At 40.7% G+C, this 63711-nt stretch overlaps 2 protein-coding genes across 4 annotated transcripts; both read right to left on the bottom strand.

Moving 5' to 3' along the window:
* Positions 1–14953: 14953 nt before the first annotated feature.
* Positions 14954–34279, bottom strand: kif7 (kinesin family member 7). 3 transcript variants are annotated; one of them, XM_061766108.1, is made up of 20 exons: positions 34204–34279; positions 29844–30234; positions 29514–29711; positions 27919–28318; positions 27475–27822; positions 27166–27358; positions 25854–26021; positions 25452–25631; positions 24939–25051; positions 24674–24795; positions 24006–24161; positions 23710–23915; positions 23150–23347; positions 22935–23060; positions 22656–22832; positions 22365–22580; positions 21621–21827; positions 18008–18206; positions 15769–15921; positions 14954–15677 (listed from the first exon to the last, which is right to left on the bottom strand). In XM_061766108.1, exons 2-20 carry the CDS (start codon positions 30172–30174, stop codon positions 15316–15318), a joined length of 4053 nt encoding a protein of 1350 aa, XP_061622092.1. In that variant the 5' UTR covers positions 30175–30234; positions 34204–34279; the 3' UTR covers positions 14954–15315. The 3 variants fall into 3 exon arrangements, with proteins under 3 accessions (XP_061622092.1, XP_061622091.1, XP_061622093.1); XM_061766107.1 differs by lacking the exon at positions 34204–34279 and adding an exon at positions 31713–31832; XM_061766109.1 differs by lacking the exon at positions 34204–34279 and adding an exon at positions 31713–31832 and having other exon boundaries at positions 25479–25631.
* Positions 34280–34349: 70 nt separating this feature from the next.
* LOC133474411 (fibulin-7-like) lies at positions 34350–44825 on the bottom strand. The gene is made up of 8 exons (XM_061766110.1): positions 44681–44825; positions 41511–41670; positions 41242–41412; positions 40774–40899; positions 37784–37972; positions 37566–37703; positions 36002–36137; positions 34350–35674 (listed from the first exon to the last, which is right to left on the bottom strand). The coding sequence occupies exons 1-8, from the start codon at positions 44747–44749 to the stop codon at positions 35311–35313; spliced, it is 1353 nt and encodes a 450-aa protein (XP_061622094.1). The 5' UTR covers positions 44750–44825; the 3' UTR covers positions 34350–35310.
* Positions 44826–63711: the final 18886 nt, after the last annotated feature.

Raw genomic sequence — 63711 nt, 5'->3', positions numbered from 1 at the left:
ACCGTCCTACTGAAAAAAAAAAAAGACAGTGTTCTAGACTACCCTAGGTAGTATTACACTGAACCAAATTCTTTCAAATGGGGAAAGGAAGTAGTAAAATAAAAAACAGGAATACACTGCAGTGTAAAGGTTGGAGGTTCATTAAATTAAATTTAAAAGAAAAAAAAAACAGGATCCTGATAAAATTTAATATTTAGAGACAGGGATAACCGAACACGGCTTTAATGGTTGGTTAAATACACAAAAAATAGCCGCGTTGCAGGAATCAAATTATATAAAAAATAAAAGACAAACCACCGTTAAACACCGGTTGTCTGCAGCCTTGCAGCTTATCACAAAAATAGAAGATAAAAAAGAATGTGATGAGCTGCAGTAATACAGAGAGCAGCATTCACATTTGAGAAAAAAAAAATATATATATATACATTTACTAGATTACCGCAAGGTTACTGTGAAAGTCCAACTATTTATTCACAAGTTATGACAACACGCATGTCTTCTGGCATCTACAGATGGAGAGACATGCAAAGATTCATTGACCTTACTGCATCATCTAACAGAAGAGGGACATAAAGTTAACAAAAATAAATTGCAATGATGTAAAAGACAAGTTAAATATCTAGGCCATAATTTAAGTATAGGAGGAAAGACTAATTAGAAGACAGGAGAGCTATAGTCTTAAAAAATCCTAAACCACAGACGAAGAAACATATAATAATCATTTTTAGGTCTGACAAATTATTGTAGAGCATGGATTCCAAACTATGCAGAAATTGTTGCACCATTGTCAAAATTAATGTATGAAAACAACCTTAAAATGACATCACCTGTTTAATGGAGTACAGAGGCAGAAAAGGCCTTCTGTGACATTAAACAACATTTGGTGTCCAGTGCTGCGCTAGGCCTTCCAAATTTAATGATAAAACATTCATTCAAATGGTAGATTGTAAAAGCTATTGCATGACCTCCGTACTTACACAACAATACGGTGATAAGCTAAGACCAATAGCTTATTTTTCAACTAGAGAGCAGTTCACCCTAAAGGTCCCACATACAGTGTCTGCTCTCCTATTGCAAACCAATATGGCGTTTTTATCACCTGCAAGACATTTATCTTGCATTGCCATCTTGCTATCACAACCACATTTGACTGTTGAGCGATTCACAACCTTAAATCCAGCCACACTAATACCCTTACTTGATGAAGGCACGCAGCATGATTATAGGGAATTGGCTGAACAAACTGCTGAATTAGTAGCATTAACCGAGGCATGCAAACTCATGATAAATAAAGATGGTACAATCTATACTGATAGCCAATATGAGTATTCCACAACAAGAACGCAATTATTGGGAAAAACAAAGTGAAAAACTACAAAATGAAATTTACATTGGCACAGGAAAAAAAAAAAAAAAAAAAAAACCTATTCAAATGAGCTGCTATATTGAGCCATGCTGTGTCACATGTCTCAACCGGAGGGATGGTGGCACAGATAGATTGACACTTTACAGCCCTAAAAAATAGCAGAAAGAAACAAGTGGGTTCATTTAACACACTGTAAAAGAGTCATTTCAGATGAGTACTCAAATAGGGAAGGTGAGCAAAAGTCTGATAACGGAGCGGGAGCAGATGTGTAGATTCTGAAAACGCTTGCTGGTCAGTGAAGAAAAAAGACACCAACCCTTTTAGTGAGAACTCAGCAGAAAGGCACACCCACGTTGGTTATGAGATTCGATAAGTTGTTACGTAGCAACTTTGGCTACTATGGTGTTGGTTTTGTTTTTGTGGTACATGGGACGTCCCACCCTCAATGATAAAACCCATTTTTTAGATAGAAAATCACCTACCAACTGGACCAATATGACAAACCCAATAATAAAAAAATTTGAATCATTAACTCGTGTCAAAAGGAGTACAGTTGATGATCAGAACTGTGGGCATGGCGGTTTCATATTTTGTGCCCCCCAAAATCAAGCTGCTTTAATCATAATTCCATATGCGGCTCTCACCAATGATGCTCAAGAGAATGGGCAGAATTGGGGATTTCGATATGACTGGTATGCAACTATAGGTTTTGAATGGGAACACCTTATTGGTGAAACAGGTTATGATTGGTCCAGTTGGTCAAAACAAAACAGCAAAAGAACATAGAAAGAAGTTTAACCTAAGCAAAACGGCCCATAGTTTAATATTGAAATACAAATCAAGTCACCCAATGTGTTTGATAGTGAGCTTGTGGGCCTATTCTGGTGGAAAAGATCCCCACTTCCAAGTAGTATTGTGTTATAGGAACCGTGTTAAACCAAAAATGCCATTGAAAACTTCAAAGAAAGGTGGACAAATTTGAATGGTTAACAACATAACTACTGATGATTGGTTCCTTGTTGTCACAGGAGTTTCAGGACAAAATAACAATTGGTTACTATTGATGGAACAAGCAGCAAATGTAGCGAGAAAAGATTGTGTTGTTTGCATGGGTCCCAGGCCTTTGTTGCGCATAGTTCCGGCATAATTATCACAAGATTGTATTATTCCATTTGCTCACTGATTGAGGAGCATCTGCAACATTTGCACAACCATTGTCCCAGATTATCGCACTACTCGTCACTTTAAACCACATACACTCCTTGAAGTCTCAGCGCCCTTTGCACAACGGTCATTGCACCGGACTATTGCAATATTAGTCATTCGAACTGCTCTAAGTGCTAGAGGACTCTGCATCTTTTTGCACAATTTTTTTTTGTCCATGTCTTTATGTCTCCAAAGTGTTCTGTAAATTGACTGTCTGTTGTACTAGAGCGGCTCCAACTACCGGAGACAAATTCCTTGTGTGTTTTGGACATACTTGACAAAAAAGAGATTTATCCTGGCAGAGGCAAAATTATCCAACATAAAACATACATCGACGCCATAGGTGTTCCTCGTGGGGTTCCTAATCAATACAAATTAGCTGACCAAGTTGCAGGAGGATTTGAATACTTCATATCCTGTTGGTGTACGATTAATAAAAATGTTGATGGGATAAACTATATCCACTTCAATGTACAGAGATTAGGAAATTGCACTCAGAGTGGGTTGGAAGCTGTGCACGAGCAGCTCAAGGACGTTCCAAAGACCGCATAGCTGTCGACATGCTCCTCGCAAGAGAGGGAGGTGTTTGCGGTATGTTTGGAGAACAAACAATACTGCTTCAGATGGCAGCTTGACCAGAGCCATCGATGGTCTACGGACCCTCAATCAACACTCCTTGTGGAACAGCTGAATGGACGTTTTTGGTAAATATAAAACCCTAATTTCACCAATATTGATATCAATTGCTGTTTTTGCAGCCATTCTGACATTGTGTGGATGTTGTTGTATCCCATGCATTCGGGCATTAATCAGTAAATTAATCACCACAGCCATAACCCACATGGAACCGTATGGAGCAGATTTATCCTTTATTGGAGGTTGATAATAATGACGATGATGATGATGATGATGTTGTTTTACCTGATTTGTTTCCTGATCCAGGTGATTACGATGTTTAAACTACAACATTCATGTATGACAAGTTTACTCTGAGTGTAAATGTATTTGTTTCATAAAAATGATTCTACAGTTAAAAATCGAAATGAAGTGACTGTAAGATGATATGAGAATTTGTGCAAATACATGATAAACAGGAGGGAAATGTTAAATATATTCTAGAAGTTATCATTTATTTGCTTAGCTTGCATTAGTATTATGGACGATTTTAGATGTCTCGCCTTCAAAAAGATGACTCAGCATCATCCGATGGAAGGGCGCCTGGACCAAGGACGTGATCGGATGTGGTCGGGGACGTGACAGGTGTTGGGCCAATGTTTTGTGTTGTGTCTTATTGTTTAGAACATTATGTCTGGGAAAAACCCTCCTATTTTCAAATAAATGCAGGAGCGACGGGAGAGATTGTTTAGAGCGTGTTGAGAGCCTGTGATCTGAACAATCTCCCATACGCCCTCCTCATGAGAAAAAGAAACCAGTGTCTTCATTCCTTTTGTGTCTATTTTTTATAATGTTGGGTAAGATAAATCCAACAGGGTGCCACATTCATCATTATCATTAGTAGTCCACAGTTACAATAATTTGTTTTGCTTTTTTAAATAGAAGTGCAGAACTGAGTGTGAATACATTTCAATTAAAAAAAAAATCTGTAGAAATTATTATTATTATATCAGTTAATTTAACTACCAATAAAATATGGTATAAATAATGAAACTCAATCAATAATTTAAAATATAAGAGTATTTAGTTATTTTCTTATCTTCTCATATATTGACATGAAATTAACATGAATGTTCAAACATGATTCAGTTCAAAATTATAGTCTTTGGCTTGGTTCATACTTGGTTTCCAAATTTGCAGGGATGTAAACTTGGATGATGATCTGCAACATGATGACATCGCTAACATTACAAAAAGTAAGAAATGTAATGGCTTCTGCGCAAAACTCGCTCATGCATCTTCTTGAGCCCCGACCTAATTCACCGAAATCACACCAGACCTGCTGCACCAAAAGTTAGACGTGGTCTGGGCAGGCTTAAACTTTAGACCGACATTCTGCAAGCAAAACAGTACGCCTTTGCTGGCGGTGGCAGGTGTGCCAAATTGGCAAACATACGCAGCGATCCTTGCAATTGCGCGACAATCAAGAAACATGGCCGTAGTTGGTAAGGATGGAAGTACGTATATGTCCATGAGTTTGAATTTCTAACCGATTTTTTAAACATCAAATGTCTAACTAAATTCTTAATTCAGCATCTTAAATTCAAATTTGAATTTTTTGATAGTAAAAAAAATCTGTTAGAAATTAAACGTGGAATTATTATTATTTTTAATTCAATGACTTAAATTCAAATTCAGGTGACACACAAACACCACACCAAAACTGTGCCACTTGAATTAGAAAATGTTTAATATATTTTTGTATTTTTTAGGGTAAAAACTTTCTGTTAGATCTTGTGGTATTTTTGAGTTTGAATTTGAATTGAAGATGTTGAATTAGAATTTTTTTTTAATCAGAGTTAGAAATTATATAGTAAAAAAAAAAATCAATGTATAAAATTCAACATCTTAGATTCAAATTCAAACTCAGATGGCACAGATATATTTCCATAACTGAAAGGTTTGGGGGCAATTTCATCCAACTGGAAGATGATCGATAAAACCTTTTTCTCCTTTGTCGCACCGTCTGGTATTCTCTTGCCACCACTCCTCGACGCAGCATCATGCGTTCTTCTCAGAGCGGCGACATGTCCCCCAACCTTCCCACCTCTCACCCCAACCCCTCAGACAGCCTGCAGTTTATGCAAATGAATTGCTTTTCATGTGCCACTTGAATGTAAACTCCAAAAAAAAAGAGAGGAAAAAAAAAACTCTCTCACCCACATACGCAGACTTGTCATTACCGTTTTTGGTTTTCAATCCCAAATCATTTTAACCCTAGCTAGTCATCATGACATGCTTTGCTCTGTGTGTGTGTGTGTGTGTGTGTTTGTGTGTGTACTGTCGTGATGAAAGAAGCAAGGAAGCAATCATTGGTGAGAAAGGGCCGTGCGAGGATGATGTATGTGACATTCCCGGTGTTCCCAGGGTCCTGGTGCTATTTGAAAGGCCTGATGGGTGGGAGGGGCTGAGTGAACTGGCAGGTTGGTGGCTGCTTTTGGGCTGCTAGTGGGTCGGTGGGGGGGCATTTGTGCCCAGCTGTTGGGGGACCCTACGTCTTCCTTCTCTCTCTCTCTCGCTCTCTCTCTCTCTCTCTGTATGTGTGTGACAGGCAGTCTTTTTCACCAACACAGAGCCGAGTCGTCCAGGCTGCTGCCATAACAACGCCACGGCCCCTGTGCCATCTTAACATCAAGATGGGGGGGGGGTTGAAAAGGGGGAGGAGAAACAGTGAATGAAGAGTTCAGACATTTCTATCCTGTGAACTTGAACTTGACTGGTAGTCTGAGTCACTGGCGGGAGGGAATGTAAATGCAGCCCCAGATGCTTGTTTGCACTGAGTAATATATATGTGTAGTATTTTTGAATTGGAATACAAACAAAATATGGCCAAACGTGACTGTGGCTTTATTAAAACAAACTTTCTCAGATGTTTGAATGGCCAAAGCAGACTTGCAACGAGATGAATTAAAACACTAATGTGCAAATATTAATTATAGGATCTGTATACGTAAATTTGTTAACAGAGAATAATGTCGCTGAAATTGTACCCTCAATATCATCTACATAAACACTCAATGACATGTTGCAGTTGAAGGCAATAAATGGTGAGCACACGTCCCCACTGGGGGTCTTAACAGCTCCGACACACTCGACCATGGTAAAAAAAAAAAAAAAGAGGTGTGAAAGGTCCCCGTCAGTGTTACAAAGCCAAGAACAAGCCGGAGTGGGATAATCCTGTTTATCCCCAGATTAAGACAGGATTGGCAGCTGCGGCATCCTGGTGGGCGGACTGAGCGATCCCGTTCAGGTGGGCTACCTCCGATTTGGACCAGACATGGCAAACATAACCATACCCTTTTTCTGTCAACTGATGCCTTCAAATAAGTATGTTTAAAACTATTTTAGTTTTTATATAGGATTTATAGTCTTTGCTGACCATTTTGAGTGTTCAAAGCACAGATTAAAAGGTTTTGCTCACAACATGTTCGAATGTTGTGTTTAAGATATCATCAATGGGCAAAACATTTTATTTCATTATTCAGTTTTGACAAAGGCCTGATGAAACTAAAACTTAAAAGTAACTCCCAAAAGTGGGTAGGGAAGTCAAATATAGTGCTATTACTTTAGAATAAAATGACTCAAAAAAGCAGTCAATTTTATCATTACGTACTAGGACTCAGTGCAAAGAAAAACCCTATTCAAGTACTGAACAGGGTGAGTAACTTCCGATTTATTATTTTCAATCAGAGCATGAACATCAAATCGAAAAAAAATATCAAATAAGTATGTGCAAAAAAAAAAAAAAAAAAGGAGAAGAGAGGAGGCATTAAGCTCTAACACACAAGAACAAAGTTTGGAAAACAAAAGTGGCAATCTCAATCCATAAATCTATGCTACTATGCTATTAAGTACATACATTCTCTGTTTGAAATTGACTGAAGCTGCCCACTGTTCTGTCACCTCCTTCAAATTTAACAGATTTGTGTTTGCTGTCGCTCGGGGCAAAGTATATTGCGAGGAAACCTTCTACTTTGTACTCGTCGTTAGATCATTTCTATCCCCAAAAAGTTTGCAAAAACAACTCAGTCCCTTTTAAAAATATTGACCAAAAATATGTTTCTTTAACTACAAAAATAATGAATTCAATCTTTAAAAAAAAAATAGAAAAATTGACACAGCGCCCCCCCCTAAATTTCAATTCAACTGCATTACACTGTACTTGAAGTTTAAATACAACTGAACTGTACATTAAAAAATATACTGTGCCTGAAAAGCAAAACATGTACCGTACTAGATAACAAAAACAGGTTAAATAGCCTGTATGTATAACTACAAGCTTCATTCTAGAACATATTTGATTTTATTTGGTGTTTTAAACATTGTAAATTGTATTCATATTTAATTCAGTGATTCAATCGCATACCACTAGAGAGAGCCCGCGTACCACCCCTTGAGAGTCACTGCTCCAAATGATGTGCAATGCATACAGTGCATAACTACATAAACACGCACACGCGGTGAGAAAGTGTCACGCGGACATAAAGAGGCAGTAAGACAAAAGACGACTTTACAGGAGACGTCTGCTGCTGTCTGGATTGCGGTTCCCACCTCTTTACCCAGGCACCCCCCTCTCTCTCTCTCTCTCTCTCTCTCTCGTTCGCTCTCTCACAGTCACACACTCGCGCACACGCTCGCACCCACACAGACACAACGCAGGGCGGCCTTTGTCGAGTGGCCCGCGCACAAAGCCGCCATTGTGGAGCGAGGCCTCGTTCAGAATGATAATGTGCGCGACGGAGGCGAGTGTTTACCAACAGGTCTCTTGCAGCAACTATTGCAAGTGTGCGCGTTAGATGAGGAGTTGTAAAGTGGCAAACTTTGATCACCCGATGAAGGTCGCGTATGCTGCTGTGTCTTGTCGAGGTCAGGTTCCGAGGTCACCCACCGTTTTGAAAGTGAGAACTACTGCCTGAGTAGTGATTCATGCGAAGGCCTATAACCACTTATGGAATAACAAAATTGCTCCAATTACATTTAGTTATGTGATTTTAATTAATGACACTCATCTTTGTAAAGACACTGACTCACGATAATTATCAACAATGATTAAACAAGGGAGGAAACAGATAAATATCAATATGCAACACTTTATTTCAATAGATATTTGCATTTGTTTACATTTTCAAATGATGGGCTATTACAACATTCCTAGGAAATCCCAATGTCCCGCCATGGATGAGCTATTTTTGAAACAGGCCGGGGGGGGGGGGGGTCTACGCATGTTGGTGACCTCTCCCATAAAGGCTATTACGACCCGATGAAGGTCATCGTACGCTAATTTAGAGGAACAGTCTATATTCCATTCAACATTCCACTGGACTCTTCCACAAAACAAAACACAAAATAATTTCAATTCAAGACATTCCAAATAGGTCCCGATTTATTATTCATTGTATCAAATACAGGTGGTGTATTAACACAATTCTGACAGCGTTAATTGTTAAAAACAAAACCAAAAAAATGAATGGTGACATTTCATTAATTGTACTTGTTTTGCTGTGTTTGCGCTTTTGCGTGTGGTACAGTATCTAAATGCGCACAGTTGAGTTCTCTTTTATTTTCAAGTTTTAGATATAAATGCAGGGGAGAATCAATATTCAACCTAAGAGTGTGCAAGCAAGTTTAGGTACATCATATGTACCCAATAATGCAGGAAAAGCGCTACATCAAAATTGTGCCTTGACATAGTGTTTGCTGTAGTGTAAAACGGCGCTGAATCATACAACTAATGACGCCATCACCATATCTCTTATGTATGCTGCAGTACTGTGCAAACTACAAACACAAACAAAATAGGCAAAGCATATAGTTCAATCTATTATAAGTGAGCATTGTGATTTCACCACAGTGTAGTTTTGCTGCAAAATGGTGTCGCTGTGCCTTTAAATAGTCAGCCTCCCTCGTTTCAATGCAATTATGTTCAGGAGCTGCGCGTTCATCTGGCGTATTTCTTTTTCCTTCAAGCACGAAAGAGCAAATCTTTATTATTATTATGATTTATTTCTTTATTTTCATTTTAAAGCGCTTTTCTACAATAGAATTTATGCTCGCATAGATTCAACGCGAAGGCACCCGCCCACGTGAGTATACAAGTCTGTAATCTTTGCATTGTTCTGCGTTTTATCTACGTTCCAATAATGATTTCGTTTTAATCCACGTTTGCAAGTGTGACAGACAAACAAGGAGAAACACTAAACCGTTTTTATTTTATTTTATTTTATTGTGTGTGTGTGTGCGTGTTGTACCCATATAATAACATTCTGATTCTGTCATTTCTCCTCGCAGTTTTGCTTGAAGACACAACAGAGGCCTGCTGCCTTTGGATTGGATCTGCTCATATATGTTTTTGATCCTCCCCCATCTGACACGTCACATGTAAAAGTTAGGCACTCCCAAAAAATTCAAAAGCTACATCCAAACCAATTTGCTCATACGGTCAGAAATACGTCATTTTGCGTGCAGATTTTGCACAGAAGTAAATCTGTTTCTCTACAAAATGGTTCCCCAACAAACACGGATTAACATTGAAGAAAACTTATAGTATGTGTTCTAAAGTTATAGTTATAGTGTCATTTTAAAATGCATTTATTGGGGAATAATAATAATAATTATTATTATTACCTCATTTACCTAATTATTATTATTATGATTAGTTCTGTAAAAGTGCATTATTTCTGTAAAAGGGAGAAACAACTAGCTTTATTTAATTAGATTTCTTTTTGTGAAATGAAATGGATATGAATGGAAAAAGAGGTGAAAACAACACAAAAATCTAAATGAAAATAAAATCATGGTTGAAGGTATAAAATCAGTGGTATTATTTATCTAGTTGTATTCAAAACAAAAGCATGGATTCAATGAATAATATATAGCCTATGAATGTTATTTAGGGATAAATATAGTGATAATATAATTGATTGAAATATTATTAATAATTTGGCCAACCAGAGCGATTCATTTATTTTATTTCCAATTCAGTTGGCAGTTTTGTAAGATCACAGTCATCTTTTTGTACACTCTGTCATGGCTACAGTATTTTTGCTCAATGTGTGGTGTGATTCTTGTCATGTTCAAATATGACTCAACAAGTCAAGTGAACGCTTCAGAGGATCTACAAATAATGAAGTTTTTGAACTCCCGAACATGATTTCATTTTTCAACATTTTAACCATTACCATCCGTATTCCACGGTTTTAGTCATTAGCATTACATTTATGATCAAGATTTATTAGCCTGATACATGTTCTTTACGTTGCACTTTATTGTAGCTTTTTCATAATCATTACAGGTACAGTATTATCACTTCCTTTCTTCGCTGACAAGATCTGAGGATTCTAATTGCATTATAATGAGGTGTGTGGCCCAACTTTAGTATTAGCGAATATGATTCATTATCCCATAAAGGGTTAAAGGAGAGTGTGACCTCATCACGAAATCTCCGCTCAGTGAGCTCACACTCGGCCTTGAAGATGTGAACAGTGCCAGTGCTGCATTTTGGGATGCAGGCAGAAGGTCACCTCAAGATGGCTCCCATGCAGGGAGACAACATGATGGTCATGATGGTCATATCAGCAGCGAGCGTGCATGTGGTGCCCCAACAAGGCCACGAGGCCTTCATTTGTGTGCCTCATTTCTTTTGTTTGCTTCAAGTAGAAAAGAATGACAATAAGCTTGTGTCTCAACACGTTTTCTTCTATCCACGGTGGGTGAAAGGGCGGCATTAGAAATTTCTTATTGGGGGGTTGGGGGGCAGACAACACTAAAGGGATATTTCATATCGTCACATTTCTTATTTTCCAGATGGCCGGTCACTTAAATATGAGGATTGACTTTCATTTTCTTCTTTGTTTTGATACATTTGTATTGCGAACATGGATTTCAATTCCTGGTTACTTTTCCCTTTAGCAGAAAAAATATATATATTAGTTTGAGCCTTTACGAATGTGTCCTTTTTTATAAAAGGTTGGTAAAGGTGTTTTTATACTTAAGTGCCTACTGTAAGGTGTTCACTTAAAAAAAAAAAAAAAGTAAAAAAAGCGCTTTATTGTTGTACTTGAAACCAAGTTGGATTTAACTTAAATAAAATCATTTTGTAAACTTTTTAGTCTTTTTGTACGACTTAATGTAAAGTCAGTTGAAACAATGCACAAATTGCACAGTTTAGTCATTTCAAATGACAGAAATACAAGTGAATAGGACTCATTCAGGCAGCAGAAAATGCTTCAACGAATAACAGAAGAGAAGAAAAAGTCTTAATTATTCTAAATCTTAGGAGGAGCCATATTAAAGTGATTCGCCAAAGGATGGGGCGTAAGTGGTGAAGGAAGTTGTGATCATGCCCTCAAATGATTTCATTTATCTTCACGTTTAAAACAAAAACAACAACAACAAAAACAGTATTTAGACACAAAGCAAACCCACCTGAAGAGCCAGCACATCCTCTTGTGTGTTTTTTTTCCTGCCTTCTTTTTGTCCCTCGAAGGTTTGAAGGTCATTCCTACTTTCGGTTATCTAGCTTTATGATGGACGATTAACACTCATACAGCTAGATAACCAAAGACAGGAACAGGCTCTGTTCTTTGCCATAACAACACACAAGTGTGTGCGTGTGTGTGCCTGTGTGTGTTTATGCTCCTTCCTGCATGGGGACAGAGCACAGGAACAATATGAATTCAAGGTGAATTTTATTACGAGCAAATTTGACAGGCCAGAAACTCCCTTGATCTGCATTCACATAGTTGTTGCGTTGCACTTTACTTTACAAAGTTGTTCCAAATGCAATCCAATTGTCTTTAAAATCATCGCATGTGGCCTCTTCCAAGCATTTGATACGCACGATGATTTAAAGTGTCGCTTGTTGGCTGTCAAAAATAACAGTTTTTGTTATATTGTGTCCACTTGTTTTGCTTGCATCCGCAGGCCCCAAAATGGGAAACGACATTTTAATCATCTCAGCGTATTGAGGCGACGCTTCATTTATTAACTCCGACCAAAATATATTTGAATTACTCACGCCTGAGTGCCTTTAAAATATTTCATTCACTTAAAAACTGTACAAGACTTTGCATTGATTGCATGACTTCCTATTTTTTATTGTAATAAGGTGATAATAATATTTTTAAAATGCAATTCATTACATTAAACTAATGCATTAATGCACAATAATCATGCCTGACTGATTAATTTGGGAAACAGGCCAAGGACAGAATTCAGGATATTATCAAGACATTACAGTAATAATGCATTAAAAATATATTTTCCAGACATAATTATCTTGAAGCAGAAATGGTAAGCCTTAAAGTGTTTTTTTTTTTTTTTTTTTCTGCCTGTCATGGCGAGGAGCATGACTACATGTGATGGAAACGACCACAGATGCACAAAAAAGACCACAGAAGATGTCACTTACACATATAAGCCCAAGAGGTCCATCTGCTGCATGCGTGGAGCCCACCCACATCCCCCCACATGTGCTCGTGGACATATAGAGCATTCCAGGTGTGACAAACAGGTGATCGGATCGATATGTGGGACCACATGCCCCTGATGGCCCGCGGAGAGAAGCTCCAGGTCGCTCCCGCTCTTTGTATCCGTCATGTGGACTCTTGCAGGCGCGGAAGAGGGAGGCCGAGGAGGACGTGTTCAGTGGCCGACAATGCGTGCTCACTCCCGGGGTGCGGAGGCTGCGCAGTGTCTCCCTGATGATGGAGCCTCCAATGCCGCCTCTCGCCTCCTCTCGTCCTCTCCTCCCACTGGTCCTTATGACGTCACAGAGGGAAGTCAAAGACGAGCCTATCAGAAAATGCTCCGTTTCTTTTTCGCACTGTTTTATTCTACACTCTGGAAGAGTTTTCATGATTACAACTTCATCTGAGCATTTAGGTCTCTTCGGAAGCAATAATCGACGTTGTGACGTTGATGTAGTCCTCAGCAGTTGATGAAGAGGTTTGAAAATGCTCATTAATTTAAATTAAACAAAAGCCCAGCAAAGTGCAGTGGTTCACTCTTGAAATCAGGTTTATAAATATTGGCGTTTCAGACCTTTAAACGGGGCTGGGAAAATCAGTTTGCTGCCCCCCAGTGTCAGCATGCAGAAGGACTGCTTTGGAAATTTGGAAGAAAAAAAAAAAGATGGCCTATTCGAGCATTTATTCCATATTCTTCATATCCAGTTTCTAAGGTCCGTGTATTAGTAAGCATTTTTTTCCTCACTAGTAAGACAATTCAGCGCACTAGTAGAAGGACGAGGACATACTAGTAATGTTTTTTCCATTACTAGTGCCACTTTTGACCTACTAGCACACAATTAATCCTTACCTAAAAACTGAAGAAAAACAACAAACAAACAAACAAAACTAGACAACTGTGTTGTGCTAGCAGCACTATCCCCAATTAGTAGACATGTGTCACGCACCTTAATTCCCACTGAGTTTAGCCTCCCTAGTAACATGTAGTAGTCCAACTTGTATGCCAAATTGTTCCTACTATAGTGTGCAGAAATGTTATACAGTAGTAGGACATTTTTTTTTTACTACTCTGACACAATCGTTCCACCAGTGCACTGAATTGTCTTACGAGTGACAACAAAGAGTACTTGGACCTTAAACTGGATATCAAGGATATTGAATAAATGCTCGAAAGACTTTCCATACTGGCCTTGAAGATACTAACCAGAATTTCACAAGGTTACTATACAAAATCTAATGAGATAAAATGAATTAGCTGCATAAACAAATATGTGGATCTTCTGGTATACTGGAGTCATTTTCAGCATAGACATTTACAGTTTGAATGTGATTAGCTATGGTTATTTTTGTATCTCTCTTCTACCCAAAATTATGAATTCGCCCTAAAATCCTGCATTAGTCCAAATAGAAGTCACACGACTCCGTTGTTTGGACGTAGGCCACATTAGACCTGCAACTACAAATCCCAAAGACTTCAATACAAATATTGCAAACATAGAAGCAGTTAATTACAGTTGTTAACATTTTTGGCCATTGGTTCATTTGTTTGCACGTTGTTGTAGCCTACATGCACTGAGGTTACACTCCCCTCTGCTGTTCAGATAGGGGTACTGCCACTATATATGGAATTCTGTACAGGCAGTCAGCCGTTTACATGTAATGCGCCAGTCTATCACTACCCTACACTAATGCAGTAGTAGTCACAATTACACTACATACTTACATACAAAAAACCCAAAAACATTTAAGCCATAAATACAAAAAAATACAACAGTTGCAACTGGGAAATTACATTTATCAAACTATAATAAACGGCCATTTATTTCTAGCAAATGAAATATTTTTAATAAAATACTGACAACCAGTGGTGGGAAGTCAGTAACAACGTATACTTTGTTACTGCACTTTGATTTTTCTGGCATATGTACCTTTTCTGACGACTTGCATTTATTCCCTACCTTTAAAAACATATATGTACTTACTTTGCCAAAATAGGCTCATTACTTTTTTTCAACCTCCATGGATGACAGTAGAAGGTAAGGTAGGTTAGGCATCCTTATGTCCATGGCGGATCGCTCTTGGTTCTTGTTATTTTTGCTGGAAACTGCATCTTGAGTGGCTCAGCAGTCCAATCCTGGCACGAGTCTTAGCCCCAATGAGGGCACACAAAGTCTAACTACAGTTACGACATGACGTAAAAAAAAAAAAAAAAAGACATAAATAGAGAGGTAAGGTCAACCATGGTTGAAATCTTTTAAGTACAGGACTTAAATCAGTACTTCTACTTCCACCAGTCTTGATTTTACACAAGTATCTGTACTTTTACTTAAGTACAGGGTGTGAGCACTTTTGCCACCTCTGACATCAACTATGATAAGATCAATACAATTAATTTTTAACCCTTTCAATAAGGCCATACCCTCATACATCTCAATGACACAGAAACTACCATAGTCAAAGTGCTTTGTATAAAAATCTGTCCATTAAACAATTAAATACAAATATATAAAAATACAAAATTACATTTCTTTTGGAAACTTGGGATAACAATAACAAAGCTATTCTACAATAATAACAACAAAAAAAACAATACACTGTTTTTCAGGCAAAATTCTTCCTCAGGTCTATGAAAGCATTGTTTGAATTGAGTGGTCCGACGTTGAGGCTGCTACGGCGGGACTCCCTCCGAATCTTCATAGCGGGCAAGGATGTCGGAACGCCGAGCCCGGTTTGGACTACGCGGTTGACGGGACCATCGGAGGCCGTTCGAAGCCACAGCTCCTCCATGACGGCCGGCTCCTCGGTGGGGAGAGAAGAGCGCCTCCATATGGATGGAAGAGGGGCATTCACCAGCTCCCGCATTTCCTCTCTCGACTTGGGAGGTTTTTCACTCACCGGTGTCCCTCTTCCCCCGTGGTTGTCCATGCAGCTGACACCAAGTGGTTTACCATTACATGGCAACACTGAAGCGTAGCACAACAACTGGACAGTTAGAATAAAGGTAGATCATGACTGATCCTGGTTCTAAGGATGAAAATAATACCTAACATGTACCTTTGACCTGCTCCTTTGGCTGAATGCAGAACTCCCTCAGTTTGTTGTTTAGTTCCACATTTGCTGCCTTGTAGTGGTTAAGTTCCTTGCTGAGGCCGTGGATCCATCCCTCAAATTGCCGCTGCCTTCCTGCCAGGCCTTCGTCCATTTGCTCTGGACAGACACACAGAAATAGGTTTGCAAATTCTACCAGCTCGGTGTAGCGGACACGCCATGAAAAGATGACACCCAGCACCCCAGTTTCTGGCGACCACCGCGCTCCCCGCTGAGGAAGACGACCAACGGAGTGGCAAGATTCAACTTCATATACCGACGCTAAGTGACTCACAAGCCAGGATCATCAAAAGCAAGACACAGACATCTGCTTTGCACGCCGACGCTAAGTGAATTACCAGCATCCGGAGCATCAAAACGGAGACAAAAGTTACCTAGTTTTGCACCAGAATGCTAAATTAATTAACTTCCACCACCAGCCAGCCCACAGACCCTCACCGACAAAGGCTGCGCCGGTATGACACTTGGCCACTGACATTTTGTCAATGTCTTTATGTCTCAAAAGTGTTCTGTCAATTGACTGTCTGTTGTCGTACTAGAGCGGCTCCAACTACCGGAGAAAAATTCCTTGTGTGTTTTTTGGACATACTTGGCAAATAAAGATGATTCTGATTCTGAAGCCGGGACAATGGACGGGGTGCTCGCGACACCCACAGGCGACGGAACGCCACTGCAGATGCGGGTTTTTTTCACCACAGTCTTTACCGGACTTGACTGGGATTTAATATCTTAAGAACATTACATGAACGCCACTAGTGACTGTATTTCTGCAAACTTGAATGTCTGATGTCGAGTCTGTTGTCAACTGAACCAGATGAAATGTTTCACTCCACACCACACAAATGCCACATTGCAAATATTACAGTGTTCTCAACAAACACATACAATTGAAACATTCGTTACAGGGAACATTGTTCTCGTTTATCTTAAATCCAATAATTAATATTATATTCCACTGGTTTTAAACCACAAGTTATACTAAGATGAAATGCAATTCTAGAGGCGCGGTCTGCCTTCGATTTGGTCAAAAGGGGCCGGCCTGGCTCTCTGAAGCGGATAAAAAGGCCGAAGCTCCTTTGTATCTCGCTCGCTCTCACACTCTCTCTCGTCGTTCCACCTGCCGAAGACCTGGCCCAGCCCGGGGAGCCCCCAACCTCTCACCACGAGGTGGCAGAGGCTGGGAGACGCCAAACTTCCCTGCCAAGCGTGGACCGCAGGAAGCACCTGCCAGCTCCGCAAAGCTACCCTTTTGGGTGTGGGGCAGTTTACGGACGAGGGTCCGTTGGGAAGGAATTGCGGTGCGAGCTTTCCCTGACCGCGTGGAAAGCATTACCACTGCCAGCGTGCCGGCCAACATACACTTTAAGGGCGTCTTTTTCTCTTTGCTTCCTTTTCCTGCAAACCATCCCTCGTGAGCACTCTTGCCAACCCCTGGAAGGTCGACCCGCCTGCCTGAATTGGTCAACACACGTAAGTCAAACTTGCGGTCTGCTAAAAGTATCGATTATTGCATATTTGGGTTTTAAATTAACGAGAACAGGAATCCTCAGCTACATGCATTGTCACTACGCGCTCATTCTACCAATCTCACATCACAAGTCAGTTTCCTTTGTCAATGTTCGTCTATTCTTTGTTTGTTTTGTGTTTTTCTGTATTACTTCCATGTAGATTCCCCATGTTAGATCATTAAATTTTCCATAAAATTCACTACCTGCATTGTTGTGTGTTTGGGTTCGAGGAAAGAAACCTCTGGCCGTCTAAAACTCTTATCAAAATTTCTGAAAGTGGAGCAACCTTCAGATTACGAGACTGATCAAAAGGTTTCTCGTCACTTTCCCTAAATTGTATCTACATAAAAAGTGACGTGGTTCCCCTTTCGAGATAAAATATCTTGATTGATAATGCTGTAATATAAAATGACGCTAAACCCTAAGTAAGGCAGGCATCACTTACAGCTTTCTTTTCTCCTAAATTAATCACATTTTTTATTTGACCCATATACGCTATATAGGTAAGGAACTTGAAAAAGAAAAAAATTACTTCTGTAAACTTGGGTGGTCTTATGAGATCAAATGCAGGAGTTGTACAATATTTTTTTTTTAGCTGTTCCATGCATGGAATCTTAATTTGCAAATGTTGAAATTGACAAGTTTAATGAATGCTAATTACAATGTGCGAGCCACACCTCGACACTGCTGCAGTAAGAGCTGCACGCTCCTCTCGTGTTCCTTCTGCTGCTGTGTGAGCCTACGGTCGGTATCGAGCTGTGTGCGATCCAGAGCGTTCTCCAGCCACTGCACCAGCCGCTGCTGCTCGTCCAGCTGCATTTCTAGCTCGGCGAGCGCAAGTTGAAGCTTACGCTCCTCCTCACGCAGAGACACCACCTGGGGAAGACAATCATGTCAGCGCGTTTCTGCAAAGACACTATCATCATTGATAGGCTTGACACAAGTGAAAAATGATGGAGTAGAAGGGGCAGTCAAAAAGTAATGCGCCCAATTTTCCTCAAGCTTTATTTATTGCAATAGAAAGGCAATATAATCATAGAAATAAAGCCCAAAAGGGGAGATTTCATTGCTACTAAGTTTGCTTTTTCTCAACACAGACTGTCCATCGATGAGCAAGGGCACGTAAGCCAGCAAAATCGTAAAAAAATTCGGTAGGCTGCTTAACTTGTTCGTTATCAGAGAAGTACTGACCTCTAACTCCTTCTATTAAAGGTCCAAAAAGGATAATGTGACAGTGTCAGATCAGGTGAGTATGGGGGATGGTTATGGTTGTGCACCCAAAGGAACTGATTACTTCACAAGCTCATTTGCTTGTCACGGATGTCACTCAAATTTGCCTCTTATTCTTCACCTTTGATCGTGAACCTCCACTTTTTGTCTGCACTGTAGCCGATTGCAGCTTTCCCAAAGACAGTTTGCAACCTTTTGAAAATGTTTAGCAGTGGTTCCCCTTCCAACAAAAGAAATTCAATCACAGTTCTCTGCTTCAGACGGGCATCCAACAATGACGTCATTTCCAAAATGGCTGACAAGAGGAGGACAGGCAATTTTTTTTTTTTTTTTTAAATAAACCTTCAAACAACTATTTAAACTAAAAACTGTGAAAAGTCATGGAAAAAGAATCTTTAGCTTAAATTTAATTGGGTTAATTACCTTTTGATTGCAGATAGATTGTAGAGCCGGGACAAATGAAATAAGTCTTGACTTCAAGTTTTGAATAAGTCCGAAGTTACTGTGGCAAAAATTAAGCAAGGCCGCACCACATTTCAATCAAGTTGAGTCAAGTAATTTCTTGGGTTAAGCTAGTCATAGGTCAAGTCATACAAGCCACTTTGCACTCAGTATCTGTACTTAGCTGTACAGTAATCCCCCGCTACATCGCGGTTCACGCTTCGTGGTCCCGCTATATTACAGATTTCTTTTGTATTACAGTTGTTGCTCTATTTTTTTATACTGTCTTTATAATATTTTTGTTGTCTATTGGTCTTGCTGTCTCTATATGTGTTTGTGTGTTTTATGTGTTTGTATTGTTTTACGTTTCTATGTACAGTATGTGTGTGTTTAAAAACCTTAAAAAAGTTAATGTGCCGTAAATGCTATAAAAACATGCCCAGGGTGTATTTAAATGGGCTATTTCTACATCACAGATTTCACTGATTGTGAAGGTGGTCTCGAACTTAACCCCAACAATGGAGGGGTGATTACTGTACTAACAAATTCATAATCACAGCTTTTTATCGGTTCCAAAACTAGTCTCTGTATTGTCTATTACTTTGTCTTCTCAATTAAACGTAACCGTGAAGCTTAGTAAATATTTGACCAGCTATCAGTTAACTAAACTATGAAGTTAAAGTAGTTTACTGGGACCTGTATTTGTAGGTTTTAGATTAATAGTAACAGATGAAGTTAGATTGTTGTTGTTGTCTCTCTTACATTTTAATTGAAAACTTTTCATTTTGCCTTTATCTTTGTCACTGATTTAAAAAAAATAAAATAAAATAATCCATCCATCCATTTTCTAGCGCTTATCCGAGATCGGGTCGCGGGGGCAGTGGCTTTAGCAGGGATGCCCAGACTTCCCTCTCCCCAGCCACTTCATCCAGCTCTTCTCGGGGGATTCCGAGGCGTTCCCAGGCCAGCCAAAGGATGTGGTCTCTCCAGCGTGTCCTGGGTCGTCGCTGGAGTCTCATCCCGGTGGGATGTGCCCGGAGCACCTCACCGGGAGGCATCCGAATCAGATGCCCCAGCCACCTCATCTGGCTCCTCTCGATGTGGGGGAGCAGCAGCTTTACTCTGAGATCCTCCCGGATGACTGAGCTTCTCACCCTATCTCTAAGGGAGAGCCCGGACACCAAACTGCGGACCAAACTCTGACTCCGGTCGTACAGAGACCGAACAGCCAGTATCAGGGGGTTCAAAAAGGCCCGATAGGACTCCTTCTTCACTCCTCACCGTTGATGTCCACCAACGGGTTCAGGGATTGCCGCCAGGCACCAACCATTTTACGGCCAGAGCTCCGGTCGGCCGCCTCAGCAATGGAGGCGCGGAACATGGTCGACTCGGACTCGATGTCTCAATGAGCAAAGTCGGAGGTGGGAGTTGAAACTCCTTCTGACTGGGGATTCTGCCAGACGTTCCCAGCAGACCGTCACAATACGTTTGGGCCTGCCACGTCGGACCGGCATCTTCCCCGACCATCGGAGCCAATTCACCACCAGGTGGTGATCAGTTGACAGCTCCGCCCCTCTCTTCAACAGAGTGTCCAAGACATGCGGCCGCAAGTCCGATGACACGACCACAAAGTCAATCATCGAACTGCGACCTAGGGTGTCCTGGTGCCAAGTGCACGTGTGGACACCCTTATGCTTGAACATGGTGTTTGTTATGGACAAGCCGTGATGAGCACAGAAGTCCAATAACAGAACACCACTCTCCGCTCTCCAGCACCCCCTCAAAGGACTCCAAAAAGGTTGGGTACTCTGAACTGCTGTTTGGTGCATAGGCACAAACAACAGTCAGGACCCGTCCCCTCATCCGAAGGAGGCTACCCTCTCGCCCACCGGGGTGAACCCCAACGTACAGGCGCCGAGTCGGGGAGCAATAAGTATACCCACACCTGCTTGGTGCCTCTCACCGTGGGCAACTCCAGAGTGGAAGAGAGACCAACCACTCTTGAGAGGACTGGTACCAGAGGCTATATCTAGTCGGAACTTCTCGACCTCACACACCAGCTCGGGCTCCTTCCCTGCCAGAGAGGTGACATTCCACGTCCCTAGAGCCAGCTTCTGTTGTCGGGGATCGGATCGTCAAGGTCCTCGCCTTCGGCCACCGCCCAGCTCGCACTGCACCTGACTCCTATGGCCCCTCCCACAGGTGGTGAGCCCATGGAAAGAAAAAAAACCTTGAATCCAAATATAATATTCTTTGAACCTCCCTCCATGGTGCTTGCTTCATGAGGTGGGCTCTGCACTCTGGCTTATAGCATACTGGTGGACTGCCAGGTTCAGTCAAGTTATAGTCCCAAATCCTAAAATTGGTGACCTAAGACTGACTTGGGTCAAGTAATCTGACTTGAGTACCTTAACTGTGGCAGATTGTAAACTACTACTTCTACTACTATGACTATTAGTCTCAGCATCGCTATGGGCAATGTTCTCCTGAAGTGTGGTCGTTGGTGCATCCCTAGCCCCGAGATAACTTTTGTCTTGAATTGACATTGTAAACAACAATAAATTGAGTTTCGGAAACACGGTCACGCGTGGCCCTGCCGGTGAGTATTCTGAGGCAAACCTTGTCGAAGTACTTGCACAGCAGAGCTCTGGTCTCGGAGGCAGATAAGTAGCTGAGTTTGGCCATGAGATTCATCTCCCATTGGGAAAGCATGCTGGCGGACGCCCTGAGCTGCCTCTGCCTCTGAGTGATGGCCTCGTTCTTGTACTCAATGGCTGCATCCAGAGCTTCGATGGCCTCATCCAGCTGGAAGAGGGTTCGCTCCTCCTGGATGAAACAGAGAAAAGATGGAGACTCATACTGGAAGAGCTTGCACTGATGTTCTGTTGGGTCCTCAGGATATTTTTAAGTAACAGAACATAAAAATGAACACTTAGATGAAATCTAAATATTTTCATATTGTTCACATAAAGTATGACAGCATTTTCTGTAAAAGGATAGTGAGCCTAATCATGTTCCCTATAAAGTACTAGTAGTAAGAAATAATTTGTCATGTTCCAGCACTATACAAGTAAGATAAGCATGACTCGTCAGCTGAGAAGAGCTAATGTTAAAGACTAGTTTGTGAGTGTGTTTTTTTTTCTTTTGAAGACCATGTTAAGATTTTCTAAAACTGTTCTGTGGTTGCATGTAGACAAGAAAACTTATATTGGTTGCTATTGCGCCTTTCCTTGAAATGACTTTCATCTGACTTCTGATTGGTCAAGTGGCCTTACAGTTAGGGGTTATAGCACCACGTCCACTATCTACTGATAAAATACACGCGTATATATGGTCGTATGCTAAAAGAGTGCAGAGTCTGACCTCCGGTGAGAGCAGGTTTCCCTGGCGCAACTTATCGTCCAGCTCCACTCTTTGTTTAAGCAAGGAATCTTTTTCTTGACGGAGGTTGGAGATTTCTTGTCGAATCTGTTGGGAGTCCTGAGCACTGCTGCTGCGAAGGAGACCGTTCCTCTCGCTCAACTCATGCTCAAGTGTCTCGATGCGTCCTGTTAGAGTCACCAGATCTTTACTCAGGGCCTGCAGAAACAGATGAACCCAGTGAAAATGTATTAGAATTTCCTTATTAACTGTGATGGATTTCTGTTTGAATACCTGACTGGAACGGAGCCTCTTGGTCTCAAGACCACTGCGCTCCTGCAACAGGGCTTCTTTCTTGGCCAGAATTTCCTCCCGTTTCGTGAGCTCTCCTTCCAGATCTTCAAGCCCTCGTCTCTGGTCCAGTACACGCTCCATTTCCTCATCCAGCCAGCGTTTCTGCTCCTCGATCTTCTGCTCTCACAAGGGGCATAATGGCGCAGTCAGTCAATGTTTACTTTAAACCACAAGAACATGGAGTTTAAGTCTGCCTCCGTAATGTATGTGTGACTAAACCTGTTGCTCCTCCAGTGAGATGACAGAGCCGTTGCTGCCACTGCGTCTCTGCCTTTGGAAGGCAGCAATCTCCTCAGTCTTGATCTTGAGAATCTTTTGCTGTTGCTCATTCTTTATCTCAAGTTCCTAATGTAGAGCAAGTGTGAAGCTATTAATAGCGCATTGTTGTCGAATATCAAAATGAACCAAGAAAAACACCAAAACCCAACAACTACCTTGACTCTGTGAGTTCTGCGCTGCATCTCAGTCTCCAACCGACGTTTCTGCTGACTTTCTTGACGCAGTCGCTTCTGCAGGAGTTCCTGTTGTTGCCTCATAGACTGAACACTGCGCTCCAGCTCAAGCACCCGACGCTCGCTTTGTGCCGGCAGATTAGCAAGATGGGCAGTGTCCCTTTGACGTTGTCTGAGAACCTTCAACAAAAGCATTTGCAAAGTTAGTAATTACAGGAGACATGTTGAAACGCTATCCACAATATAAATCCAAAATAGACTATAACCAAATAAGTCAGGTTTGTTTTTTTTAATTCACCACATATCAACCACACGTGAATCTAACCATCATCATCTAGAATTTGTTCAAAGAAAAACTGATAAAAAAAGGCTCATTTTTATCAAACAGGATGTAATCATGTTGAGCCCTGCTCCTGCTGTAGTTTATTATAATGTACAGAAGTAACTAATACAGTGGCTGGTGAGTGGATATCAAATCATATTGACAAATAATATAAATCTGGTTTCACAGCTGAAAGAATACACATGTATGACGTACAAACCTGAACTTTGCTCTGAGCCGCCGCAATCTTTCGTCGACATTCCTGAGCTCTGGTCTTGTCTGTGGCACTGATCTCTCTCTCCTGCCTCTCCAGCTCCTGAAGTTGCCTTTGGGCCTCGTGCAGCTCCTGTCGTGCCTGCACGGCTTCACTTTCCAGAGCTGTGATCTTGTGACTGTACTGCCTGTTCAGGGACTGAGCATCCTTACCTGGTGGATCACAAACAGCATGTCAACCAAAAAAAATAAAAGATGGCCCGTAGAATTTGGGAACAAAATTCTGGGGAATGTGACATGTACCTGTTTTGACCAGTTCCTTGATGAGCTCTTCTTTCATGCGGATAGTAACTGACAGCTCCCTTATCTTCTGCTGGGCCTGAAGAAGGCCTGATTCTGAAACACCTTCGAAGCCCCTCAGAGCATCACGTACAGATGTTTCACTCATATTGCAGTTGGCTGAGCGGTAATGGAAGAGAATAGTATGAGTAATAAATTTAATTTGCATAGAGTTGAAAAGTACGATAAAGAAACCAGTCTTTTGGTGAAAAAAACTAACATTACTTTAAAGATAGTTTTGTTTTTAATCAAGAAAATAATTGAAACTTGACACTCAATAAACTGTGAATTAATTACAGGATGTCAAAGTCTGTATGATGGGGATGCAACCAAATCTGGCCTGAACACTTCAGATCTCATCTATTTTAATCTCAGACTGAAACAAATAGTTAAATTACAGGAAATGGCTGAATTCAAAGCAATCATATATTGTCTTAACATTTCCTGATGTCACAGCAAAAGAAAGGAAATGTAGACTTGTACACAGACCCTGCACGACCTGTGTTTGTTTCTGTACGTCATTTATGACTTCCGAATGCTTCGAACAATCTGACCAAGTTACAAGTCAGTCTTTGCAACAATGAGAGCCAAAATATATGTATTCCTTTTGTCACACAGCAGATTAAACTTACATGCTTTTCTGGCTAAAGGGGGATGTTGGTCTAGCTCGGGTAGATACGATGTCAGACCTCTACCACTGACTGCCCGTCCACCTAAGAGCATGTCCTTCTTCGTCCAGGTTTGATTCACCTGCCTGTCATTAAATATGTTCAATATGACATCAATACGGGCATGATGAAAAACATGAGCACAATGGCTGTGACATAAACGGGGTGTGAACTGCTTGTCGTCGTATCTTGATCGTGTGAGCTGCAAACTGTAATTTTAAAGACAAACCTTTGTCTCCCTTTGGGATGGTTACACTGAGCGCCGTCTTCATTGATCCCATGAATTTCTGCTCCACTAGAGGTCATCTGCTCCTCATAGAGAGAACCATCCTGATCATCACCCTGTAAATGCAAAGAAGCAAGCTTAGATAATTCTGTACAGGACACCTAGTAAGATACACCTACAAATGGTAAGTGATCCAAAAGATAATTGCTAAAAAATATATATAATTTTTCTAAAAACTCAAAAGAAGATAAATGACTATGTTCCATTTTGACTGCCACTTGACTTAATGAGCATCATTGTAGTGTTCAGAAATGCGGTGTGTCACACATACAGTATACTATTTATATTTTAATCCGCAAGTACAGCTAAATTATGTACGACAATAAACAATTCATTAATACCTCTCTGACAAGAAAGGTATGCGTGTATAGGCCTATTTTAGACAAGGTAGGCCTGGACAGTTGTAACATAAAAGGAAGATGCTTAGGCAAAATAGTTTTAAAAAGTTAATTTTACCTGTGAAAAACTGTAGTGGTTGGTTACCTGTGACCCTCCATTTTGTCCATGGTGCATGGAGCTAATCGGGGCGGTGTGTGGCCGTGAGCCCAAATGAAGGCCCAAGCCGCGCACGTCGGGACTGGCTAGCAGACACTGCAACTCTGCAATCAGGTCTTGTTGCTCCTGTAGTTTATCACTCTGAGAGAGAAAACACATGAAATTGTGACCTAAATCAGCAGAAAACCAGGAAACCACACAATTATTATGCTTCTATCCTGGTTGACCAAATTACTGCGGGTCTGTTGTGACAATGTCGATTAAAAACAAAACAAGCTGAGTGTTGTATGTGAAACCAAACTACTTCCAGACACCAACATACTAATTGGGGGGGGAATAGAACATAACTTTGCTTTATGAGACCTGCAGTTTGTATTGCTCCATAGCGTCCTCCAGAGCTGCCAGGAAGTCTGTATTCTCTCTCTCCAGACGCAGGACGTCCGCTTGAAGCCTAACGACAGTCTCATCCTTCTCTCCGTCTTTCACACTGTCGTGCTCATAGCTCCACCTCTCCTCCAGAGAATCAGAATCCTGGGTTCACAACATGGCATAAACAGAGATTAATATGTGGAAAATGTTTAAAAAATGAAATAAAAATTTAAAAAAGTGTTTTAAACAGAACTCCTACAAAACATAATTAACATTTTATTTGGTCAGTTGAATACCCTTTTTCAGAATTTTAAAGAAACTGCAATTTACCAAGTTCCACATTAGGCTGAGCAAATACACAACTTTGCTTTCATCCACTTGTGTATTTGCTTGAGTTCAAATGACTCAAGTAATATCAGGGAGACCTGTACAAGCTTAGATGATTTAATATTCTTGCAGATGGATCAACAACCATACAGCAGAAGCAGCGTACACTGTGGTTGTTCCAAGAATACTTCACTGAGCTTCTGTTTTATACCGGTGTAAGTCACGCCCTACTATCTTCACTAAACAGTGCTATATCTGACTACCCGTGTTTTCTCATATACCAGGAAGATGGTCTTGTCTGACTTGGTCATCCTCCGATTTAATCAAACAGCAACTATCCCAGCACCCAAAAACATACTCAAGTCTCGTCTGTATGTGAATTAAGCAAGTCACATACAGTGTATAAGACTTACTGTTATGTGAGAATATACAGAAATCAATATATCATGATTGTTCAGTGTTCCCTGCTATTTGCGAGGATCTCTGCTGCGAATAGGGAATACCTGTGACTAATTGATACCCTCTTTATAAAGGTTTATAATTGCCGAGCGATGCCAAAAGATGGCAGCAAAGCACTACTTTTGTCTATCAGCGTTCCCCAACCTTTTTGAAACAAAGCTACTGTATTTCTTTGCTCAAATGACCTTAAATGATGTTATTAATAATTAAAGATGTTCATATTTGTGAAAAAAATGATTGTTATTTTTTTCTTACAATAATTCACAATGATCTAACAAGGTCACAAACAGATACATATCAACATGCAACACTATATTTCTATAAAGTGTTAATTTTTGTCAAATGATCATGTCTACAACATTCCTAAGAAATCACCATGTACCCTCCTGGTGCACAAGGGCACTACCATGATCCCCTGGTCACAGCTTCCCAATGTATTTAAACATGGTCCCTTGCCATCAAAAGGCCACACGATGAGGCCAAAGCAATCTTTTATTGCACTAGTTTGAGAGAGACACACCTGGTTGTTTACCGAGGGCCTTTCCCTTCTTAAAGCGACATTTTCTTCTGTAGAGCTGTTCTCAATACCGCTGTCTGGCCCAGATGCGGTCGTCAGTCGACTACGTTCCTCCTCCACAGAGCAGAGCCACTCCTTCACTCTCAGACCGTGCTCCGCAGTCAGCACTCCTTCACTCTGCAGCTCGCGTAACAATCTATCATTTTTACAAGCATTATATATCAGAAAATTATATACTGAGCACTCTAGGCTATCTACATTATAAATTACGCGATACATATTTATACATTAGTTTAGAAATCATGTACTAACCTGTAAGCAGTGTCCGTGCAGGTTCGATAGTGGGCACCCTGCACTTGCAGTCTACTAATTTCTCCTTCGCCAAGTCGTGGCCTCCTGTTGGGGTCAGCATGAGAAATGATGCGGGTCTCTGAACGATGGCGGTTTTCAAGCGCTCGGCGAAGGGCTTTGATTTGTTGCTCCAGCCCTTCTACTCGATCTGGCTCCCGCTTGCAGTTGACCGTGGCCCGATTCTGAATATTGCGGGCCCTTGCGGCGTAGTTTAGTGTATTCAGACTTTCGTCAAAGTCTGAGGATGATGGGCTGATGCAGGCTATCATCAGGGTTTTAGAATTTCCTCCCAAAGAGTCTTTAAGGATCCTGGGTAAAACAATGAAACCGTAAAAACAGTGAACACTGAAAAAATAAATTTACTTTCTATGTTCTAGTTATAGTGAAACTTTAACAGAAAAGCACCTTGTGATTTTTGAATCTCTGTATGGTATGTGAGAGCCTTTTCTTTTGGGGTCCCCGAGGGCTCCAATAACATTTCCGAGGGCAAGAAGGCCGCTGTTAATCTGAATGCTCTCCTTCAGTCTTTCTCCAGTGTTGCCAGTTCTCAAGATGCGCTCTGAGCCGGCCAAGTCCACAAAATGGAACTTGGAGGACAACATTTGGGGTCCGCCGCTTGTGGCACTCCCGTAGAGTCGCAAACCTCCCCGTCGCTGATCCATGTATAAGGTGAAAATGGTGTGGGAGCGGCTGGAGTTTGGATTCATTTGGGTTGCGCCCGTGTGTCTAGCTGTGTTGCCGGATTCCAGTAAACTCAACACCTCATCGAGACCCTCCACAACGCACTCCTTTACACCACACAGGACTACACCACGCAACATGAGAACAAACATACAACACAGATTTATGATTTATATTACAGCAAAACACCCCCACTACCCACAACACAGGTGTGTGTGTGTGTGTATTATATATATATATACACATATATATAAAAAGAGATTAGAAATGGATAAAAAAAATCCTGCCTTAATAGTTCCCAACTTCCATCACATTTCCCCGTATTGAGTATTTTAGAGCTGGAGCTATTAAATATTTTTGGAATGAAGGTTTCTACCGATTAATTTGATAAATGAATCGGCGTGATTTCTGGCCATCGGCAGCTTGTGTATGAATATATTATATATATGCTTATTACATGTTGGATTTCTTTCAGCCACTTTCTTCAATAAAGTGGCTGAAAGCGCACTGGTGGCTGTGTCTATCCTTGACCACTTGCAGGGTGCATTATAATAGGTTCTAATTCGTGATGGTAGGCTATATTAAATTAGCTCACATACGTGACCTTGTGTTGGTGATTGTAGAAGTGCGGTTTTGGTTTATTTTATTTGTTAAGTATGTAAAGATTCCAAACTTGGGGCATTCTCTGTCTTTAACAGACGCGTTCCTCAAGTCTTGCTGCCATCGTGCCAACTAAATTCTACACAGTGATGTGCGTGACTGCCGTTACGTCAGTTTGTGTGGAAAATGATTCCTGCAAAGCTTCAAGGCGGAGATTTTGGTTTATTTTGTAATCAACTTACTCAAGTTATCCAATTAATTGTTGCAGCCCTAGAATATTTAATAAAAGAATGACAATGAATGGGTTAATTGATTGCTCATTTCCCCCATGGTCGATCAAGGAAAAGCATTCAAATGGCCATACGTAATCTGTTGTGACTTGGTGTGTTTCGATCCAAACGTTAATCTATCCTAGGGTGAACCAGCAATTTCTCTCAATTTCATCATTCACAACTCAACATATTTGAGCAACATACATAACAGATATATATGGTATTTGAGGTATTTTAAGGGGCATTTATGACATATCTTTAACCAAATTCATACATTATTAAACAAACCCCTTTCAGTGACTGTGTCAATCAAAAATGAAATTTTGATACAGCTTTTACATTAGCTTTTTTTGATACAGCTTTTACATCAGCACAATTCTCAGCAAGGTATACCTTATGCCATGCCCAAAGAGTGTATGTATATTACAACAACAGAAATGTACATACCAATATTGCCCTTATCTTCCCGAATGTGGATGTCCTTGCTTGCAGTTTCCACCTCCAATAAGTCCTTGAATTCCTCTTTGTAGACCTCCAAATAGGACACCCGGACGGAGAAGTCTGTGAGGTCATTTTCATCCAGCAGCTTGAATACATCCGCAACAGCCCTGGGGATGATGCCCTGCTCCTCATCTCGAAATGATGCTACACATCCATGACAAACAAAAAAGTACGTCTTAGAGTGAGCAGAGTGGTTTAAAGCAAATCAAGCTATTGAACAGCACATTTTACTACTAAATAGTACACAGGAAAATGCTGGTAAAGTGACCAACTTACATATATTAGCTTCTCCAATGGTGTAAGTCTTGCCTGAGCCTGTCTGTCCATAAGCAAAGACTGTTGCATTGAAACCTTGGAAGAAAGCCTCAATAAGCGGCTGGACTGACATAGAATAAACCTCGTCTTGGCAGCAGGTTTCCTCAAATAGGAAGTCGCAAAGGAAGTGTCTGTCGTGACCAAGGGTGACCCGCTGTAGTTCGGGGTCCACGGTGATGCAACTCTCGTGGCAATGGAGAAGCTCTTTGGGCAGCAGCGGACGCACTCGCACCGCAACTTGAACTGACGAATATTCCCCTCTGCCTTGGCCGCTTGACACTTTGGGAGACATGTTTGCTACGACGTCAGAGCTACGACTGGGTCATCTTGGGGGCAGTCACAGAGCATCAGGCTGCAAGAAGCAAGGATAATGAGTTGATGTGCAAAAAAAAAATAATATCATCTTGAAAAGTGACTTTTGAATGCACATGTCCAACTGTTAACTGATTCAGTACTTTTTGCAGTACTTGATGTTCACCAACAAGGAGCTCAACATCAAAAGCCACAACAGGTGTTTGCGCCACAAATCCATCTATACATTTTCTAGTTGATTTAGAAGTGGTATTTAAATCACTTTAATCATTTTAATCCTCTTCATCAAGTTGTTCATATTTTGACATCACGAGATCAAAACCACACGTAAGAATTGATCTACAGTAGCTCACCATTGTATTCAAACAGGATGTTCTCAGAAAGGAGTGTGGCCAACTGAGCTTAGGGTGTGCCCAGAAGTTGGCAACAGAGATATAGAAAGACTGGAAGAGTCACAGAAAGGCATAGAGTAGTGAATTTTGCCATTTAGCGCCTTGTTGGAGAACAGCAAATTGTGCAAAATGTACCGAAGCACTGAACAGTTGAAAATGTACATTCAAAAGTTTAGAGATGATCAAATTAAGTTCCTCTGTAAAAAGTATAGTATAGGTAATTTTAGGTTCATCCCTAATTTTCACCCGACAGCCAAATATGTCTAAATTTCTGTGAGTAGTGTAACATAATGGAGAAATAAAGACAATTTCTAAACTTAATGGATATGAAAAAAATATTTTATATAATAATATTATTATATATTAATAATTTTCAGGCCAGGGGATTGCTTTCAACCCATAGAAGCTTCTTCATTGTGTTCACAAAAGCGTTACATGTGGAATATGACTTTGCAGCTGAAAGCAGACGTGTGTAGATATACAGCAAGAGTTTACATTAAAATGGGAATAATATAACACATTTTAATTGCATTGAGTGTGAGTTTCCTAACACATTGCAGGTAATCACCGAAAAATAAGTGAAATACTGTACTTTTGTTTCAACTTAAGATGTTGTCCTACCACACTTTGCAACTATTCAAATTGAATAAACTTCAGAGCTCGGCTGTGCTAAAATAGTTCAACTGGCAATCTGGCAAAATAACGTTAGCGTTCACGTTAGACAGTTAAACCCACGCTTGTTTGCAAAATGTGAGGCACTCCATGGAAGTCCATGCGTGGCTAACTAGTGACATCTTTACCACTAAAGTCAGCAGCTTGGTGAGGATGCACCGCTAAAGAAATGAACTAATTTGTTGGCTGCAGCATGAAAAGTCGACATTTTAGCCCTCCTTTGACGCGAGACGCCCTCTCGCAGTTCACGCGCTCGTCGTGTTTACAAAAAAAAAAAAGCTAAGCTAGCGTTGCAAGCTAGTTAGCAGCATTCAGAACAAAAACAAGCGAAACGGTACAGTTGCCTACAAGTTGTAAAACAGGTTATTGCACACTCTACAGTACAATGTAGACCGTTAAAAGAAGTATGCAACCACGTGGGTTGAGTTATAATGACCCATTTAATGTTACTTACTTGGATGTTGTTCAAATTAAAGGATAATACTTTTTTTTTCCTTGGGAAAATGGAAGTGTGGGGGAAGTCATTGGGAGGAGCCGGAAAAATTTGGGATTGTTCTCTTTTTTTTTTTTTTTTTTTCTTGAGCATCACGACTGAGTGTTTTGAGTAGCCAACATCCCTTTTCTGCTTTACCTCTTATCCTCATTGGGGATTAACCTATATTTATTCAGTCAGGTTTTCAGCGCGTTTTTCTTAGTTGTTTATCAGCCAAACTGTCACCAACGATTAGAAAAATAAGAATAAAAATAAAAATCTGTTTTAATGTTCTAGATTATAAATTTGTAAATTTCACCCTGACTTCAACGGAATTCACACTTATTTTGGTTACGTTAGAAAGAACGCGGCATGTTTTATGAAAGAATAACGTTATTTGAAATAAATAGGAACTTTGAACAGATTAAATCTTAAATATAATGAAGATGTAACCGTGAGTACATAAAAGGTGAATTGTGTTAAATTAATATTACAACTATACAATTAAGATATTTATTTCACGGCCAGTGTAAAATGTAATTATTGCGGTTGGTTATTACTATTATTTATATACTTTATAGTTTAGTTTATATTTTGATATAATAATATAGTTGTTAAATTTAGGTTAAAATAATGAAAATATTTATTTCTGTCAGTTAGGAGATGTGAAATAATTTGGCAGCAAGAGTATATTCAATTACTATTTGTGAACAGAAGGGAGCGTTGTCGCTCTGTGTTTTAAAATGCACTGAGAAATGTTCACTTGGTATCAAAAGATGGAATAAACAAATCTAATGTACTGTTGAATTTTGACTTGGGAAAAATATATGTAAATATCTGTAGTCTACATGAGCGGAGCAACATATTCAAACACATAAGAGCCATGAGAATAAAATTAATACATCTACTGCCAAAGTAATTCATTTCTGTGAGGGTGAGTCAAAAGTGAGCAATAGTCGTCGTTTTGTAAAGGATTAGATTAGATCCAAAAGTATTTGGACAGTGAGATTAATGATTTGGCATCTATACATTGATTCATGGTATGTCTAGCTTCAGAGGCACAAATGTTTTTCTCCATTTTACGTAATTGCAATTCTAAATACAGTCTGGAGCACATGGACATGACCAAATTCAGAGAATTTTTCCCTGAGATGCTTTTCTGGGCTTTCACTGCTGCCATCTTCGCTTGCTTGTTTGTAGTTATAAATAAAACCATCATTTTCACAGAAAAAAAATATCTTTCAGGTTAAAAAAAAGACAGGAATGAAAACAACAGGCCTGAGCTCACCACCTAGCACAAGTAATGTCTTATCTTCACCAAGTAGAAATTTAGCATTAATCAGTAATGAGTTTAAAAGTAATGTGTTTGTGAATCCCTGAAAGACAGACACTGTGCCAATCATTTAAAATAGAGGGAGTGGGGCAGGAGAGTGAGTGAACTTTTTGCCATATAAATAAAGACGGCACTTCAATTCCGTCAGCATTTCACAGGCAGTGATGGGCTGACGTGACTGTCCAATGGTCTTCGATTCGGGTTTCTCTTCTCAGCTATCACTCTCTGTCTGCCTCCCTGGGCATCTTTTTTTGATGATGATGGCACGGTCTCATCGCTCGACTGTGTTGTCATGCCTCAGCCTCTGCCACAGCATGGAGCACCAGTTGTACTTCAACACATCCTGTTTGGTGGCAACAATTCCTAACTATCCACAGGTACTTATTTGTACTTGGCAGTTTTTAATTGGAATATTTCACAAATTTATAAGCCATTTATTAGTATACATAAAATAGATGAGTCATTACTCACGCACGTGTACTGTGCGAATGGCACGGACAAGCACCTGAAGGTTATTTTGGTAAATTGAAGCAGTCACGTTATTCATGCACTGTAAGAACATAGTAGCTCTTTGAGCAGGCTGTATTCGGTGCTCCGTTTGCAGAACAGCTCTGCTCTGTGGACTCTTTTGACACAGAAAGTGTTGCAGCAGCTCACATGTACCTCTCATTTCCACGAAGGCCAAATTCAGAGATGCCATAATAAAATTTTTCACATAAAGAAAAACACATTTTAATTTAGTTTAAAACTATTTTTTGGTAGGGAGATGTAAAATGTTCACATTCTAATTCATACAATAGAATTTCATGGATTTGCAATATCACATCTGCAGCAACATACTTCAGGATGTGAAGGACGAGTGCTTTAATCAGTTAACACTTTTGACAATAATGTCGAGAACAGTGTTTCCCAACCTTTATTGAGCCAAGGCACCCATTGTACATTAGAAAAATCTTACGGTACACAACCAAACAAAAAAGTATATAGCTTGAAATAATGATGATCTCATCCAAATTTACTCACAAATTGACTTACCCTACTGTATGTACTTGGTGTGAAATCCGGACCCATTTATTGAAAACAAAACTATTCTATTGTATGAATGGCAACATGTAGATACAACTTTAAGAATAATTTTACCTTCTGCCATCGAATGGAAGAGCATTTCATTGTTCTGCCTGTCAATATACGTCAGTGACATACATCAGTGGCGTCGTTAGGAAGCCCCCCTAAAAATTTCTCATGCCCCCCCCCAATGCCCTCCCCTCAATTAATTTTGACCAAAAAATAATACCGTAGTACATAAATAAATATGATCTGTCAAAAAAAAATAAAAAATCAGCCATCTTTGGCTTCGTCTTGTGCTTCTAATTTTATATACAAGAAACCACTGCACCTGAATAAAGACAACCAATCAGGGACAGAAGGTGTGACTCATGAGGTGTCAATTACTTGTCGCGCACTGACAAGCACAGTTGTCGCAGGCGCACCCCCACGGCCTCCCGCTGACCTTTTACCTTGTTACCCCAAAAAAGAACTTTAAATGCAATGGAATGTTACTATAGCACTAAATTCTTCCGGTTGGAAGTTAAATTTTTTTGTGAGTGCACAACAAATGATTGACACCTCCTAAGTCACACCTTCTGTCTCTGATTAGCTGTTTCTCCTCAAGCTCAGTGGTTTCTTGTATATCAAATTAGTGGCACAAGACGGGGCCAGAAACAGTTGATTTTTTTTCACATATCATATTTAATCATGTACTACTGTCAAGTTATAATAACTGTTTCAACAAATACAGTAAAAAGTGTATTTTTTTTTCTTTTGTAAAAATTCCCTCTCATCTTTAAAAGAAATTGGATCTATTCCCAGAATGCCCCGATGATCTCTTACAGCACACTAGTATGCCCCACTGTCATGGCACCCTGGTTGGGAATCACCTGAATACAGTTTGTAATGCAAAATAATTCCTTCATTATGAATTCAAAGAGGTAATTTAACATAAGATTGACATGGAATATACAATGAACAATCCATCAAAAAAAATGCAATACATTTTCATTTCTGTAGCAATGTATTGATGTCTTGTGATAAAGCCATCTGTTACATGCAGCAGTGCAAGTACAGCTGTACTGTTAACTACATGAAAGGTAGTTTGCTGGTTTATGTTTACTTGAATAACCATTTAGGCTACAATGTTTGACCTTTGACTCTTTGGTGCCAAGTATGTTCCTCCCCGTCTTATTTGTTTTAGAACTCATACGGGGAAACAAACATGGTGACTTTGGTGATGTACCTGCCCAGCTGGACTCGTCTCTCCAGCTCACTCATCTCCACCTCGGCCTCCAGAGTGGCGGGGCCCTGAACTGGGCTGCTCAGCATCAGTTGACCTGTCAGGCGATCCGAACGCTGGACTGTGAAGTGACGCCGAGCTTGCCTTCCCCCCAGCAGGGAGAAGCGAAGCGTGTCACCTATCGGACGCAACGCTGAAACCCGGAACATGACACGGGGAGCTGACAGGTTAGATACGACTGCCAGGTAATGGTAGGAGAAGGAATTTGGAGCTTGAGAACACAGCTTGTTATCCACGGGGCAGGGATTCCGCTCACAGCGCCTAGAAAGAAAGGATAACAAGAGTAGGTGGAATAACAATGCTGTAATTGTTTCGACACAAGAAATGTATCTACAATTTCATAAGAGTGGTATTATTACATTTATTATTGTGGTTGTAGTTCGGAAGTGGTCGTAAGGATGTAGCGTTCTTCACCCCTGCAAACTACAACCACAATAATAAACACATAACTGATCTGGGAGTCTCAATCAAAAGTGGACATTTTTATCTTAATAAAGATTATTTTTTTGTTATTCAGTTCTTCTATTCTCCGAGAATTGGATTGAGAACTAAATGTTTTTTTCCACCGAGTGCACACTTCAGTCTTACATCGGTGATGTTTTGACGTAAGAGGCATGAGGGTTTTTTGGACAGTCGACACGAACACACTGGAAACCTCCATAAGTGTTGATGCACGTCTGCTCCTTGCTGCAGTTATTTTGTCTGCTGGCACACTCATCAATGTCTGCAAGGAAGCAGAAACAACATGGTGGGCACAAAAGTATCATTCATCATACTTCTTGCATGAAAACTCAATGTAGATTCAAACAGAAGGGGTGAGTTGTGAGATAATATATTATGGTAACCTCTACATGACCTACTTTTCAAATAAGTCTTCCCAGAGGAGAGGAGACTGTTACACTTTTGTTTTTGTTTTTTTATCTTGACTTCACATGTATTTCTGGGTGGCAAAAGGTCAGATGGTACCTTTAGTAAACAAACCCTTCACAGTACACTGTGCTGAATAACGGACACAGTACAAGTGATGCTTCATTTCATTAATGTATCTTTACCTCTTTTTTTTCTTCTTCCCAGTGCTCTGGACATTTTAGGTCGGTCTGACATGTTTACAAAGTTCTATGCAGTCACATGAACAAATTCGCCCTTCCTCTCACATAGCACGATCATACCGAGGAGGACTTATTTGGTATTATCATTTGTAATGATATTAATTGGACATTGCCTTACATTTGAATCTATGTCAAGTCATAATCTGTGTTAGCTAATGATCCATTTACACCCGCAACTCTAGTGAAGGTAAGCGGTTCATAAAATGGATGGATGGGTAGATATTGAAGGTGATTTTTTTCCCAAATGTTGTGGCGCCCCCTGGAGGTCAGAGCACCCTTAGCAGTTGCCTATATTCTCTAATGGGTAAGCCGGCTCTATGATGGAATTTCAGACATAGTTAGCATGATCATTGAGGGACTGGCTAATTAACGGACTTTTCTGTTGCTCGGACTCATGGCGCGATTAATGGCGTGTGTTTTTATTTATCCACTGACATGGGAAATTCAGTACAAGGGATAGTCACTGTTTACTAGAAGGCTAGGCATTATGTTTTGCTAAATTGCTCAAAGACAACCGAACCAAACATCATATACACAGCTGTGAGTAAATGCATTTTCCCAGTCTGTCCCTGTAGAAGTGGCCACCTGGCAGTCTTACAATCTTCTCTATAGAACGATTTACGACGTCACTTGATTTTCTTCACCCACAAGTTCTACTGGAATTATATATTATTTATTTATTTAAAGAGCTCGAAAAAACTCTAAACCTGTTGGGGAATATCTGGCGGCGTAACTCCAAACATAAGTTTTTGTCATTGTTTCATATCAGGTCATTGGTAGTCAATGACTTTCTGCCAGCCAGAAGTACCCTGGCTACCTATTATTAAAGTAAAAATAATATAAACCTCTTGTTTCCAAACATTATGAAATGGTCTATACAGCTTCAAAGGGAAGACCTGTCCCAAAATAAAACCATTAGATTCAGAATTCAGAAGATTCAGCCCCTGGAGATGTACCGTAAAGTGTACGTTGACGAATACTTTGGTCCATATGGTGTGTTTACAAATCTGACAAAAAGTAAACGCTTTACAATAAATATGCACCTTTACAGCTGCGTCCATCGCGGGTGACATCATATCCAGCAGGACAGGAGCAGCGGTAACCTCCAGCGGTGTTAACGCATGTGTGTAAACAGAGCTTCCCAGCCTGACCATTATGAAACAGCTCACATTCATCTATGTCTGTAATGCAAAAACAAATACACTCGATGTAAAAACACATTGCTTGAGGGTTTGCTTTTGACATCACTTATTAGTCATACCGGTGCAAGTAGTGCTGTCTCTGCCAGAGATGGTATATCCTGGCTCACAAGTGCAGTGGGTGGTCCCCTGCACGGTGCTGCAGCGTGATGGACGCACAAAGGACCCAGGTGTGTCAGCTGCCAGCGTAGCGGCAGCAGCGGCAGACGCTGGGGATGTGGCGGCGGAGGTGTTTGCAATGGTGGCAAAGACTGAGGAGGAAGTCAGTAAAGGTCATTGGAAGTTGTAGTTAGATTTGGCAAAGCTGAATCAACTTAACGACTCTAAGTCATTGGGGACACAAGCAAAATCCAATGAGAACCAATAAAAGGGATAAATAAAAATGGTCACTTTTGACTGATACTGTCAGAAAGGTATATATTTTGTTTAACAATACGTGTATAAATGTGATTGTGCAACGCAGTAGAGTAGACACTACACTGCATCATCCTGAGAACTATCATCTCATTTAGCTACATCAGTGTAGTGTAACTGCACCATTGAAAACCATCTATCATTCCATTTTCATACCACTTATTCTTATTAGAGTCTCCAGGCAATGGCAGGGCACATATAGACATGCAACCATTCACACTCACGTTCACACCTTTCGACAATTTAATAGTATTCAATTAACCTAACGTATATTTTTGGATGCTGGAATACTCGCAGAAAACCCACACAAGCATGGGGAGAACATGCCAACTCCACACAGGAATGGTGGATCCCGGATTTGAAGCCCCATCCTCAAAACTGTGAGGCAAATGCGCTAACCACCCGTGCACTATGCCGCCCCCATTGAAACTACAACAGCAATTAAAATATAGTTAAATTAATACACATGGCCGTTCATTAATAAATAAGTATTATTATCTTCGTAAAATGGCTGAAACGGCTGAATTAATGACTGTTAGAAAACTGCGGTTATTTATTTACATTCACACTTCAACGTCACGCATGTCACGCACGTCACGCACACTGTGATTGCGAGATTATAATTTCAGCAACCCAGCACCCAAGGTCAGTGGTGACCACAATTATGTTCCTCGCTTTCATCGACAAACAAATTCACACAATATGTAGACTGTGCAACAAGAGAGAATAAAACTTCTGGACCTTCTGTATGCTAAGTGCCAATGTGAAGCGCGCTCTTCTTGCATATTTTAATGTGAAAAGAAACTTGAATATACAGCCTGAAAATTGACAGAAAAATTTAATAATAATTAAAAAAAACGAAATAAACTGGGCGGCACGTTGGACCACTGGTTAGAGCACCAGCCTCACAGTTCTGAGGACCCGGGTTCAATCCCCGGCCCCGCCTGTGTGGAGTTTGCATGTTCTGCCCGTGCCTGTGTGGGTTTTCTCCGGGCACTCCGGTTTCCTCCCACATCCCAAAAACATGCATTAATTGGAGACTCTAAATTGCCCGTAGGTGTGAATGTGAGTGCGGATGGTTGTTTGTTTGTATGTGCCCTGCAATTGGCTGGCAACCAGTTCAGGGTGTACCCCGCCTCCTGCCCGATGACAGCTGGGATAGGCTCCAGCACGCCCGTGACCCTAGTGAGGAGAAGTGGCTCAGAAAATGGATGGATGGAAATAAACTGGGCTTCAGACATAAGGGCTTTTTGTATTCCGCAGCTGTGCATCAGGGAGAAGACAGCCACTCACCCAGAAACTGTCCAGGACTTCAGGCTTAAATTCAATAAATCCTACTTTGTGGGTTGTAGCATTGACTTGTATTGGCAAACCAAACCACTGAGCGGAGTAATCTCCTTTTGTAAACCAGGGAATGCCTGGCTTTAAAAAAGGGGAAAAAAGTGTCTGGATTTACATAAATCTGTAGTAGACTGTGACCAGACACTTCATTAGGTACACCTGCACGTTCTATTGATATCCAAAACAAGAGCTGTATCAACAATATTACATATGCAGTGGATGTAAAAAGTCTATACACCCCTATTCAAATGTCAGGACCAAGGGTTAGATTTAAAACTGTTTCCACCATTAATGTGGCCTATAACCTGTACAGCTCAAATAAAAACAAAAACAAAAAAAAAATCTTTCCAGCTACGATGATGTGGTTGCACAAGTCTGCACACCCTCTTATTTTGTTTGTGTTCAGAATTAACCAATCACATTCAAACTTAGGTTAATGGTGTTGTTTTGGTGATAAGCAGTGTTGTGTTTAACCCAAACATACCTTTTGGAATTATGGCCATAAATTTCGACCTTGATTTCATCAGACCATAACGCACATGTGCTTGGGAGATTTTGTTATAGTCAAGTGAAACCAAGCTTCCAAAAGGTATGTTTGGCGTATACACAACCGCTCATCACCAAAAAAACACCATACCTGCAGTGTAGCGTGGTGGTGGCAGCACCATTCTTTGGTGCTGTTTCAAGTTAGAGGGAATTACGAACTGTTCCAAATACCAGCCAGTGCTACCACAAAACCTTCAGGCTTCAGCTACAAAGAAAAAATGGCAGTAAAAGCCTGCTAGAAGACCTGAACTTTAATTTGAGTTAATAAGAGGCACTTGAAATGGTGCCAGGTGTATGCTGACTATCATTTAACCTCCCATTTAGTTTAAATGTGATTAGTTAATTCTGAACATAGCCATGTCCCAGTTATAAGAGGGTGTGCACACTTGTGGAACTATATTATCTCAGTTTACTAAGATTATTATGGCATTAGTATTCATCTAACAATATTTTCAATATTGTAGTTTTAGTGTGCAGTCAGATAGCCGTTTTTAAGATTTGCCTTCCTCCCGCTGAATGATGTAAGAAAACCAACAAAAACAACAACTAAAAATCCATTCCATACCCATCGCTCCATATGATGCAGTCGAGTTCCACATGACGACACACCATTTTGAGCTATTGAACATGTATTGCACTACTGTGTGAAATAATGTAAAACAACCATCACTTCTTACAATCTGCAATGTTTCTAGTCTTACTTGCTAGCTACACTAAATGACTGACTTTGTAGTTAGTGTATTATACATACACGTTGGCACAGGGCTTTGGCAGGTTTCTCCAGCCCAGCCTTTGGGACAGATGCAAGAAAACTGGTTAACGTCATCCAGACACGTTCCACCATTCTGGCATGGGATAGACGCACACTCGTTGACTTCTGAGTGAAGACAGACCAAGATAGAAGTGGTATGTGTGAAGAAAATTTCACGTAATATTTGAAGTTTGATTCCACGAAAGAATAACATTTTGTACCAACAGCTAGAGAAAGAATAGCTGACCAAATCATGTCCCGTCATGAATGTATGCATTCAAATAACATTAAAAAAATTACATCGATGTTAGATTGGCTAGTAATTAGGTTTACCCAAATAATGTGCATTTTGATTTATATTTAAATTACCGGTAAGTCAGCTCTTTGAAAAATGACCATAACATTAAAAGCAAATTTGACCATGGGTCACACACTGAATAGAGCATAGGGAATGTCGGTCACTTTCACCTCTGCATGTCGGCTGCTGGCCGCTCCAGCTCAGACTTTCCTGACAAATTCTGCTCTCTGATCCCACAAGTTCATAGCCAGGGTCACACAAAAAGTGAATCTCATGGCCCACACTCTGCGATTTGCCCAGTTTCCTCCCATTGTTTGGCACATCTGGCTTTGGGCAGGTACCTTGTAGACATAATCAATCCGAACATGAAAATTATAGATAACATTACACAAATACTAGTATTTTTTTTTAAGCCAGTGTTTCCCAATGTAAGCCTTACTGTTGATGGTTCTCGAAGCCTGTCTCCCTGTGTTACTCTGCAGTAGGTTTATTTTCTTCTTCAGGTTGCGCAGGCTCTGCAAGTAGGAGGCTTCATGAGCTGAGAGAAGTTTCTGGATCTGCTTCAGGGATCCTTGTATTTCCAGTCTGCTTGAACAGTCCTGGGATCCAAAAGTGAGACAACAGCAAATTTAGTCAGTTATTACTCACGTCACAAAAACTCCTTCAAAGCTCAGGGTTGCATCCACATCATATACTGTACACTGTACAACTTTTTAAAATTGTACTTGAAACATCTCCTTTATTTTACGTTTAAACTTCAGTTAACTAAAATATCTATACCATATTGAAGTAATGCAAGGACAAATATTACAGCACATTGCTTGAATGTGACTTAAGAGGCAAGTGCTTCTTACCAAAAGTGCAGAGTCAATGTTAGGACTGAAACCTTCAAATCAGCTCTGTTGCAAATGTGATTCTGTTGGAAGTCAGCGGAGTACAGACTTGTGCTGTTTGATATTGACGTAAACATACTTGGATCAAAGTATGTTTGTCCAACTTAAGTATTTTTGTATGATGGAGCGTCTCTCCTCACAAGCACGTACTGTAACTCGGAGACTGAATGTTGCCAGTTTACTTCTCAGATGTGGCGTGGTTGCGGGTGTGGGGCAAGGAAAAACTTATGTAACTGTATCGTATCAGGGAAATTGAGCGGACTCAGCAAAACCTATGCAATTACATTATGGAAAATTACGTTACCTTTGGTATAGGCTAGGTCACTCACCCCTTGCTCAATCAAGAGCTGTTACAAAAATATAGCATTTACAAAACACTACTGGCCTGATTTACTGAAGGTTTGCGCTTGATTGCGCATGCAAACAGATGTGGAAGCTGATCTACTCTCCGGGCGCAACCATGATTGTGTCTGCCAAATGCGCTCAACTGTAGCGCAGTTTATGTTTCACATTGTGGGAGGGGTAGATGCAAATAGATGAATTTGACCTTTTATTGATCACAAACCTAAGACGAATTGTGCTGGCTGATTTTGTATTTTTAAATAGTGTATGGTGAAAACCAGCAAGCAAAGCGTTAACTGAAGAGCGCAGGCAAAATGAGAGGGAGAACTTTTACACATGTGGAAAAAAAATGTTGAAATGCCAGCAAAATGTATTGCTACATGTTGTCCATTCAGCTGTGCAATTTTGGAGCTTCTGAATGATCCAAGGGTTGACTTGGAGCCTTCACAAGAAGGAGTCATGCCATATAAGACAAATCTCCTTTCAAATCTGCATATCCGTGCATCTGGTTCATTTAAGTACACTGTGAACGCAGGATAGCCACATACATCCATGAAAACACACACTTACGAGTTACGAAAAAAACAAAAACATGGCTTTTATGCAGTTTGATCAATTGATCAATGTATTTTCTGTAACTGTAATAATGTAAAGTAATATGTTTGTTTTCCTCTTCGACGAACACTTCCAGTTCCACCACTTCAAACTTCAACTTGCACTTGAGGCGCTCTCTCCCCTGGCCCAAAACACCAGAGCCTGCACCTACAGTGCAAAATCCTCTTTTAAATATGCAATACGAGCTGGCGGGGATGTTTCATGTGCAAAACCATCACCACAGAGACGATAAACTGGGCTCTGGTCTTGCTCATGCAAAATTTCCCCCTCAAAAAAAGTCACCTTACGGATACAAATGGCTCAGTCATCTCAGGAGTAATCGCTGCTTGTTTGAAGTGCTACTTGAACCCGCCACAAAAATAGGAAAAAAAGGGAATGTTGCGCTGATGTAGTCTGCTCTGACAAATTCAGTCTTTTATATGCACTGGTTGCGGGGTGGGTGAGAAGTAAATAGGCATTATAAATTGCTTATAGAATTTTAAGTATCACTAAAGTCATTATGAAAACATGTTTTTAAACAGATGACGCTAACGGGGATTTCTTATTGTCTTATTTCTTATTTTCTGGATGGCACGTCAATTGGAGTGAGCTAGCATGCAATGAAGTGTTTGAAGTGTATGAAGATTTACTTTCATTTTCCCATGTAATAAACATCTGTCATTTATTTCAATACATTTGTAATAGGAATATGAATGTTATTACGAGTTTTTAATGACTCGTTACTTTTTTCCGCCTGTTGCCGACAGTGTGCCCAATCTGTTAGAGCAAGCATGCAATTTAGCACCTGTTTTGGGGGATTTATTGTAAGTAAATCAGGCCCTATTGCTCACATTTAAGTGGCACTGTGTGTATATGTACATTTTTTACTATATGGTGTATACGTGAGGCCTTTTTTTGGCTGTAGTTTGTTAAAACTGCATTATGCTGCAAGGTGTGTGTTTTATTATTTTTTTAAATATATAATTCAAGGTGTACCCCGCCTCTTGCCCAGAGTCAGCTGGGATAAGCGCTACGGAAAATGGATGGATGGACAATGGGTACTTTTATTTTACTTCTCCAAATCTATGAAAATAGACGAAAATATTTTCTCCACAGCGTAATTTACCCCCTTGCCCTATCACCCTATGAATGTTTTCAGGCAACCGAAAATGTATTTTCCAGCTACAGTTACGTAAGAAGAGTCAATATTTGTTGGAAACACATTTGTGATGTGGACATCAGTGAAGTTTGGAGAGGCTTCAGTCATTAGGGGCTTGGCTGGTGTTTATAGTGTATTTGTCAAAGGCCTCTTTCTACCACATTTCACATGTATGGTTGACGTTAGCACAGCGCGTAGGAGGCATGCAGGTATGCAGCGCAAAATTGTTGTACAGGTCCCCTGGCCCCTTATTTTTGTCTCTTCTCCCTATGTACTCATAGTGTATACCCTTATGGACCCAAACTGCATATAGAAATAAAAAGGTGGCAATTTATAAGTAAAACTAAAGCAAATACAAAAATGAACATTTCTACAAGATTCAGTTGAACTAAGAGGCTTTGACCATCAACACTTATTAGACAGCAATATATTCAATGTATTCATAGAGTAGAGGTGTTTTTCTGGTGCTGATGTGCATAGTTAGGCTCGCTCAAAGTTTGCTTCAGTTTGTGATGCCAGGCACAAGCCTTCCCAGTGCAACTCTTTGAGCATGATTTACAATCTATGCTTAATCTCTGTAAATCCTTTATACTTTCTTCCTTTTGTTCACAGTGCACTTACCTGTCCAGAAGTAGGATGCAGCGAATAGAGGCCAAGCAGAGTGATGACAGCTGTGACCGATACAAACATGTTTCCGCTGTAATCTCAGTCCAACGCGGAGCCGGTGATCAGATCTGTGATGCCTGAGGCAGTGTGAACTTGGCGTGGGCAGCCCAACACAGTGTACAAGGACTCCAGGTGAGTGAGCGACCACACTCGGCCAGTGGGGAAGTTACTGTGGAATGTTGGCTTTTAGAGCCAAGAGCCAATCAGAGGACGAAGATATGTTCCCATCCACTTAACAAACAAATTTGGCGTGTACATGCTCAGTGTAGGTTTATTTACATTTTCTGTATGAATAGGCGTGATGGTTCTGGATGTTATATACTGTATATGTATTCTTTAACCACACAGTGTGGCATGGAAACATGGAACAACTCACACTCCTGAAATACATAAAGCAATTTTTTATGGTGATGGGTTGTTAACACCAAGTAATCAGTCAACGAGATAACATACACTGATTGGACAGTCCATTACGTACACATGAAGAGCTAATGTATATAAAGCGTATCATTGCTGTTGGGCGGAAACCTTGCATGTCCAAATATGGTCAGTTTTATATTTTTTCAAAAATTGATACTATTGGTCTGTCACCACATCTTTTGTTATTTTTATGCATTATTAAAAAATTTGAAGGGTTAAAAATATTGAGAAAACATCTATTTACTCTTTTGAACGCTTGAATTGTGTGAGAAATGTAAAACTCTGCCTCTTCTTCACTCCATGCGGCATTAGGTCGCTTCGTGATTGAAAGTCTGGAGGTTTTTTAGTTAGGTTGGATACAACTGAATAAGCCCGTTTGGTTAAAAACGGATCACTGCAGAAGGAAGCGGTCAGCCGAAAAGCTAAATTGCGTACAGATTAAGGTCACCTTTTGATTTATTGGATCACTCATGGCTGTAAGAACTTTGAAAAAGAGTTTGGGAAGATAATGTAATCACAGTCATTTATTTTTCAGAAGCATTAAAGTCTTTTTGTCTGGTCGGACGCTGGCAACGTTTCTGACTGTTTTCATCAATGACAGCGTAATAAATAAATTGTCATTATTTTAGCTTATTAAATTAGCGATTAAACATGACCTATGGGTGGTGTTGTGTAGATGTTGGTACACAATGATGTATGTGCTGTATATACCAATATAAATTATAATACCAACTTGAACAATGAGGTGTTAAGAAGAATCATCTTTTATTGTCATGAACATGCATGCATGCACATGAAATTTGTTCTCTGCATTTAACCCATCACAGTGAACACATACACATGTTAGTGGAACACACTGGAGCAGGGGGCAGCTGAAGCGCCCGGGGAGCATTTCGGGGTATCAGTGTCTTGCTCAAGGACACCACAGCCGTGAGTCCGGGGGATGTTGGTGGATGGTCCAGTCGGGGTTTTGAACCTAGGTCCCCCACGGTGGCAGGCGATGATCTTAACCATTGGGCCACGGCTGCCGAGCAAGATGGTGTTTTACCTGAAAAGTAGCGATTTTGGAGATGTGAGGATCCTACTCGCCACCGACGATACGCATATACAAATATATTAAAGTTTAATTGTGATATGATTGTTAGTGACATCTTCATTCAACAATATTTTTATGACAAGATTGTTTGAAGTGCTGCATCAAATTGAGAGCTGTTTGTTTCTAATATGTTACCCCTCTCATAAACTAGCCAAAGTATTAGAAATGCCCCTTAGAATAATGAAGTGTCATCCAACACCATTGTACTAACCACAATCCTAAATATCCATGGTCCCTAGGGGAATGCTGTATATGCATTCGCGCATGTTTAACCCACACACACTTGCCTTTAATCTTATTTCCATAGCAACCAGAGGTAGTGGTCTTATCATCACAGTTGTCTTAAGTTGATGCTCTTGTTTTTCAAATGCACAGTGAAAGAAAAAACATTAAATAAATTGAAATGATTAGCTTTTCCAAGTTCAAGTCCATTGAACTTTTGTCTGTTGCATGCAGCCTACACCACTGAAATTCACGCTGTGATGAAGAAGCTCTTGAAAACTTGAAGTTGCAGGGGCAAGCTCACAAGGGTTCTTTTGGTTGGGTTTTACCTGAAAAGAAAAAAAAAAAAATTCAGTGGGAGGTTGTGTCTTCTTACTCAACTCAAAGTCAAACATTACAAGAGAACAGAAATAACAGTTGAGTGTGTCGCCAGAGCATCACTCTTACGTTACAGTGACAAAAGAGAGCACACATTTTGCACATCAGGACTCATGCATCCCACACTGGGGTTCTTTAAAAACACCTCAGCAACATATTTTACCTTTTATTGATCACATCTGAATCTGCTAGATAAAATGTGCCCTCGAAATTTAACGATTCCGATGATCCCAACTGAGGGCGGTTTTTCAAAACAAAAACAAAAAAGTTAATAAACTGCATTGAAAACTGTCAAAATGAAGTTCAAGTTCATTGACATTACACACGGGGGGGGTCTGGGGAGCATAAAATATCATGAGGGTGTACAGAAATGTATTTATGAGGTAAGAATAAAAACATTTTTTAAATCTATGCAAATTCCTAACATTTATTGTGTTTATTAAAAAAATGGCCGTTCTGACTCAAACAGAACAACAGAGACATACTCAAAGGCAGTCAAATCTTGAGATTATTCTTTAAAGTAGAACAAAAAGGAATTTTTCATTTTGATTATGAGGGCAGATTAAAGCAGTTGTTCTGTGCAGGAAAAAGATATGACATGGGGGCAAAGAAAATTTGAAATATAATGAGTTTCCATACTTTGTACCATTTTATTCTTTTTTTTCTTTTTTTTTTTTTACCACAGAACAGAGCCTTATCTGACAGTTAATAAGTGCAGGGATGCTAGAATCAATGTGATGCTTTCTTTTTGTCTGTACTGGTACCAGTTCTTGTCATGGCTGTTCTACAATTTTGCTTGACTTTAAAAAAAAATCAAAAACTGAGTCAATACAATGGCAGCAAACATCCAAAAGAATACATCTTCATGTCATCTATTTTGGTAATTCCTTTTTATAAATGCTACCATAACATGTGGTTAAAATGATCTATCTATATAATTTGGTGATTTGCATGTCCCAGCATGTCTCTCAAGATTGGAGACTGTCAAGAGTTGCATCATGCTGCTAAAATTGCATCAGAAAATACAGACACTTACTAAGGTAGACCAGCACAATCCAATTAGACCCAATCCAAGAGTTACATCAGAACTCCTGTTTTTACAAATGCTTTGGATTGGCAGCAAAATGTTTGCGCTTGTCATCGGAATAAAAACGTGGATAGAGGAATTATTTTTTTCTCATTTCTATTTGCGCTCAATGGGACTGTCAAATCAGTTTCACGAGTGTGAAATGATGTTACTGCAACCCTTTGCTCAGTTTGCTCTGCTCAGCTGCAGGCAAAGTGATAGTGTGGATAGTGAAGCTCAAATCAATTAAGTGTGCATGGAGTCTTGTGAGGGTCACACAATGAAATAACGCCATGTAATCTTGGTGGGTTTTTGAAATGGACAAACCACTTGTTAGTCTGTCGAGTGTTTCTTCCTACATACAGAATAAAAGTAGTGGGTGATTCTGCTCTCCAGCGGTTGTTATTGTTATTATTATAGTTATTCGGAGGTGGGACCAAGTCATTGCTTTGCAAGTCATAAGTAAGTCTCAAGTCTGTGCCCTCAAGTCCCGAGTCATGGCCCAAGTCAAGATAGGCAAGTCCCGAGTCAAGTCGCAAGTCCTACACTTTGATTTTCGAGTCCTTTTGAGTCATTTTACCAACAAAACAAAAATATATTTTAAAATATACCATATTTTAAACATAATTAATATGTATATATCGGATACTGCATTTGTATATTTTAAAATCCATATTTATTTATCAAAACAAATTGGATAAACAAGTGCATTGAGAAAACGCGGGGGCTGATCAAAATGTTTGCACCTTCAAAGTAAATCGTCAAGGGGGGTGCTTAGTTTATTGCCCCTTCAAAACCGAATGATAGTAGGTTCTCAGTTATTGTATGACAATGCTATGCTATGAATTACTTTTTCTCACTTTATTTCTGAAGTGACATTAAACAGACCTGTCACAAATAAGAATTTGCATCCAGTAGTGCTGCAATTAGTAATCAAGTATTCTACTGACAATTGTATCGGAATAATCAAGTATAAGGATAACATATATTTTTGCTTGGTTAAAGTGCAATTATGAATACACAAGAGAAAATGAGACATTTCACTTAATAATGAACAGCCGATTGGTTTCCCCTTTTTGATAACCAACAGTATTTTTCTTGAATTCACATTGTGCATATTGCAGGAAACATTTTCTTGTCTGCAAACATTTCTAGTGAGGCAATTTCAAACACAAATATGAATAGATTTTAGTTTAAACTTTGCTTTTCTTGTGAGTATCAAAAACATAAGGCATTAATTTATCCATCCATCCTCTCCTCACTAGGATCGTGGGCGTGCTGGAGCCTATCCCAGCTGTCATCGGGCAGGAGGCGGGGTACACCCTGAACTGGTTGCCAGCCAATCGCAGGGCACATACAAACAAACAACCATTCGCACTCACAGTCACGCCTATGGGCAATTTAGAGTCTCCAATTAATGCATGTTTATGGCATGTGGGAGGAAACCGGAGTGCCCGGAGAAAACCCACACAGACACGGGGAGAACATGCAAACTCCACACAGGCGGGGCCGGGGATTGAATCCGGGTCCTCAGAACTGTGAGGCTGACGCTCTAACCAGTCGTCCACCGTGCCGCATGGCATTAATTTAAAAATGAATAAATAAAAGGAACACAAGTTTATCATCTTGTTATAAAGGTACAATTTTATCCAACTGTGATAGCTCAGTCGGAACACTGGGGGGCACTATGTAAATATATTACGTCAAAATGAGGCGAAGAAAAGGATACGAAGAAGAATGTAATTTAATGCCAAATAGATGTAAGCTGTGTGCTGATCGATTGGTAAATAGTGGATAAAAACAGACATACAGAACAAGACACTACACCGACTAAACCAGACTGTAATGTACAGGAAGCCCATGTAACTATTTGCGTGATGGCTCACAAAGCTAGTTGCTAATGCTAACGAATACAAGTATACGTGATGTCAAGCTGCGCGATTCCCGTAATGCAATGTGTATTTTTATTTTTTTATTTTTTTTTTGTTTGCAATAATTACACTCCCTAGTTTTGTTAAATATCGTTTTCGTTTCTGTGTATGTTAATAGTGGTTCTTGGAATGTATACCTTATTTAGCTATCACATTTGTTGTTGATTTTTTTTAATTTTTTTTTTTTAATGAAACTATTACTTTAGGTAGTGTGTGAAAGAATTACCTCTTGGTCAGTTCCTCTACCAGACATTTTGTTTTGTTCATCTGTGTTCTCTGATTTTGTGACGTATTTCCGGTCTTGGGGCACAAAAATCCTAAACCATAGACTCTCTTTAAAAGTTGTACATGCGCAGTGGGTCCTCTTCAATGCAAGCGATAGGAGCATTTGGGTCACACGATAAAGTAGAGAAAGCCTTTTCAAGAGTAAGCTTGAAAAGGGTTTCAAGTTTGAAACCTCATCGTACCTCTGCAATTTTGAAAGTAAATTTGCTAAAATTGGTTGCTAGCTTACTCTAATACTGCTAGGCTAGCTTGGTATGGTCAGAGCCATACAAATATATAGCTAGCAATGCCACAGTATGGTTTACTGTTGTCTGTAGGTTGATGTTGACTTGCTCCAATACGTTTAACTGTATAACTAATTTATATAATAATAATGTCGATATGGAGAAAACGCACTCATTCCCCACTGCACAGATCACAAAATATATATGTGCACAGAGCTGAGTATAGGAACTGTGGACTGGAGAAGGATCTTAAAAGGTTTCCGGGGACTATGCTGACATAAAGTGTCTGAGTCCTTTATCCCACCTTGACACTGATGTTGTGTGGCCTCATAACACATTTGTATAAGACATCTGTGGAATTGTGTGGACACTAATGTGAGCTCATTTGAGTGCTGGGTCGTCTTTCACTCATGCATGTCGTTGTCGGTCCCATTAAGGTGCCACGTGATGCTAAGTACCAATATTAATTTTAGCTCAGGTTTTTCTAATCCTAATTTGCACTCAACATCTGAGACAAATCCCATCCATTATCTTATTTCATCTATTGCTACGCCTCACTATCTGCACAACTGTCCACCTTGCAAGTGATTGTGGCCAAGAGTTAATAATGGATTAGGAAATTTGCAAAGCAATGTTTATCCTCTGGGCTTAATATGAAATTTTGCGGTGGGGCCAACTGTCACTTAGTCATAGATTACATCCTCAAAGACACCCATAGAGACTGAGAGCCTTTCTTCGACTGCTCCTCAGCCTCAGAGAACTGTTCTCAACTGATAAGGCAGTAATGAGAAAAAGAGGACGTGGAAAACAATTCAGCTTTCACAACTAGGCTATTGCAGGTAATTTCTCTTTGAAAACCCTCAGAGGCTGCGTTGCCAGGCTGAAGAGGCATATTAAAGAGCCTTTCTGATAAACATAAAAAAAAAAAAAAGTTTAAGGCGCTGTATTGTGTTTGTGAATATGGTTTTTACATTCACACACAACAAGTAGACATTATGGTGTGATTGTGCGGAAGAGATTTGAAGGCAGTCTTTTGCTTTCTGAATGACCTAAAATGCCAACATTTTTTTGGGACTAAACGACACTCCTCCATTCTGACTCCTCTGAATACCCCTGTTTGTGTCTTTCAGAAGGATGATGAGGTCATACCATCACTCACGGAGACAGGCACTCGAGTTCACTATATCAGCTTTGATATGCAAATCACGCTGGCTGTTGAGAGATTTTATCTTATTAATCTCTTCCCTACTTCCCAAACCTCCAACGCTTCATTATAAAGTGAAGTGGGCGAGTGAAAAGGCGTATCTTTAGTGCTTCAGGGCAAAACACACTTTATTAGTCAATTTGCTTATTTAATGGAAAAAGTTGAACAGTCGTTGATGAGACCTCGGAGAAGCTAAACTAAGAATAAACATTTCTCATTCGCTTGGTTAAATGCTGAAACACCACAGGTAATATTTGCCATGTTTTATAATTATATTACTTAGATGATATAGTATCTTCTATCAGCTAAGGGAATTCCGCTAATTATGCACAAAAGGGGTGTTGGACTAAATTTAACATATCATTGTAGTCTCTTAAAATAATAAGAACATACCAGTAATCACAATTTTTGAACAACCTTTATCAAACTTTCAAGTACTTTGATTCGACGACGTGTGTAAGAAAGGTTCTAAGACTGGTGTCACAAACAGATGTACGGTGCACTTGTGCCTTGAGATACAAGGTGTAACTTAAAATACTTGTAACTCAAATCATCTTTCCCCTTCGAAATTGGTGGAAATGCCATTAATCCGATCACCACGACCATCTCAAAGTCGTCCACATTTTTTAAACGGGTCCCCTTGATGACCTCTTCATCCTGGGAAAGCAGAAAATAAATGACACGGAGCAAGGCAGGGTGAGTAGAGAGGTTGCTCTAGCCTCTTGCCGTGCACTGCACGAACCAAACGCCGCAGGATCACTGTGCAGTTCTTCTGGCTAATCGTCAGTCCCACATGAAGGGGTTTGTGTTTGAAATATCTCTTTTGTGACACGGTTCTGTATATGTTGGACATCCTATAAAATATTATATCAAACACAACACAAGAGGCCTAAGGGACATAAGCAAAGCAAAAAAAAACCCTGTTATTTCTAATTTTATCAAGCAAAAGATTGCTGTGGTACACATAATCAATCCAAGTATTAGTTTGTGTTTGGAATGGGGATGCTAGTTGAATCTGAATTATTTGTCTTTCAAAGACATTTGGTCAGGTTTATGCTTCTAACTGTGATAACGGTCCTCTCAATTAATTTTTCCTTTCGAGGTAGCAATGGATAGTTCTTTAGATCTGTCATTGGACCCTGGTAAGGTTTATTGAACTGTTTTCGCCTCAGCAACACAAAGACTGTCAGTGTGGATTTGAAGGCTCTGCCATAGAATGGCAGCACGCCCAAGGTGTCTGCCCGCCGGCTGCCTGTACGACTCCCTGATTCGCTTCGACCACTGAAAGGATTACGCGGGCAAGGAAAACCACTCACGTGCTGTTAGTAGACATTTTTTTTCATTCAGCCTTTGGCATCAGCAAAAGAACAATATGACTTTAACTTTAGATCTAAACTGCTGCACCACTCTCAAAGGCCTAAGTTGTGTGTTTAGTAATGAAACAAATAAGGAAAGCGTTATTTATTATCGTTAGTTCCATCAGATCGGTAATTAGTTTCTTAGCAGGTATCGAGTTTGTTAGTGAGTTAGTTAATTGCTTAGTTAGTTCGAAGTGAGCAAAGTGCAATGACCAGATGCAGAGGTTGGAGATTAAATGTAACAAGCTTCCAGTGTGCGACAGTTGGCACCTGCTTTGTAAAGCTCATTACCACCACTTACAAGACTAGAGTAGAACAAGATAACCAAACAAGATGTCCGTCCATTCATCCATCCATTTTCTGAGCCACTTCTCCTCACTTGGGTCACGGGCGAGCTGGAGCCTATCCCAGCTGTCATCGGGTAGGAGGCGGGGTACACCCTGAACTGGTTGCCAGCCAATCGCAGGGCACATACAAACAAACAACCAGTCGCACTCACATGCACACCTACGGGCAATTTAGAGTCTCCAATTAATGCATGTTTTTGGGATGTGGGAGGAAACCGGAGTGCCCGGAGAAAACCCACGCAGGCACGGGTAGAACATGCAAACTCCAGACAGGCGGGGTCCTCAGAACTGTGAGGCTGATGCTCCAACCAGTCGGCCACCGTGCCGCCCCAAACAAGATGTTCTAATTTAAAATGTAACATGTTTTGAATTGGTTGGCCTTGGTGTAGGTCATTTTAGTTGATACTGTATTTATTGGCATTGGATTGTTGCTCATTGTTGCGACAAAGATGGCGCCTACCAGTGTGGTCGCCTCGGTAACGCGCTCTCTAGTATTGTTTTTGTTTTTGTGTTTTTCGTCCGTCTTTGGAGACCTTACACGACTCACTTACACAAGGGAAGACTTGCTAAGCATCAAGGAGGCTACTCCGGACTTTCTTTCACCAACTTTCGCAAATCCGCTCAGTTTTTTCCCCGAGTTACTCACCGGAGTGGCGTCCGCGGTTTTCGGTGCATGGAGACGGCATTCAGGTGAAACTCCGCAAGAGAGGACACAGATTGGCGTTCCCGTCGATCCACCTCGCGAATGTACGCTCCCTACCCAACAAAATGGACGAGCTTCATCTTCTGTTAAAGACCAGTAAAGACTTCGGACGTTCCGCGGCCATGTGCTTCACGGAGACCTGGCTTTGCGACGCTGTACCCGATGGCGCCGTAATGCTTCCCGGCTTCCACATTCATCGAGCGGACCGCGACATGGAATCATCGGGGAAAACAAAGGGCGGCGGGATATGCCTCTATATCAACGAAAAATGGTGTACGGACGTCACGGAGCTCAGCACACACTGCAGCCCGCATTTGGAGTCGCTATTTTTAAACTGTAAACCATTCTACTCGCCACGTGAGTTCGCATCGTTCATACTGGCTGGAGTCTACATACCGCCTCAAGCTAACACGAATGCCGCACTGCTAACGCTCGCCGAACAAGTCAACGAAATTGAAAAAAAACACCCGGACTCACCCCTCATTATTCTCGGGGACTTTAACAAAGCTAAACTCAACCACGAACTCCCTAAATACAAGCAGCACATCGACTGTCCTACCAGGGAAAATAACATTTTTGACCACTGGTACACTACGGTAAAAAACGCATACCGTGCTATTCCTCGTGCAGCCCTGGGCTCGTCTGATCACTGCTTAATTCACTTAATACCGACGTACAGGCAAGAACTTAAATGCGCGAAGCCTACAGTGAAAACAGTGAAAAAGTGGACAAATGAAGCCAAGATGGAACTTCAAAGCTGTTTAGACTGCACAGACTGGAGTGTCTTTGAAAATTCACCTGGCAGCCTGGATGAATATACGGACACTATCACATCCGATATCAGTTTCTGTGAAGAGGTTTGTGTACCAACAAAATCATTTCGCACATTCAACAACAATAAGGCGTGGTTCACTGCTAAACTTAAGCAGCTTCGTCAAGCTAAGGAGGACGCATATCAGAGCGGGGACAGGACCCTGTATAATCGAGCTAGAAACCAGCTGACTAAAGAAATTAACATTGCAAAGAGAAACTATGCAGCAAAGTTGGAAAAACAGTTTAGCGCAAACGACTCTAAATCAGTCTGGCATGCATTCCAATCGCTGACTAATTACAAGCGACGATCCCCCCAAGATGAGAACAATAGCACACTAGCCAACGACTTGAATACATTCTACTGCAGATTTGAAAAGGACACTTTCACACCACACACCCACCCGGCCGCACCCGCGACCACAACCACACCTCTGACTTCTGCGTTAACCATCCATGAACAGGATGTGAGACACATCTTCAAACAACAAAAGATTAACAAAGCGGCAGGCCCGGACCATGTGTCCCCATCCTGCCTCAAAGTCTGCGCGGACCAGCTCGCTCCAGTCTTTACTCAGATCTTCAATAGATCTCTGGAACTGTGCGAAGTTCCATCCTGTTTCAAACGCTCCACCATCATTCCAGTCCCCAAGAAACCTGCAATCTCGGGTCTGAATGACTACAGGGCTGTCGCTTTGACATCTGTGGTCATGAAGTCCTTTGAACGTCTCGTGCTGGAACACCTCAAGAGTGTCACAGGTCCCCTGCTGGACCCCCTGCAGTTTGCCTACCAAGCGAACAGGTCTGCGGATGATGCAGTCAACATGGGACTGCACTTCATCCTAGAACACCTCGACAGTACAGGGACATACGCGAGGATCCTGTTCGTGGACTTCAGCTCAGCGTTCAACACCATCATCCCTGAACTCCTTTCATCCAAGCTTCTCCAGCTCTGCGTCTCACCTGCCATCTGCCAGTGGATTTACAGCTTTCTGACGGGCAGGACACAGCAGGTCAGACTGGGGGAGGCCACCTCATCCACACGCAGCATCAGCACTGGGGCGCCCCAAGGTTGTGTCCTCTCTCCGCTGCTCTTCTCTCTCTACACGAACGACTGCACCTCAGCGAACCCGACTGTCAAACTCCTGAAGTTTGCAGATGACACCACTGTCATCGGCCTCATCAAGGATGGTGACGAGTCTGCATTTCGACAGGAAGTGGAGCGGCTGGAGCTGTGATGCGACCGACACAACCTGGAGCTGAACACGCTCAAGACTGTAGAGATGATCGTGGACTTCAGGAGGCATCCTTCGCCACAGCTGCCCCTCACGTTGTCCAGCTCCCTTGTGTCAACCGTCGAGACCTTCAAGTTCCTCGGAATTACAATCTCTCAGGACCTGAAGTGGGCGACCAACATCAACTCCGTCCTCAAAAAGGCCCAGCAGAGGATGTTCTTCCTGCGGCTTCTGAGAAAGCAAGGCCTGCCACCGGAGCTGCTGAGACGGTTCTACACAGCGGTCATCGAATCAGTCCTGTGTTCTTCCATCACAGTCTGGTTTGGTGCTGCTACAAAAAAGGACAAACTCCGACTGCAACGGACAATCAAAACTGCTGAAAGGATTGTCGGCACCCCCCTACCCACCCTTGAGGACTTGACGCTGCCAGAACTAAGACAAGGGCGTGCAAAATCCTCTCGGACCCTCCGCACCAGCTCTTCCAGCTCCTTCCCTCAGGTAGGCGCTACCGATCAATGCAAACTAGAACTAGTAGACATTCCAACAGCTTCTTCCCTCTTGCGATCAACTTCTTAAACACCTAACCTATAATTCCATTACAACAAGCTGGCAGTTTTTTTACTTGAGTTCGTTGTCACATTTCTGTGGGGCCAATTATGTATTACTCGTGCACTCACTGTAGTTGTCTCGCCATGCTGCACTATTTGCATATACTGGCCACTCATGCCAGAGTAGCATCTGCTCCATTTGCACACTGATTGAGGAGTATTTGTAACATTTGCACAACCAACATTGTCCCAGATTATCGCACTACTCGTCACTTTAAACCACATACACTCCTTGAAGTCTCAGCACCCCTTGCACAATGTTCATTGCACCGGACTATTGCAATATTAGTCATTCGAACTGCTCTAAGTGCTAGAGGACTCTACATCTTTTTGCACAATTGTTTTTTGTCAATGTCTTTGTCTCCAAAGTGTTCTGTAAATTGACTGTCTGTTGTACTAGAGCGGCTCCAACTCCCGGAGACAAATTCCTTGTGTGTTTTGGACATACTTGGCAAATAAAGATGATTCTGATTCTGATTTATCCAGCATTGATAGTGTTTTTGTTTGTAAGAGTGAAATGAGTGCACTGCCACACTTGAATCACCAGACTGTTGATGTAGCACTCCACATACGCGTACGCTTGATAGATGCAGGAGTGATACAACTGAACTGGTTCTGCTCCACAGGTATGACATATGTAGCGATTATGTATGAAATAAGAACTGTAATTAATTTAGGATAAAGTAATAAGCCGGGAGCGACGTTTGCGTTACTTCCGGTTTATCGTAATTTGGATTTAATTGTTAAAAATCAAACTAATGTATCGAAAAGGGCGCCACTTCAAATTTTTCAAGTTTAACTTTAGGCGAAATGACGACAAACCTTTTTAATTAGTCTCAGAATCTGGAGGTTGCTACATTCTACAACATTTTGAGTCCTAGGTTACAGAGGTTTACTTAAATTCAGAACACACACAAAATACGACCACGAGTGGAATTTTATGGTATATTTAATGAAACACACAACTACAACTACAAACTACAACAAGAACATAACACTAAGGGTAAACGAAAGAAAGAAAATAAGGCGTATGAAAATGGAAAAGAGCACATCGTGTGTGGTCGCTGGGCTAAACTAAATGAGTGTGTGAGTGTTTATGCGTTGAGTCAGAGCGAGAGAAGGCAAAGTTGTAATTTCGTATGAAGCTAGTAATTTCCCCACAATTATTACGCACTGATGTTATACATCATAGTAAGGATTGCAGTGTCGACTCACGAACGCTGATCAGCTGGTCTTTTGGGGTGGTCTTCCTCCGTATCTCAGGCGGAAACGAAGGAGGATTGGTTGAAGAAAAACCAGATGCACAAAACTAAAAAGAAATAGGAAAGGAAAGTTGTTGTCCCATTTGGGATGCGCTCATAACTTCCCTGCCGGTTGACCTGGTGGCGAGCCGAGCTCTGGCCCTCAGAGGCGTGCGGGATGCCGGCAGCTGCTCGTTGAGGCCCCGCCGACCGATCGTGGCTAGGGAAAGCGATCGGCGCCGCATGGTTGACTTCTGCGATCAAAAACACCGCCGGCTTGGTTGGAGGGAACAAAAGAAGGGGGAAGGGTGGCCGGAGGCCACCGAGCTGGCAAGGTACCAGCACAGAAGGAAAAAGAAGCCTCAACTCAGCTCAACTCTACTCCAGTTCTCCTCTGAAAAGTGTGAGTTTAGAGTTAAATACCCCATGGGCGGGGCATAGGAAGAGGGAGTGCTGACTTGAAGAAAACCACGCTCACAAGCCTGAATCTTTTCTGCAAATTTGAGTAAATGGGGTTTTAAAATAATATTAATCTCAAACACTCCCAACTTTGTACTCTCAAGCATAGAATCATTGTTTAAACTTTCGTCGTGGCAGATGGGTTGCTTGTTGTTTGATTTCAAATCTTGAACAGCTTTCCAAATCTTGCAGAGGACCTGTCAAAGTGAGAATGGGGACACAGACACCAAGGCATACATTTGGAATATTTGTACAGAGTTTGCAAGATATAAAAACGGACATTTTATCTTCGGTTAACAAACATCAAAGGCACGTCCACAAGTTCTGCTTGCAGTTCCTCTCAACGCCAGTGGGTGGCGCCTCACGCGCATGGGTGAATATTAACCACATAAGTCTGCTTGAAGGGAGTGTCCCTCTAATCTTTTGGTCGGGGAAGGAGTCTTTTGAAGACAGGAATCAAGATTTGACATGAAGTTCCTAATTAGGTTACGGTCCACTTGACGTACACCAGGCCCTGTCCTAGTTGCCGTCTCACAGCAGGGCAGTGTGGAGGAGTGGGGGTTCTCCGGTGGTCGCGAGTCTCTGTGACGCCTCAAAGTTGCGGCGTGCATGTCCGCTGCACATATAAGCACCTGAAAGACTCATTTTGCTGGGACACTGGACAGATCCTAAGTTTTAGCAGCTTTGCTTTTGGCCAAAATGACAACCAAGGGAATGAGGCACATTAAGGGGCATTGCCTGCTGAGCAGAACATTAGAAAGACAATAAAGCCAATGAAAACAACATTATTTCTAATGCTTTTCAAAGCATATTGTTACACCCAAGGTTGCACTCATGGACTGGCAACTAGCTCAGTGTAGGTTGAGTGTAAGGACACTAACCACCCTCTGTCTAGTGAGCAGAGGGTTGACAGTTAGAATCCTAACGCTATGGAATTTTGGAATCATTGTTAGAGAAGTACTAGTCAATTTCCTGAACATATGATATGATCATGATGATAAAACCTAATTGTCAAATATGTGCAGTCATTTACTCCCTTGTTCTCTCACCCTCTAATTTTGGGGATGGTGTTGCACTGCACTTTTGCGACTATTGACTGAAGAAACGAGCAGTCTGACGTGATAAATTAGGACACATTTATTATAAACTCTCAAGCAGTAGTCTTGTGTTCCTTCAATGTGTTCTCAGCACAATTGAACAAAAACAACTCCAAGACAAATTATCCGTCTTGGTGTGACAACAATTTACGAGGATGTCATGCATACCGAGCGGCTACTTTTATGTCATTGCAACTGCTTTTTTTTTTACTGGAGTTGTAACTGTGGGGAAATTTAGTACTTTGACAATTTTTATTTAAAACTGGATTAAAGAGCTGCTTTAACAGCTCTCTCAGATGCGGACAGAAGTCCAATTTCATGCAGTTGTACAAGCGTAGATCAAGGTTTCTTGAAAATAGTTAAAAAAGCAGTCACTTGATGTTCACTGAGGTTGGAAACATTCACTGTGTCAGCAATTATAATACGGGCCAGTGGTGCTTTTATATCATGTACATATACCTGGTACATACTGTATATATAAAATGGCGGGTCACCAACCCAAGACCGTGTAATGTGAATTCAGAGATTTGTTTCTAAATACATTATACATGTTGGAGGATAATTGCTGAAAACACGTGCAAAGACTGAGAACGATATAGTACTCAAGTGTGGAAATATGGCTATAGACAGTTTTGTAACGTTTCAGTTTTGCTGATTATTTGGGAGAGGCTAAAAGGGCGCCCAGTGATGCACTTTGAAGTCCGGCATGTGTCCCTCTCCCCATCTATATAACAGCTTGAGCACTTTTTCTCGCATCAGCGCAACTGTGACGTACAGTTTGCTTGGTAGCTAAGCCCCACACCCCGAAAATGCATCAACCCTTCAGAAATTCGGCTGGCGTGGCCGCTTTAGAGCACTTCATTTTCAGCCATGAGTGAGTGTAACGGAGGAAGAAAAAAGTTTCACATGACAGTCAGCATGTGGACCAGGGCTTTGGGCTGGCGTGCCTGCTTTAGAGCGCCTCATCGTCGCAGCATAGAAAAGCCCAACAGTGACCGGGTGGGATATATTGAAGCCACTGGAGACATTAAGTGGATGTATTTTTGCAGCTCAAACATGTAGTTTTGCAGAGGTGGGGAGTAACGCGTTACATTTACTCAAGTAACATTTTCCATAAACTGTACTTGTCAGAGTACTTTAAATGCACCATACTTTTTACTATTAGTTGAGTATTTATGTGAAGAAGGACTGATACTTTTACTCCGTTACATTGATCGACATGCCATTCACTACTTTTATTTATTCATTCTTGCGTGTGCGTGTCTATTTTTAGATTCCATCTTCGACTTCCGCATAGGGTGCCAGTTGCGCAAATCGAACGGGATCACTGTCATTTGACTCCAATTCCCCAATCAGACGACACAAGGCAGTCACATGACCGTGCACATAGCCTTCGCAACCCAATCAAAATCACTCATTTCGGGGGGAAAAAAACCGCCGCGTGACTGTGTTTATTTTACAGACTCCAAAAAAAAACAGCTTTATCATGCAGCTCTTAAATTGTGACTGCCCAAACTTGGATATTTCAGCCAATTTCTAACATGAGAAAACACCTTGTGGTAAGTTGCAGATGTTTCTATTGTTGTTTTGGCAGTGGATATGGAAAAATTAGCCCTATTCCTATGGTGTCGCACCCGCACACCCAATCAATAAGTCTGTTCAGTAAACAGCTTCTTCATGAAGTCATTGAAGCGAATAAAGCAAATAATGTTTCTGTAGGTCCAAATGTATGTGTTGTTGGTTTTGGGGCAATTAAAAATTAAAATGGTGGCAGGTGTGTGTCAACTGCCATATATTATTATATTTGTATTTTATTTGATGTTCATGCTCTGATAAAAAAGAAATCTGAAGTTACTCACAAGTTACTCTTTACTTGAGTAGTTTTTTCATCGAGTACTTTCTTATTCTTATAAGTATATCCATATATAAATAAATATTTGGATGACTATTATTTACTTTTACTTGAGAGTGATATTATTCTAAAGTAACAGTACTCTTACTTGATTACAATATTTGGCTACTCTACCCACCTCTGTAGTTTTGTGTAAGCAGAGCAAAGCAAAGCAAATTTATTTATATAGCGCATTTCATACACATGGTAACTCAATGTGCTTTACATTATTAAAAGCATTTAAAAACAAAGAAAAAAAAACAGCTTATAAACATTTAAAACAAAGAAAGAAAAAAATTAAATTAAAACAGCGTACAGTGCAAGAAATATCATTTAAAAGTGGAAATGCTCTACAAAGCATGGGAAAAAAGAAAAGTTTTCAACCTGGACTTAAAGAAATGCACACTTGGGGATGACGTCACTTCTGTTGGCAACTTACTCCATTTGTGTGCAGCATAATAGCTAAATGCTGCTTCAACATGTTTGCTTTGGACTCTGTGCTCCACTATTTGACCTGAGTCTGTGGATCTCAGAGCCCTACTGGGTTCATATTCCATTAGCATTTCATTCATGTATTCAGGACCTAAACCGTTTAATGATTTATAGACCAGTAGGAGAACTTTAAAATCTATTCTGAAGCTGACTAGAAGCCAGTATAAAGAGTTTAGAATTGGAGTAATATGCTCTGACCACTTTGTTCTGGTCAGAACCCGAGCTGCAGCATTCTGAATGAGCTGCAGCTGTTTAATGCTCTTTTTAGGGAGTCCAGTCAGAAGACCATGAGCTTCTCCTTGTCTGCTTGACACATGCAAGCCTTCACTCTGGATATGTTCTTCAGATGGTAGAAGGCAGTTTAAGTAATTGATTTGATATGACTGTTGAAAGTCAGGTCGGAATCTATCAGAACACCAAGGTTTCAGACTTGGTCTTTGGTTTTTAAAGAGAGGATTGATGTTAATAAATACCTGGAGTCACTCCAGGTATTTATTAACATCAATCCTCTTTTCTTTACTGCCAAAAACAATTATGTCACTTTTGTTGTGGTTTAATTGAAGAAAGTTTTGGCTCATCCAGTTATTTATCTGTTTTAGACAGTGACACAACACCTCAATTGAACTGTAGTCATCTGGAGACACTGCTAGATATAATGGTGTGTCATCTGCATAGCTATGATAGTCAACATTAAGCAAACAGAGTGCGAGTATTGTTGAAGTTCTTCCTGATGATTTCAGAAAAGTGTTGCTGTATAGCCCTGACTAACGCTTGGTTAAATTTACAAAGACTTTGAAGTTTAGTTTTTCTCCACTTTTAGTGCTTTCCTACACTTTGATTTAGAGGTCTTTACCATCATTGTGCTCCTCCACGGTGTTCTCGGTCGCTTCAAGATTGTCTTAGTTTTAATAGGAGCGACAGCATTCATGACATTTGAGATTTTACAGGTGAAATTATCCAAAGGTTCATCAACTGTCTCAGCATTCACAGTTTGTGCCACAGCAATGGTCTCCATAAACTTAGTGGTGGTACTCTCATTTATGTACCTTTTCTTAATAGACATAGAGGTTGTCTGAACTTTTGGAAGAATCTGTAATTCAAAGAATACACAAAAATAGCCATATCCTTCATGTCAATTGATAGAATTTCAACATCCTTAGAGATGACCAGACCTAAGATGTGACCTTGAGTGTGGGTTGGACTCTTAATATGTTGAGAGAGCTAAAATGTGTCTAGTATAGCAGAGAGGTCTTTAGATTCCCCCCCCCATGTTATTGTCAACATGAATGTTAAAGTCTCCCGTTATGACAAAATAGTTGTAGTCAGTACAACTAACTGACCGCAGTTCTGAAAAGTCCTCCATAAATTTTCTATTGTATCTTGGAGGCCTATAAATTATTAAAACAATAACCTTTGGGCCACCTTTAACTAAAAAATAGAGATATTCAAAAGAGCTAAAATCACCCAGTGTAATTTCTTTACACTGAAATAATGACTTAAAAATAACAGCAATTCCCCTATTCGACACTTGTTCATAAAATTTAAATTTGCCTCATCTAAAATGGGATTACAGCTACTTTCTGTTAACCACGTTTCATTTAGTAACAAAAAGTCCAGATCATAAGTTGTAATGATGTCATTAATCAACATTGATTTATTAGCCAGTGACGTAATATTGAAAAGAGCTAGTCCCGCAGAGATAACTGGAGACAATGGTTTGATAGATCTCCATAGGGGTCTGACTTATTCTGGAAAATACCCCGCAGATATCAGTCTGATTTGCAGATAAGGTTCTTCATGGGTGGAGGAGGGGCCCTTCGCATCTTAGTGGACGTACACTCTGATGGTAGGCGCTACCGATCAATGCAAACTAGAACTAGTAGACATTCCATCAGCTTCTTCCCTCTTGCAATCAACTT

The sequence above is a fragment of the Phyllopteryx taeniolatus genome, chromosome 2 (assembly GCF_024500385.1).
Source record: "Phyllopteryx taeniolatus isolate TA_2022b chromosome 2, UOR_Ptae_1.2, whole genome shotgun sequence".
Taxonomy (NCBI): Eukaryota; Metazoa; Chordata; class Actinopteri; order Syngnathiformes; family Syngnathidae; genus Phyllopteryx; species Phyllopteryx taeniolatus.
Note: the sequence above shows the minus strand (reverse complement) of the source record. Positions and strands in the feature narration are given on the sequence as shown.

Excerpts from the sequence above, each read along its gene's own strand:
- kif7 (XM_061766108.1), bottom strand. The coding sequence starts at position 30,174 with ATGTCTCCCAAAGTGTCAAGCGGCCAAGGCAGAGGGGAATATTCGTCA. Across the intron at positions 28,319-29,513 it reads GGAAGATAAGGGCAATATTG|TCCTGTGTGGTGTAAAGGAG; the intron begins GTATGTACATTT and ends TGCGTGGTGTAG. Across the intron at positions 23,348-23,709 it reads CGGCTCAGAGCAAAGTTCAG|GTTCTCAGACAACGTCAAAG; the intron begins GTTTGTACGTCA and ends CTTTTGTTGAAG.
- LOC133474411 (XM_061766110.1), bottom strand. The coding sequence starts at position 44,749 with ATGTTTGTATCGGTCACAGCTGTCATCACTCTGCTTGGCCTCTATTCG. Across the intron at positions 40,900-41,241 it reads CCAGCAGCCGACATGCAGAG|AAGTCAACGAGTGTGCGTCT; the intron begins GTGAAAGTGACC and ends GTCTTCACTCAG. Across the intron at positions 37,973-40,773 it reads CCAAAGCCCTGTGCCAACGT|TCTTTGCCACCATTGCAAAC; the intron begins GTATGTATAATA and ends CTTCCTCCTCAG.